General features: G+C 29.9%; 5 protein-coding genes across 9 annotated transcripts; 3 read left to right on the forward strand and 2 right to left on the reverse strand.

Moving 5' to 3' along the window:
* Positions 1-2,074: 2,074 nt before the first annotated feature.
* On the reverse strand, positions 2,075-9,691 carry LOC108329484 (anaphase-promoting complex subunit 2). Of its 2 annotated transcripts, XM_017563703.2 has the most exons (17): positions 9,383-9,691; positions 9,222-9,314; positions 8,895-9,126; positions 8,027-8,319; positions 7,802-7,873; positions 6,826-7,070; positions 5,994-6,410; positions 5,694-5,895; positions 5,443-5,557; positions 5,248-5,333; positions 4,279-4,398; positions 4,068-4,156; positions 3,913-3,994; positions 3,411-3,599; positions 2,909-2,977; positions 2,632-2,801; positions 2,075-2,557 (listed from the first exon to the last, which is right to left on the reverse strand). In XM_017563703.2, exons 1-16 carry the CDS (start codon positions 9,611-9,613, stop codon positions 2,679-2,681), a joined length of 2,658 nt encoding a protein of 885 aa, XP_017419192.1. In that variant the 5' UTR covers positions 9,614-9,691; the 3' UTR covers positions 2,075-2,557; positions 2,632-2,678. The 2 variants fall into 2 exon arrangements, with proteins under 2 accessions (XP_017419192.1, XP_017419191.1); XM_017563702.2 differs by having other exon boundaries at positions 2,075-2,801.
* A 7,540-nt stretch (positions 9,692-17,231) lies between these two features.
* Positions 17,232-19,129, forward strand: LOC108326815 (probable E3 ubiquitin-protein ligase RHC2A). Its single transcript, XM_017560388.2, has one exon. The coding sequence runs from the start codon at positions 17,568-17,570 to the stop codon at positions 18,726-18,728; it is 1,161 nt and encodes a 386-aa protein (XP_017415877.1). The 5' UTR covers positions 17,232-17,567; the 3' UTR covers positions 18,729-19,129.
* Positions 19,130-28,520: 9,391 nt separating this feature from the next.
* LOC108327935 (aspartic proteinase PCS1) lies at positions 28,521-30,711 on the forward strand. Its single transcript, XM_017561673.2, has one exon. The coding sequence runs from the start codon at positions 29,256-29,258 to the stop codon at positions 30,570-30,572; it is 1,317 nt and encodes a 438-aa protein (XP_017417162.1). The 5' UTR covers positions 28,521-29,255; the 3' UTR covers positions 30,573-30,711.
* Positions 30,712-39,098: 8,387 nt separating this feature from the next.
* On the forward strand, positions 39,099-43,043 carry LOC108326832 (E3 ubiquitin-protein ligase SDIR1). Of its 3 annotated transcripts, none has more exons than XM_052873643.1 (8): positions 39,099-39,347; positions 40,405-40,459; positions 40,566-40,618; positions 40,722-40,950; positions 41,117-41,231; positions 41,775-41,820; positions 42,333-42,455; positions 42,714-43,043. In XM_052873643.1, the coding sequence occupies exons 3-8, from the start codon at positions 40,580-40,582 to the stop codon at positions 42,831-42,833; spliced, it is 672 nt and encodes a 223-aa protein (XP_052729603.1). In that variant the 5' UTR covers positions 39,099-39,347; positions 40,405-40,459; positions 40,566-40,579; the 3' UTR covers positions 42,834-43,043. The 3 variants fall into 3 exon arrangements, with proteins under 3 accessions (XP_052729603.1, XP_017415896.1, XP_052729602.1); XM_017560407.2 differs by lacking the exon at positions 39,099-39,347 and adding an exon at positions 40,091-40,254 and having other exon boundaries at positions 42,330-42,455; XM_052873642.1 differs by lacking the exon at positions 39,099-39,347 and adding an exon at positions 40,091-40,254.
* Positions 43,044-45,695: 2,652 nt separating this feature from the next.
* On the reverse strand, positions 45,696-52,318 carry LOC108327044 (peptidyl-prolyl cis-trans isomerase FKBP20-1). 2 transcript variants are annotated; one of them, XM_052873644.1, is made up of 6 exons: positions 52,148-52,318; positions 51,012-51,129; positions 47,073-47,194; positions 46,914-46,993; positions 46,136-46,228; positions 45,696-46,024 (listed from the first exon to the last, which is right to left on the reverse strand). In XM_052873644.1, exons 2-6 carry the CDS (start codon positions 51,118-51,120, stop codon positions 45,874-45,876), a joined length of 555 nt encoding a protein of 184 aa, XP_052729604.1. In that variant the 5' UTR covers positions 51,121-51,129; positions 52,148-52,318; the 3' UTR covers positions 45,696-45,873. The 2 variants fall into 2 exon arrangements, with proteins under 2 accessions (XP_052729604.1, XP_017416210.1); XM_017560721.2 differs by having other exon boundaries at positions 47,073-47,206; positions 52,148-52,305.
* Between the last annotated feature and the right edge of the window lie 19,771 nt (positions 52,319-72,089).

Below are 72,089 nucleotides of genomic sequence, written 5' to 3' on the forward strand. Positions count from 1 at the left end.
AACAATCGTAGCAAACATATACATCAATATTTCTCTTATTGTGTACTTTCAAATGGAATGAAAGCACACGTTGAAGCTCTCTAATTAATGGCTGCAAATTCCTTGACATGAACAACAAAGAACAACGTCATTCCTCTTGGACAAGACTGCAGAACAAACAATTTGAGAAGGCATTGGTCTTGTATGGTGAAGACACACCAGATCGGTGGCATAATATAGCGAAAGAAGTTGGTGATAAATCAGTGGAGGAAGTGAAGAGACACTACGCAATTCTTTTAGAAGATGTAAGTAGAATAGAGTCGGGACATGTTCCAATTCCAGAATACTAGTTCTCTGAAAACATGCATGGATGATAGATGCAGAGAGGTATGCTTAATTAAGATATATATTTTATTGTTATGATTCCAGACTTTTCTTTTGCCTTTTGCATTCATTACTTTTACGCATATTAATATGGGTGGAAAAGAGATTTCATTCTTCATCTCAGAATGTCAAGTTTAACAACATGAAATGAAATGTAAGTTTATTTTAGTCATACTATATAATACATGTTAACTTTTACGAGATTTTTCTTTTTCTTTTTACTTATGGAAATGTTTTTCTAATCACCTAATGAAAACAAGTGCATCATGTCTATTTACCTTTTTTCATTCTGGCAAAAACTTGTTAAATCTTAAAAATAAATAATTTGCATGATTTGTTATTATTAAATAGTTTTTTATTGTAAATACTTTTTTAAATTTAAGAAAGTAATTATCAAAAGAATAAAATAATAATTTTAATTTATAATATAATTAAATTTAGATTAATATATATATATAATTATTTTAGTTTAAAATAATGGTTATTTTAAAGATAAAAAAATTGAGAAAAAAAAAACGAATCCTCTTATATGTAATACAAATAATGTGTACACAAAAAAATAAATTCTTTATATGTAGATATAAATTATTTTTTAAAGAAATTAAAATGATACACAGTCTCTACTTTTTCGATTAAACATCAATAGTATTATTTCTCTTCTATCTTGTAATTTATCGAAATTAATCATAATGCAGTTCACCATGTAATAATTTTTTTCCTTTTAAGTATGCAGGCATCCATCCCAAGTATCGTATTTTCTGTGAGTTCCGCTGCAATAAAACCAGCTTGGAACCTTGGTAAAAAAACATTTCAAGAAATAAGAATGTTTTATTCGTTGTTTAAATATAGCAGACTGAAACTATTTACCCCTTGTAATCGACATCAATATTCAATAAATATGTTACTAATGCTATCATTGTAAAGTTTCTGTATAGTGTAAGGGTCACAAATTTGAACTTCAACAAAAATACTTCAATATGTTACTTATAATAATTTTTTATTTCAATGACTAAAATTTATTTCATCTATAATTATATTTATAACTACGTACACATTTTGTTTTTTCAATTTTACTCTTTTAATTACTATTTTTAAAATTTAAATAATGTATAGATATTTAAAAAATGCATCTAGTATTTGCATAATTTGTTTTCAAAGTCCATTTGCTACAAACGTTTTGGAATAAAATTTCAGAAGTCTACTTTCGTAGTTCCGAAAACATAATTCTAGCAATCATTCATAATTGCGTGTTGATATTATGTAATAAACAGACTTCTGGAATTATAAATCTGAAAATAAACAAAATAGAATGAGCATTGATTAGGATACATTTTGTAATAAATATAAACCAGACACAGAAGTTTCTGAGACATGAGAGTCGAACTGAATTGTTCCCTAAAATCGTAAGATACTTTATCATCTAAGCTCAAGATTGAGCATGTTTGTGTCAAGGAAATGTGACACTGATGTCTCTTGGGTGAGTTAATAGAATGACAACAATTAAAATAAGATACGAGGTTTAAAGGTATAATATATCCTATACAATATATAAATATTCGTCAAAAAAAAACCCTAACAGATAACTTTGATCTCAACTACATTTTTTCTATTAAAAAGATTTTAATTAATAATTTGGGGTAGCAGACATACACTTACTCAGCTAGGTGGTTATGGTAATGATCTACTTGATTTAATGTGATTTTTCGTTAAGTATCTTACAATTTTGTTCAGGTTTACTCTATTATATAATGAGTTATGAAAAAAGTACCAAACAAATTAACTTACATTTGATGTAAACACTATAAAATATTGTTTCCTATTCGATTCATAATATCATCTAAACTTAAATTAGCACTAAATACTACAAATTTACATACCGGAAGGTGACTCGTTCAGAATAGATGATAATCGCAAAGGTGGAAGCTTTTGGAAAAGGTTCGCAAACCAAGGAGTAGCATATGTTGAAAGCTAATAACGTCTTCAAATCCACATCTCCTGGGGCAAAGATGATATTGATGTACTTGAATTTGCATTATCTAGCATATCTTGGATAGTGTTATCCCAACAACTTGATGAATGCTTCAGATTGGTACTACCATTGCATAACCAAAATAAAACTGACACAAATGACTAGCCAAAAGGATGCAGTTTCCTCAGGACAAACACAAAGATGCCACCAAGAATGGAGCTGAAGCTGTCGGTTCAGTAAATTCCAAATATAAAGTTATTCATGAACATTATGTATGGAAACACATGCAGAGATTTTACCCTTTTGCTCGTGACCAAAGGCATTTCATTTAAACTCTTTAATCAAACTACTTCTTTAGAAAGTACATTCCATCCCGAAGTTCTAACTTCTCCTCAGAAACCAGACCAGATAAAAAGCTTTGTAGTTGCTGGAGTGATTTGTCATATGGGGGATCAGCAATGCAAAACATCTGCAATACAATCATGTAATTAAATCTATCTGATCACAGATGCAAATACTTATATAGGCGTAAAACTGTTCTTTTTATCAGGAGTTATAAGTTAAAACCATTATTACCTTGAGAGTATTGTGAATTCGATCTAATGCCATGCTACCAAAGTTTGTGAGCATCCCCATGATAAATTTCTGCAAAGAAGCTTCATCAGTTAGATATCTTTTAATCTATGCATTGCACATCCTTTGTGTTTAAATGTCTCGAGATGAATAAATGAAAAGACATGTGCACCCCAGAAGCCGTCTTTGGCCAAAAAGTATTTTTTCATATTGGCAAAACTAGGAATAACAAGCTGATGATGAAGAAGAACTGTATTTATTTATTCAAGGAAAATCCATTCTCTAGAGTGTTTCTTCATTAAATATTTTCCCTGCCCTCATATTGATGAAGGCCTATTTGTTGTAAAAGATCGGTTTAAACATATATTAACCATCTAAGATTAAAATTTAAACAGCATACATTGCAAAGATTCTCAAGTCTAGGCAGTCAATTTTCTAAATATTGGATAGTTAAATTCAAGTGTAAGTCATAACTCTCAACTGACCATCACTTTATCCCACTTACCTCATATACAGTCATTTCCTTAAGAAGTTGATTTTCTACAGAAGCCACAGATCTGTCCTCCTCCTCGTCACCTCCTAGAAGATCTTGAGTACCAGCACTGGCTCCATTCTTACTTGTCTCAGCCATGTTTTCCACAATGTTGTATACATGGTCAGAGGAATCTTCCCCTTGCGACTCTGTAATGATCCCCTGGGTACAAAAAAGAAGCAAGAGTATTTAGTTTCAACTTCACTACTAAACTTCAGACTTCATGGTTTTAAAAGAGAAAATTCACAGCCATTAAATTGTTCACATTTGACCAGCAAGTCATGTCATCGGAAAACTATAATTATCATATGTAAATGAACTTCAGTGTTAAAGTAAAAAGTGTGATACCAAAAAGAAGTTAGTTAACTCAAAAGAGATAATATTCGTCCGCACAAAATAAATATAATCAGGCTGCAAAGTAGTGATACCAAAAAGAAGAACAAGAAAATTTGCAGAAGTGGTCCACCAGACCCACCTTGCTTATCCAGAAATTTATTCTCCGATTTAAAGCATCTGCGGGTATCCCAATAGCAGCTGCAAGGTTTTTAGCCGTCCAACTGAAAAAAGAAATACAATATAATATTACTACTACACAACAGACTAAAGGTATGCAAAGATTGCTAAGGATACCTTGGTTGATCTTGAAATTTCATAATGATAGATGCGTGAACAGGGGCTACTGTGAACTGCATCTCCCTATCTTGAAACTGCAACTCCAGCTGAACCATAGAAAATGGTAATATTTGGAGCAAATAGTAAAAGGTGAGAAAGGGGCATCATTATTCATCAAGTTCAAAAACTGTACCAAATATCCACAGACAGTAAATATAGAGCAACTAACCTTGATGGTTCCAAGACTTTTTTTCCACTGAAGCTTACGAGGAGTTTTGATTTCACTAAATCTCTTTGCATAATCAGATAGGAGACGGTCAACAGGTTCAGGCAGGTTAAGTGGCTCATCCTGTAAATCTCCTCAAAGTTAAAATAGTACAGACGCAGTTTTGCAGTATAGCAATGAAATCATTAAAAAAATCTAGATTGTCTTTTCTTTTTATGTTGAGAAAGGCTAGATTATGTTTCATTTATCAGCAGGTAACGTTTCAAGCTTAACACAACTCAATAAAACAAAAAATCATAGGCAAAGTTACCTGAACTTTCTAGACGAGAGAACTGAAACGTTATATCACAAATTTGAAATTGTTAACTGCTTGAAAATCAACACTAAAAAACTTGATTTTATTTATGTGCCTTTATTTTCTGATTTACCTTTTTAGAGAAAAAGTCATATATTTGCTTCAAAAAATTGTTACATAAGTGAGTAGTACATTTTCGTTTGGAGAATATAAATTTGCCTCAGCATAATGATGACAACAATGAAAAACAGTGACAATAGCAGGAAAGGTGGGATCGGAAAAAGGAATGTTTGATCATTTTTTATTTGCTTAAGATAAGATGAGGATAAACTATGTAAAAAACTGATTTGATTTACAAGTTAAGGCATTATGGAACAAAGGGACCAACATAATTCCTGCATCTCAAGCAGAAGTGATCCTTAAAATGAAATTAATTGAAAGAAATAATGAATGTACCCGTAGAAAGTGAAGAGTACATATATAGTAAAAAAATAATAATAATTGTATTGAACAATAAGTTTTGGCACTTTCTTCAGAGAAAAAAGCCTTATTGCTGAGCCTAAATATAATACACAATCTTATTGAGGAATAGATGTCGTGTGATGACATACATAAATCATTTATCTGCTCATTAACTAAAATTCAAAAGAATCAATAAAATAATTGTGAACACAAACCTGTATTGGAGGCCAGAAATTAGAAGATATGATAGTGGCAGAAATTACATCCATGGATATTATTGCACTGTCTCCCACTTCAACACCTGAGGGAGCATCGCCAATTCATTTGTGAAACAGAATTAAAGATAAATAATAGTTAAAATTGTTGCTGGCAATAATCACAAACATGGGAAATATGAACTTGGAAATTACTTGTCTGAGGTAGCTGACTTATGGTAGCTTTAATGTTACTGTTGGTTCGTTTTGAGCCAATTAGGTCATTGAGCATAATCTCACATTTCTGTAGGCTGCTCTCTCCAAAGTGTATCTGCAAAAACAAAAGGCATTAATAAATATCTAGATAGCAATACAAAACATGAATGAATACACACAAAATAATATATAATATTAACTCCACACCTACCAAACACCCAGGTTTCATGAGTTTTTATTTGAATAAATACCTTCAGGAGTTCTAGAGTACGTATCTCTGAATCAATATCATAATCTGACTTATTTAGAAGTTTTTCAGCAAGCATAGTTCGATATTCATGAACTAATTGATCTTTTGAACCAATTATGCCAACAATCATCCCAAGTATATCAACCTTCCTTTGGTTTCTGCTTCCCTTTAATGGATCTGCTTCCACAGGGTCAGGTTGCCATCTGCTTGGAAAAGGCAATTAAAAGAAAGGTCATTTTATAATATGGCAGGCATAAAAATAATTAAATACAACTGATCATCATCCAGAACACAGATATACCGCATGGCATTGATCCATGCTTGCCTATCATCACTGTTGAAATCATCATCAACACCAGCATTCTCTTGAATTTCTTCATCTCTGTTCAACTCTTCAAGAAGGCTATCTCCAGGATTCGCAGAGGAACTTGAATTTCCACCAGTTCCATCTGTCAGCATTGTTACTATGCACTTTATGGTATCCCTCCTTCCTCTTAAATAATCCCTTATGGGTTCACCAACTGCCTCAAGGAAAACACCTGCAGGATCTATTGTCCTAAGTGCTTTAATTGTTGAAACATATTGGTGTAATATATCATTGGTTGATGCACCTGCAGTAAGCAAGCGATATCGCAGTGCTGAAATAAATGATTCCACCAGCTTTGAATGTTGTCCAGTGTATTCAAGACACAATTTTAAGTCTTCAATTGCAGAAGAGCTTCAAAAATTAGTAGAGAGAAAGAAAATAAATTATCAGAAGACATGAACAAACAAGCCACAATCCAGCAAAGAATGAATTAGTTAAGACAAGCCAAATGGCACAAGTGCGAAATGTTGGAGCTTGAAAGTTATTCAAAACCAAGGCAAGCATGGAACTGCAAGAAGAAAGAGTTGATAATCTAAATTCTAGATTCATTGTTGTGACAAACAGAAACAACTTCATTTCTGAAAGAAAATGTTAAATCCTAGAACAATTGTCAATCTCTCTGCTATGACTCGAAGCTATAACCACAAATATATTTTAGGCAACTGTGTGATCTAGCCATTCAATTTGTTAAAAAAAAAAAGAAATAGGACAATTAATTTTCTAATAGATATCCCAGAAGAAATAAAGAGAACTATAAATAAGGTACCTCTCAGGATAATCAACAATTATCTCAAATAATTTAGCTATTCTTAAATCTTGCAGTGTTTCATATGCAAAATATTCCAGCCGCAACTTCCATCTCACTAGCCCTTCAGAGGGAGTATTAATTCCAGGACAGCATGAAGATGGTTGTGGTGCCAAAGGTGATTTCAAACCTGATGAAGTACTCTCATAACTAACTACATCACCAAGATAGACAAGAAGTGCGTGCAGAAATTGGAGAGGAACAGCCTGAATGAGACCAATTATCAGCATACCGTGTTAGAATTGAGGGTACATTTTTCCTAAATTGGCTACTATGGGTAGAAAGTATATTTTATATAAAGTACAGTGACAGTCAAACTTTCAGAAATATATAAATAGGGTCTCAAAATAAGTTATTCCATTAATGAGTTTGGAACTCGTATGCACTATGCAGATACTTTTTATCTACTAGACTTAAATGCATATGAACATTGATATTTTAGTAAAGCGGGTAAATTAGGTTGTTGTGAAAACTAATGATTGGCCAAAGCAAAGCATCATAATAAAATCTTATTTAATTGAATGTATAGATATGGTATATGTAATGAATTTAGTATATATCATGTATGGTATATATGTAAAGAATTTAGTATATATCATGAGGAAAGAAATCATGGTTATGTAAGAATTGAGATGCAACACGACTAATAAAGAAAAAAATGCTATCAAGAAAATAAGTGGAGTGAAACTTGTATGTGGCATAAAATTTTGACAAGACTGGATATAGGAAATGTTTTTTGCTGGTTGGGCATCCTTTGACCAGTCTCTTTTATCAATTCCCAACATCTAAAATGTACAACAACATTAATTATTACTATCTGATGCAAAAATTCACATTTATAATGTAATTAGAGTCAAAATTATGTGTCAATATAATTATAAAATAACAATTCAAAATTATAGCATAATTAGGATGGAATTCTATATGCACAACAAACCTGTATCCAGCTTTTAATAGATTGTAAAACAGAACTCCGATAATCATCACCAGCTACATCATTTACTTTTGCCTGCCATTCAGACAGGAGAAAGCCAAATGCCATCCAAAGATTAGGTTTACAAAGGGATATATAAGTGAAACAAAATGGTGAGAGCCAAATTGGTAAAATGAGATTCAGGAAAGCTGGAAAAGCCAGGACTTTGAATTTCAGAAACATCCTCACCTTCAGTAGTAAAAACATAGCAGAAGCATAAGCATCCTCCGCCATGGAAGTAAATCCAAGATTTCTAAGATCAAGAACAACCTTTCCAATGTTCTTCACCAGTCTACTGTTTTCCGAGAACCTATGGTCGTTATAGCACTCATCAACATCCATTTCACCAACCTTGTTGCATACTTTTCCTTTTTCATCTAAATCCATGCCATCCTTATTTTGAGATGCATCATCACAAAACTCTTCATCCATGATCGTACTTAACTCCTCCAGTTTTCTTTTAAAATACCAATGCAGTATAACTAAAAGTTGCAAACAGGAAAAAAACATACAAGGCAAAAAGGAAAGAAAGCAGTAAGCTCCTTAAAAAATATCAAATAGGAGAAAATGATACGAAGAGGAAACACAGTAACTGTATTTTTAATAAGCAGAGCTTTCAAGCAACTTAAATGTTCTCACAAACGTCAAAAAAAGGACGTGGCTTCTCTAAAGTGAGTAACTCGCTCACTTTTACAAGGTAAAGTAACAAATTTCAATCGTTGGTGGGTAAATATTACATGAAGAAATTTAACAAATCATGGATGTATTTGGAACATCGGCCATTATTTTTTTTTATCAATGACAGAGATTACTTATTTAATCATACTCAGTTACTTTAAAAGATCCAAATCACATAGATCAAGAGCTATAAAATATTGCATTAGGAACTAACCTATGTAAACCAGTATATTAGTGCTAACCATATCAAACTTTGATGTAAAAGAATACATATGGCGAAAACCACGAGATTAGTAAAAAAGCATTCATAATCAAAGCAATCAGTTTACTTAAACAAACCCTCGTTAACCTATTAAAAAGTAACAAACTGCAAACAAACCAGGGAAATGCCGAGGAAGTGTGGCCATAAGAACAGAAGAGACAATCCATTGATACTTAGAAGTAAGGTAACTTCTTTCTCCTTCAAAATCATGTTTATCCTCTAACATCTGGTCCTGGTAAGATTGCAAACCATGCACCAACATCAAAAGACACTTCTCCTGATACTGTTTCTCCAAAGTAACCTCTTCCAAAGCATTATACAACACACTCTGAATTTCATCCTCGTCAATCTGTTTCAACAATTCATAAAGCAGAAGTAAACACCAACCACAACGAAAAAAGAAAAAGAAAGAAAGAAGTGAAGTAAGGATAAAAACACACTAACATCAAGATCGTCATTCTTGTTCAAACCCGCAACATGAGAGTAGGGATCAAAATGGCGCCAAAATCTTGATGCCCCATTTCGTTCAAAAGTCTCCTGCAACCAAAATAGTCGATAAATTTTCAAACTTTGGACCACTGTCGGTGAAATAAATTGTTGGGTACCTCGAGGACTCGAAGAAAGTGGTCTTGAACGAGGGAATGGAGACGGTGTTTGCAGAGGGCGTGAACGTGAGAAACGAAGTCGGGAGCGACGGAGAGATCGCCGTTCCCGGTGAGAAGGGATTGCGTCGCGTCGCAGAAGCCATTGTAGCTGCCGATGATTTCGTGAAGAGAATCCTCAGATAGGGAATCCAAAATTGAAGGGTTGAAGAAACAAGAATTTAGTTCCTCCATAGACTGGACAATTATGAGTCAGTGAACTAAACTAAAAAATGCTCACTGACGCAAATTTTTTAAATTGAGACCACATAGAAGCAAAATTGAAGATGTTTTATACCATGTTTCGCTCTTTAAGTGGAATTATAATAAAAATGTAGTTGTTTTAACACAGTTTACATATTCTAAATTTTTCGTCCTAATTCTTCTTATTCGAAAATCTGATGAATTTTTTTTTAAATGTAGTCATCCTTCTCGTAAGTGTTGCTATGGGAAGATTAGTAACCAATAAATTTTACGTTCTAGGAAATTTAAATCTTAAAAATTGTGAATCTTAAAAATGAATAAGTTATAAAGTAAATAAAATATCCCCAAAAATGTTTATATAGTTTTTAAAATATGTATTACATTTATTAATAATACTTAGTTTATTGTCATTCTAAATGTTTTAATAAGTAAAATATCATGTTACTAAAGATTAAAAGTTATTAAGGGATTTTTAATTCTTTTAATAATAATAACCCGTTTGTGATATTGAAAAATCTAAAGAATTGTTAAAAAAAATTAGAAATAAAAACGAAAATCTATAATTTTATAAAAAATTTGTGTGTGTGTATATATATATATATATATATATAATTCTAAAATTCATAAATAATATTAGCTCAGTCGTTATAAGATTGAGAAATGAAGATTCTTAATCCATACTTATACATGAATGGAGGAGATTTATCTTTGATATCCACGATTATTTTTAATTTTATTCTTTAAAAAAAATTAAAATAATTACTCTACGCATTATTATGTTTAAATGACTGTGTATTTAAATTTTAATTATTTTTTATTTAACCTTTTTAAAAAACTTAACTATTTTTTAATTAAAAAATTCCTATAAAACATAAAAATATTAACACTAAAATTATAAAAATTATTTATATTTAATTTTATAATTATAATAATAACAATGAAAATAATGTTATTATGTGATGTATTTTCACTGGTTTTTCAATAATAAAAACCCAGTGCTACCCTTGAATTATTTTTAAAATTAAAACTGCTCATTATTATGTGGAAAAGCTTGTTCCAAAAATAAATAAATAGGTTAAGCATTGTTACATAATTGCATGAGGTAAAGAATCATGTAAAAATTAGGAAATTTTGAGATTGTTTCAGCAATTTTTTAACTTTTATAATGGAGAGGTGACGATGAAGAATTTATTGGATACTGGGATTTTACTCCCTGGTCTTTTCAATTTATCTTAAATTATATCAAATAAAAATCAAATATAGTCTGAAATAAAACAAAATTCATTTGTTTTTTTTAAATGAATATAAAAGCATGATAATAGATTTTCTTTTCCATATTATTTTCTACAAAAGCCTTGAGAAGTACGAAATGACGGTAAAGCCCAACAAGCAAGGTTATTGAGATTTGTATGCTATTTTTCAATGCTATAACAAAAAGTATAATAATAAAATAAAAGTGATACATCAAACTTTATTATTTTAACTATAGTATTAATATATAGTAAGTTCCCATTTGATTTGTAAAATAACATGATATAATACCCAAAGAATAAAATAAAAATGCGGTGTCCATTGTAACGATAATCAAGAGCCATGAATTAAACAAGCAAAATAGCAACACCTCAAACAAACATTAAATTTGGTAATTATAATTTTATCAGTAAAAAATTGAGTTAGCAAACAAACTCAAATCAATGAGTTAAATCAGACCTTATTTCTATTTAATGAGTGTAAATTTTTTGTTTCGTCCCATTTTTATTAAAAACATATATACTCCTCCTTATTTATCTATTTATTATCCAAAATATTAATTAAATATTTTTTATCAAAAAATAAAAGTTACAATACAAAAATATAATAAAATCAAATATTCAATGTCAAAATAATACGAATTTTTAATATTAAATACTAATACAAAAATTATAATTAAATAAATATAAATTAAAAATATTAAATGATAATTAAATAAGTGTTAAATAAAAATAATCAAACACGTATTCTAAGTACATTAAAAAGTTAAAAATCGAATAAAGTATATAAATTTTTGAAATTAAGTAAGAAATTAAAAATATTTTTAAAAAAATAGTACTCATGTTTATATCTATATTTAATCAATATGAAAATTTACTGTGAAAATTTACTGTGAAAATTTAAATGGTTTCATTTGTGATGGTTATCAGATATGTGTTCCAGCAAATACAAATTTGGCTGGCTTCCTTTCTTGTCGGAGTTGTACATGGTAATTGCCCACTTAGTATTCGAATTATTTCCAACTTGAAAACACCAACCAAATTCTCCCTTGTGAAGTAAACAAACTGTGGGTCACAAAACATGTAGTGGTCAAGTCTACATGCATTTATTAACCCAGTTGAAAATTATAAAACAATGAAGTTAGCTTCAATTATTATATCCTGAGAGGTTTTTCAATTTTGTTACTGTAAAAATTAGATTTTAAACCAAATTTAAGCTTTGTAATACGCTATTTCATATGAGATTTTTAATAAGTTTTTATCATGTCGAGTTAATATGTTATTAGATATTAATGAATAATGTGATAGTAAACATGGCGAGTTATATATATAATTATTGAATGTGATTAGATATTAATTAGATTTAATGAGTAATATGATAGTAAACAAACTTTGCTCAGATAAATTTGAATTTATACTTTTGATATCATATTATGAAAGTTTAACTCAATCTTATTTTACAAAATTAATGTGTAAAACAAGGTTTGCATATACTTATGTATTATAAATTCTTCTTATCACTAGTTAATGTAACTAATTTGAACTATATTATATTATATTGAAAAAAAAACTAATCTATTTTTACCAAAACTTAAATAAACTATTTTCTAGTTCAGTTTTGAAAAACTGAACTTATCTCATTTTCAATACAGTTAATTGTCTCATAACTGTGGTTTTTCCATTTCTTCCTCATTTCCAATTATTCCTAAAATGTTGCCCTAGCTGTCCTAGCTCAATGCAACGTTGCATACTATGACCCTAGTTTTGTTCTGTATGTGTCATTAATTGGGTTTTGGTGGAAAAGGTGTTTGGTTGATGAGTTTGCCTAAAGCAGAGAATTCTAAGTTCGTGTAGATGAGATGATATTTGTGTGGATGAATTATTTTATTATTCTTTGTTTCTACCAAATTAATATTATTGTGGCGTATATTAATTAATTCTGGGAATTTTACTTTATCATGCTTTATTTTCTTCTGCAGTTTTTTGGTTTTATGTCTTTCAGAAGAGTTTAGTGTTGATGTGTTGTCATGGGCTAATTGAACCTGGACTGTAGTTAATTGAACTGCATTATAGTAAACTAAAAACTAGTTAACTGAACTGTACTGCAGTATAATTGAACTAGAAAATAGTTCAGTTCAGCTACTCTGACTATTTTTTTTAGTTCAGTGCAGTTTTTCTGAACGGTTTATAGTTAACTATAATTTTTTATAATACAGTGCAGTATAGTGTACTTTGCCCATCCCTACTTCTAACACATATTTCTCACGCCAGGGTATATACATATCAAATGTAGTACATAGCATTAATGAGTGATTTGATAGCGGACTGAAAAATAGACTCATCGAACAATAAACTTCGTTAAGATAGACTCTAACCCATAACTCTTATACTATGTTAAGAAATCAACTTTAAGCTTAATTAAACCTTGTAAAATTGACTTATAAAGAAAGTTTACCTACTTTTATATATATATATATATATATATATATATATATATATATATATATATATATATATATATATATATATATATATATATATATATATATATATATATATATATATATATTAATTTTGTTTCATTTTTAGTCAATATAAAATATAAAAATTATCCAAACCCCAAATTATGGTCATCATTTTGCAAAACAAATAAAATAGTTTATGTGAAGTGAAACTTTATGCAAAGATGAATTATCAATGTTTTGTATTCCAATTTTTTTATCCAATTGTAAAATATAACTACTCTTAAATCACATAAAAATGTGTTATATATAGGTTTTGCAATTGAATGAATATGAAGATAATGTTGTAATTGTGTTATTAAAATAAATAGAAAGATTTAGATGTTCATGGTTGACAAAAGAAAAGGAGTAGTTAAGTTAATTCAAAGAAAGTATATAATATACCAAAATGTAGCATCCTAATTTTCATAGTATTTCATTATCATAGGATTCATCACATCTTCAATAATACAAATAGTTAACTTAAAGAAAGTATATAAAATGTTATTACAGATATCCAAATATAATTTATAATAGTAAAATATACACAATATATTGGCTACTAAGAAATATTACATTGAACCAAAAGTGTAATAAGATCTTTCAAAAACAAATGAAATTGAAACCAAACGTCTTATTTTACACCTCATTCCATCTCCTTCTAGCATCAGCTCACCATAAACATCCTTCTTTGCTCCTACCATTAAGGTGACCATAAATAAAAAGAAACAAAACAAACAAACACATAGAATAAAGGGTAAGTTAACATACAAAAAGATTCTTCATACAATAAAATACAAAAGTTAACATATGTACAAGTTATATAAATCGATCATAAGGCATACAACCATGTATTTTAGTTACGTCATCAATTTAACCGAAAATATACACATATTCATAACACTTAGACTTGACCATCTAGTGATGTCAAACTATGATAAGTTTTTGCACTTGTAGTGGTGGAACAGTTGGCCCACCCAAACTACCACACAAGGCTAGTTTGTCTACCACCTATAGCTAAAGAATTAAACTATAGACTAGGATCTCCTGCTGCTTCTCAACACACAATCATCATTATGTACTTGAGATTGAATGATTATTGAGGCGTTAGGATAACTTTCAATACTAAGTCTTTGCATCAATACATCACATTAATGAACGTCACCATATAATTTAATGAGTTCCATAGAATTATGCCAAAATTAATATTATACCAACAACCATAATTCATTATCACCTTCATATCATAATTAAAGTAACATCATACAATCCCATATTCATCCATCATCAACATATATAATATTCACCCTCATTTGATTAATACGTGTAAAACAATCTAAATAAAAACAACTTTTTAAAGTATAAAAAGCTTAAAAGAAAACACAAAGTAGATATCTCATACTAGACTGTCGTTTAGCGAGTAAGTCACTCGCCTAGCAAATTAAGAAAACTAAAAGCTCAGATATGTAGTAGAGAAGTAACGCTTAACACACTAGTTCACTGCTTAATGCCAAAAAGTAAGAGAGATCCCTAACTTTGTGGCGCTCAATACCCAATGTGGCGCTCAACATTCTAAAGCCCAGTGGCTCCTGGGTTTTGCTATGTTTAGCACCACACAGGGTTGTTCAACACTATACCAAATGAAAACAACTTCTAAACTTGATCTAAATGCATTCAAAACCTACCTAAATGATCAAAATGGTATTTTTGACACTATAAATGATTCAAAACATGTTTATAACTCACATTGAATGCGAATTTGTTTATTTGGTCAAGAATAAGGTTTATCATATCAAACCTACAACCCAAAAACTTATACCTTATATTTCATTAAAAAAACCAGATTTTATTAAACTAAAAGCTAAACAAGTCTTAATTGACACAAAACAGACTCCTACGAACCACAAAAATATGAACATGGTACACCATTAGGACCATTGATAAACAAAGAGTCTTATAGAAGACTTAAACTTCACATGCAAAACAAAGAAAGTTAGCATGTAAGAAAAACAAAATTGACCAAAAAAAAGTATAAAATCAATTTACTCTATCCAAAAAACTGATAAGTTAAACTTGAAGATCTTGCAGTGAGGATCATTTAGGCAATATTTGATCTTTAAACAAACGAACAGAGAACAAAAACCCCAAAAAAAATTAAAAAACTCAAGTAATTTTTAAAAAAATAATATATTTTAAAATATAACTATTCATAACAAAATTATTTATATTAAAAATATTTAATATTAAAACAATTTATTCTCATTATTTTTAAATTACTACTATTTTTTATGATTTTAAGTTAAGAATTATTATTAGGAAATAAAGATATTCTATTATTTAATAGTATTCATATGAAAGATTTTTATATACACCATTATATAACAAGACTGCCTATTAGTGAATATATTAAATATCTTAATGTTTTTTGTCTGTATTTATTTATTTTGAACTTTTAAAGTAAAATTAATTGTTTAGCTGTTCATTTGGCAGTATATAATATACAGTCCAATATTAATTTATGGGATTTTGAATATGTACGAGCAACATTCATTACCAAAACCTGTATTAAAAGATTCTCTGAGCGTTTATTAAGGCCAGCGTGTGGCACTACAATCCATTCTTCATTTATTTATTAATGTGGTCATTTAAGACTACCAATTCAAACTCAATTATTATCACTTATTTTCTTTTTACGGATTTTCAATTATTATTACTTATCACAATAGAACCTACACCTTTATTTCAATCTTCTTTTCATGTTTATATATTTTTGTTTTAAAATCTGAACAGAAACAATCAACCAACCAAACACGGCGTTAAAAGATGGAAAGGAGAAAATGCACGCCATAACGCTCCTTTGAAAAACAATGCCCCTACCCCACCACATTTGAAAATGACATAATATTTTTCCTATTTGTAGACAAAAAAACAAAACAAAAAAAATATCCCAACAATCAAAGAGGGGAAAGGAAAATTTTAAGGGAATGTTAACAATGCGATGAAATATTTCTTTTAGAAAGAGAATATATTTAAAAACTATTAAATTATTTTGGCTTAATTGACTTTTACTCATAAATTGTTGAGTTCTTTTAATGTATGCTATATTTTTTACATAATTTAACGAATTAATTTAATAATAAAATAAGAGAAATAACATCTGTTTATCCTCTCGAAGCTATAAATTATATTGATGTTTTCTTATACCCTTTTGATATAAAAATATATCTGTCTCAAGTTATTTATAAAGAATATTTAAAATATATAACACAAAATAATATATAATTTATGTTCGAAGAAATATTTTATGTATATAAGATATCGCGTCGCTGTTTTCTAGATGTAATATTTTAACATCTAATTGATTATTCAAGTGATGATTTATGTTTACTTGCAATAACATAACATTAAGTTTAATAAGTGACTTAAGCAATAAGATTAGCCCATCAAATTAATTTAAAAATATTTAGTAATAATGTCATAGATTGATATTTAAGTAAGATATTTTTTGTCCTTTGTAACTATCATCCATTACACAGCCACAAACAAAAGATTTGTATTTGACTTTCCTAAAAATAACTAAGTATTTACTTCTTATCTAAAATGTAAAAGATAAGCATGTATTGAACGAGTAATCAATTAATTAAATTAAAGTAAAACATAATAACAAAATCTGTATATTATATAAATATAGAAGAAAGGAAGAAAATCTAGAAATGTTAAGTTTGATTTGAACAAAAAAGTGTGTAGTATTTTTTTAAGGATGGAAAGGAATGATTAGAATGTGTCCACGTTAAGACAGAGAAAGAAAGAGTAAAGTTGAAAACAAAGTCCCAAAACGGCTCATTCAGCTTATTAACAAGGTTTCATCATCAAGACGGTGCCGTTTGGGTTGCATCCAACCACAATCGGCCACGTGGTTGGTGACACGCTAAGACATGACTACGCGGTTTCGCTGTTATCTTTGTTCCACGCGACACATGACCTTGCCGTCGCTCCCTGCCTCCCTCTCTCTCTTCCATGGAAACTCCCACATAGACACATGAACCATCCCTCACAGTCTTTAACTCCTTTCATCTTATCTTTGTTTTGCCCTCCTTTTCTTCCTTTTCTTATAGGTGTTTTTCCACGAGAATCTGGTCAAAAAATTTGAATCCTGTTTGCGGATCCGTCGGTTCCTTCGAGATCTACTTCACGATGATGTCTTCTGGGACATCCTCGTACTGGTGCTACCGGTGCAGCCGATTCGTCCGCGTTTTTCGCCAGGATGCCGTGGTCTGTCCCGACTGCGACGGCGGATTCATCGAAGAAATCGAACACCCGCCGCGCTCAGTCCTCCTCGACCCTCGCCGTCGTCGCTTCCCTGCTGCCGCCATGTACATGATCGGCCAGCGCCCTGCCTCCGACAACGCTGCCCGTCCCTTCCTGCGCCGCACCCGCCGCAACGGTGGTGACCGCTCCCCCTTCAACCCCGTTATCGTCCTCCGCGGCAGCGCAGCTGCCACCTCCGCTACCAGCGAGGAGGAAAGTCGAGGCTTTGAGCTCTTCTACGACGATGGTGCCGGTTCTGGCCTGAGTCCCTTGCCTCCGAGCATGTCAGAGTTTCTACTCGGATCTGGATTCGATAGGCTTCTGGAGCAACTGTCTCAGATTGAGATCAACGGTATTGGAAGGTATGAGCACCCTCCTGCGTCAAAAGCAGCCATAGATTCCTTACCAACCATCGAAATTGATAACACTCACTTAACCATGGAATCACACTGTGCGGTGTGCAAAGAAGCTTTTGAATTAGGTACCGCGGTGAGGGAAATGCCGTGTAAGCATATATATCACCCTGAATGCATCTTACCATGGCTCGCTCTCCACAATTCTTGTCCTGTTTGTCGCCACGAGTTACCTGCGGATTCCTCAAACGCAAATTCAAATGCAAATTCAAATCCACCACAAAATGTTGGCTTGAACGAGGAAGAGAATGTGGGGTTGACGATTTGGAGGTTGCCCGGTGGAGGGTTTGCTGTTGGGAGATTTTCCGGTGGGAGAAGAGGTGCTGAGAGGGAGCTTCCTGTGGTTTATACTGAAATGGATGGAGGGTTTAACAATGGAGGTGAGCCTAGGAGGATTTCATGGTCTTCTAGAGGGAACAGAGGGAGAGAGAGTGGGGGATTGAACAGGTTTTTCCGCAATTTGTTTGGTTGCTTCAGAGGTGGGGTTGGAAGTAGTGGTTCTAGTACTACACAGCGTTCTGCTTCTAGTAGAGAGTCTATGAGAGCGAGTTCATCTCGTTCTAGTATGGATCCTTCTCCGCGATCGCGTAGGACTTGGTCTATGGATGTAAACAGTGGGATGAGAGCATGGTAGTAGTAAAGGAGGAGAAGAAGGTAAGTTAGAGTATATAAAAGCTCTCAACTTTTTTTCTCTGGAATCCCCTTTATCATTGTCAAAGTGTACATAATGATATTGGTTGAGAGTCCTCAAGGATTCAATGCAATCATGGAGTCTAGTGATTGATTCTCACATTTTCTTTGATGGGGAACTGTTATGTTAACAATAGGGCATAGGGACAGGGAGTCACAGCAATTGTTGAAAGTTAAACCCATGAAGGAACGAGACTGAAGTAGGGGCTATGTGGCTGTCAAGTGTTTGTGTATCTTTGGAATTTTTGGGGTGAGGGGAAATGATATCATGATGATGATGCATGATCTTGAACTTCGTTTTACTTTGATAATGAATTGAAGCACCTTCTAATGTTTTTTTTTTCATGCTTTTATCTTTCTTTCTCGTCTATGGTCCTTCAAATTCCTTGTTCATTGTGTCCCTAATTGTCATTGGCTTTTAATCTTCAGCATACTCCTGTCTTGAATTGATGATAACTTGCTTAGATTAATGGTCAGCTACATCACTTTTTCTCTTCTACAAAACATAAAAGAATCGTTTGTGTGGAATTGATTGTTTTTGTCTCTTCTGCTTTACTTCTGTTTTAATGATCAGCTAGCAGTTTTTTCAAATTTTTTATGTTCTAAAATTCTAGCTCCACACTGCAATTGTGGTTCAGTTAAAGTAGCAAGACATATTCTTGAATTCTTTTCATGACAATTCTGGGTGAAACTAACTCGTGATTGGGGAGTAAAAAGGACAAGGCAGTTCTAACTCAGATGGGGAAACTTTGAATGTGATTCATGGCAATTTTGTATCATGCACAACTTGCTACCATTAAAGTTAACAATGCTCATGAATCTATTAGGCTATTTGGTACAAATTTTAAGGTCATATTAATATTCTGCTTTTCTATCTAATATCTGAATTCTTACTGTTTTGGATCATCGAGGAGTTGGCTCTGGCTCTGTATTTTGAGCATGGACATCTACCAATTATCATGAAAGTAGCATTGCCAACTCACAGAAAGCTATTTACCTTCTTACTTTTTTAATAACAAAAAATCTAAAGTTTCCCAGTCGCACATTCCTCTTATTATTTATCTAAACAATTCAAACCGTTATTTAAGTTGAGAGATCGGTTATACAATCTCCTAATTTTTAAATGATGGTTGTAAATAAAAAATAAAAATTGAAAGATGAAAAATAAAACAGGAAATATCTATTTCAAAATTATTGTGTTGAAGAACTGCTTGTATTTTTTCTATGGCTGCAAGTTGATATAGTGAGAACTTGTGAAATTTTTTTATAATTTAGGTATCTTCGGGCACAACCCTTAACAAAAATATATAATAATAATATATACCTACATATATAAATAATACGATATCTCCTTTTGTATATACAATTTTTATTTCTACTATATTCTTTATAGTATAATCATTAACTTTAAGCTGGTTTTAAAAAAAAATATAATTGTTAACTGATTTTTTATAATCAATTACTATTTTAAAATATTTTGTATAAAATAGTTGTTTTATTCTCTCTTGTTTCTTTGTTATATTTGTATTTATTATATTTATAGTCTCTATCATTAATATTTAATTATTTTTTATCATTTTCATGGTTTCTTATATATTAACTTAATCAATTTATATATATTATTGACTTATAATATAATATAAATATTAAAAAAATGGAAGATATTGACATGAAAATGTGTTTACGCTAATAATAATAACAATAAAAAAGTGTTTACGTTAATAACAATAACAATAATAATGTTGTCAACATTAAATAATATATCTTAAAAATTATTAAGAAAGAATATAAATATTAAAATTGATAAAATAATTGTGTTTTTCTCCTGTTAGGTTTGTAAAGTCTTTTTCTTTTCAATCACGTCATTATTATTTTATTTTATACACTTCTTCTTGATTTTGACGAATTTGATATGTTTTTGGAATCTAAAATCGAAGACGTGGATGAAAATTTGAAAACAAATATCGATAATTATTGACAATGTTTTGAAAATGTTTTTTTAGATATTAGATTAGATTAGTGGTTCTAGAAAAATGGATCTAATATGTGTTTCAATATTTTGTACCAACACATTATTGATAGAGAAATTTTCTAAGCATTACAAAGTGATACTAAAGTACTAAACATGGTCATTCTAAACATACAAAGAAAGTTCAACTATCACCCTATCCTTAAATTTGATTTATGCTATACACAAATTATAATAGATTATGTAAAGAAAATACTAATTTGATAATGATAGTGATAAATTTAAAAATTTACATGTCATACTGACCTAATTGTAAGTAAGGAAAATAATTGCACGTGCAGTGCTGGATGGATAGTGGATACTTATTTTTTTGTGCACGCCATTCAAGTGCCAATAATTTCTACACATGTCTTTTACCTGTATTCAAGAAAATTTGAAAATTGGAAAGGGATCTTATGCATGCCACCAAGGTGATTTTGATGCTTTAAGCAAGGAAGACCTTATTCCTATTGGTTATATAGATCATTTATATCATATTATTATACTATTTATTTCTATAGAATCCTCATTTTCCGAATTATAAACATCAAAATCATACAACATTCACCAATTATGAGTTGTATGTGAGCTGTTACATAATACTAAAATATTTTTGTGCTTAAAGCAATCAGCCATGTTTCATTAGAAGGAAAAACAAAAGAAAAAGAAACCAAAGATTAAAAACTATTCATTGGAGTTGCTTTGCTCGTTTCAAATTAGTTCGAAAGTATAAGATTGATATAATGATAAAAATTAAAATAAAAAATTAAAAAAATGTTAATTTAACTTCCATTATTAACATTTGAGAAATATAGTTAATTTAAAAAAACTTGAAAAAAATGTGAAAAAATTTATAAATTTAATTCCTTTATTAATAGAAACTAACAATTAATTGAAAAAAACAAATGACACCAACCAAGACTCACAGGTTTATGTTCTCTACTTATAAAAAAGGTATATGCTGTGTCTCTTTCTTACGTTTGTTAGTTATTATGATGCTAAATTCATAACAACTTTTGCAAGTTTATGGTATAAAGGACAAAAGACAGGGGATAAAGTGTTATCTTTTCCATGTTTGCTTCCCATTGTGAACAAGACTTAAGGGATGGGTGAATTCCCTCGTCATATATACATATACTCTTTTATATGAAAATATTTAAAACATAATTAAAAGTACACATATATGTATTATGATTTGTTCATTTTTTTTTTCCTTTATTTGTTTTATTGACTGGACTTCTTGTCAATCTTGTATTTACAATTTATAGAATGATATTAAAGTATGAACTATGAAATAAACCCGTAATATTATCAAAAGAATAGGAGATTTAATTTATTTTTCTTTTACACCTCTTATTTTTAAATTTTATTTAAAGTTAAGCAAACCATCATTTTTATTTCATCTTTAATTATTTTACTTTGTCAAGATTCATAATAAAAATTAGTTTCGTTTATGTTTTATATATAATGAAAACATATCCAATAGCCCAATAAAAAAAATGTTTCTCTTGAGCATGTAACTAGTCAATCCAACAAAAATATATTTATTTTATGTATTTATACAGAACCTATAAATTTAAGTATTAGAATTAATAGATGTTTTAAAATAATAAAATCAAGTATTTTAATTTTAAAATAATTTAATAATATAAATAAAAAAATTTTAACTCGTTTCATTATTTAAAATACAAATCTCTACAACTTTTTTTTCAGATTCTCTTCCCCTTCTTTCTAAAACAATCTAATTCATTGATCATCTATTTGATGATCAGGAAATGCTTAGTTGAGATCATGCACAGGAATTATCTTATCGCATGTGTTATCTACTTATTTTTCTTAGTTCTTTCTTAATTAGAGGTTTTAATGACTCTTTTTGATCATTTTTTTTTGTGTTCTATAGGTGTTTATATGATTCCTCGAGCTCTAAGCAAAGGTTTTGACGTTTAGAGAGTTCAATAACTTCAGTGTAAGGTAAAGAAAATTAATTATTTATATAAAGTCATGTTCATCTCTTGTTTTTATTCGATATGAGACTTTTTGTCTATATTCTAACAAACTCGACTCCACCTTCGGCCTTGATCGACTCAGCACTACCTTTGGCCTTGGCTAGCTCGGCTTGACTTTGCCTGGACAGACTCGGCTCGACTTTCGATTTATGTTAAATCAGATTGCCCTTCAATTTATGCATAATTGACTAGACTTTCAACTTATGTCAAATCGACGACAGATCAATATGACTCAACCTTCAACCTAGATGACTCGAGTAACTTTCGCCTCGAATCTATTTTACTTGACCATTGGTTAATGCCTAATCAACTTTGACTTTTGGATTTGACCGATGGTCAATTCAAGCTAGTTTGGACTCATAATCAAGCCGATTCGGCTTGGACTAAATGTTAAGATAATAATGCCCGAGTTGAATGTCGATATAAGTTGACTTTTTAAACTTGTATAGTTTTCTCATCTTGACCAATGTTTGAAATTTCACAACTTGTGAAATTTCAGTGTCCTTTTTTAAGTGAATTTTCCTATAAGCTCATTTTATACCTCATTGATATAACATCAAGATTTTATAAAGAAAACAAATAGAAAAACATAGTGAAAATCACACCAAAGTCACGATAAAAATACATCACATATATAGACAAAAATACCTATGATGAAAAATTAAGAAATACAGATAGATGAAAATTAAAGCTCAACAATCAAATTCTTCACCATATTAAACATCCCACAATCCATAAAAAGACCTTTAAAACTTATTATAGTTTTTAAGAATTTAATAACAGTCGACGAATTTAAGATCGGAATATTGACATCCATCGAAGGACAAAAAGATGAGGTTCTAAAGACGAACCATTAATTTCCTAAAGCTCTCTATTAAAATTGAATTATTATTTCTCAAAGACCTCGAGTAAGAAATTTATGCTCTAATATATCCAATAGTCTCACATCATTTAAAAGTTGAACTAATTATAAATTAGATATTTCTTCTTGTTACATCTTCTTATACTTTTTCTAAAAACAAAACTATCTCAAAGTTATGTCTTTTTCATTGAATTATTTTAAATATTTTTTTTACCAAATAACAAATAATATATCGTTTACGAAAAAATAAGTTCTCAACAGTCACATTTATAGTTTTAATAATACAGTGATTTTTTTTATTCATCTCTCACACAGAAACCAAAATGTCTTAGTGATAATCATGATTAAAACCATGTTTACCTTTTTTTAGCATTTTTGTTTTGTATAAAAAAAATTGTTGTTCACAAATGTACACGTGCATCACTATCTCTCTTTTTTTTTCTTTTATTAAATTTCTTCATTGTTATTCCTTTGTTTTGTTTTTTCATCTAAGATTCACGTGTTTGCATTCCAATTAAGAACCCCCATTGCATAATAATTTTCTTGTGTTCTCTACTCTCGAGTGCCATATTTTTCAGATTTAATTTTTACAGAAAAAATATAAGGTTCAAAATATAAAGTTACACAGAGTATTTTATATATTAAAAATTAATAAATTAAATGATTGTAATATATAAAAATTATGAAAAATAAAATTTATATTAAGTTTTCAAATATCAACATAATAACTTTCTATTCATAGTATAAATATTTGTATTTCTCCGCCGAAGTGACAAGAAAACTAGGCATGATGATAACCTATTCTTTTCAACCTTTTATCCATTTAGTATTGAATTCCAACTTAAAATTCTATGGTAGGGTTTGTTGATAATAATCTTTCTAAGCAGTTCTTGTTGAAGATATAGTTCACAAATTACACTTTTAATTAGGTTTTCTGTCGTGGGGTTTCAATCTGGATCTGCCCCCAGAGACCTTTACCCTAAAATATACAGAGAATATAAATCTATTACAACACATAATAAGTTTCTAAAAAGATCTAATTATTTGATTATCACAAAACCACATTTTTACAATGAGATGAAAACCTAAAACTATAACCAATATCTAAATTTATAATTAATAATATCGTGACTATCATAAAAACAACACCTAAGAGAATAATTTATAATTGCTCCAAAACATTAAAATATCCTAATTACATTATTAAATAAGTGTTATGTAACACGTCTTGCCCGTTCTTCTCTATGAAGACAAAACCACGTATGAAAACAGACAAGATGTTAACATATTAATTTGACCAATAACTAAAACTGAGGTCAATTTTTCCTATAGTTTTAATTAATTGAATGACATAAAGCGAGTGGTATTGGAATATAAATACCAAATCCTTGGGCCAGGGTTACTAGAAAAAACAAATTAGTTAGCACTCAAATTCGTCGAGTTTGATTGGTTTGTGACACTATTATGTGCAAATTTCAAATGAAATTATTGCTCTAATTGAAATTTTATTGTTTGAATGGTCCCTAATATTAGTCTTATAGTGTAGGGTGTGTTTGAAAATTGTGGTAGATGAATCTTTATGGAATAACTTTTAGAACTAATATAAAAATTTAACTTCATTCCCTATATTTAAATCATAAAATACAATGAGTTTTTTATGGCCATAATTTTAATTGAAAAGATGATCATTAATGCCTATAATTTGTATTGATTATACTATGATCATATTTGCAATTCCTGTAACCAATTGGCATCTTAGATTTTTTGTTTTAACTCATTTTAATATAAACGTAATATATGTTTTTTTATATAAATATATATTATTTATGATTGGATATTCATTATGATGATAGAAGTAACTATAATTTACTTTTTAACAACAATTATGATTGGTTAATTTTTTTAGTTTATTCTATAATTATATAAAGTTAATAAATATTTGATAATCTGATAGTAATTATTAACATCATAAAAAAATTATTTTAAACTTTAGTAAGGATGAGTTGAAAACGAGATGTGTTAATTAATGTTGAAAATTTTTAGTTAAAAGACGGTATGATATTAGCACTCCAATAGAAATATTAAAATATTGTATTCTTTTCTTTTTAAAATATTATCATTGACCATATTCACTAGTGAAATGAATAAGTTTTTTTTTTCTATTAATGATAAAATATTATAACTATATGGTTAAAAAAATTTGATAAGTGATTCGGCAGCTCGAAAGTTAGAAGATTAACACAAAGATAAATAATTTTATCATTTTAAATTTATATAAAAAAATTAACTGGAAATCTTTCAATTTTAAGAAATTTTAATACATACAAATTCAAAATATTATATTTTTTTAGAATTTTATTTGGATAAAATAATTTAATTCTTTATTAAATTTCAAATTTGTATTAACAATCTTAACCATGAAAAATAATCCAACAATATCAATAAATAAGAAGACGAGCTCACTCATTTAGACCAACACACATGTTATACAAACCTTGCTACCCATACCTACAAATATTTGCACATGCATAAAATTATTTAAAATGATTAATTATATAGTTCATAATAGTTTCAATGTCCTATAAATAAAAGGTCTAAATGTAACCAAATCCAAATAATTTGTTTATACCTAACTACAAATTACAAAAAGATCAAATTACATAACAAAATATTAAATGGTTAATATAAAATACCATTCAAATTCTCTATCTTATGTGTTTGATCCAATTATTTTTAGACTATTGTTTTGTGAAACTATGAATGGTGCATAAATCTATCAGTTAAACATGTTTAGTTTAAGTATCTCACCCAAAATCAAGTAAATGATAACTTGAGTATGGTTGAATCAGCCATGCTTGGACTAAAAACAGAAAAATAATAAATAAATATAAAACAATATGAAATTATTTAAAATTCTCACATTTTAAATAAAATTTAAGATTTTTATATGTAAGTAACATTTTATAAAATTTTAAAATTTCTTATTCAAATAATTTAGTAAAAAAACATTTTCAGTTCTCCGTAAAAATAAATTATTATATAAGCAAGTTTTTTTTATAAATATCCAATTCTCATTCGGATAATAATTTTATTTATAATTGGCATAAATCTTAATATCAATTGCCCCTGCAACACAATTTTAATTTAATTATTACATTACAAGAGTAGGAGTGCCAACCAAATTGCATGATTTTGGGAAATAAAAAGTATTTTTTTATAGTGATGTTTTGAGTTCAACAACTCACATCAAAGGTTACTTTAATCTCTGATTGAAATTAGAAACTATTCTGACTCTTGTGTGTAGAAAATAGAAAGACAATAATGATTAAAGTGAATGAAAAAAGAGAGGGGTAAATGTAGTGTGAAGTGGATAAAATAAGGATCACATCTCACGCAATTAAACTCTTCTTGCAAAAAAAATACAATACTGAAGTCATTATTTTGATCATACCATATTCAACTCATACACTTAAGTATCAATCTTTTCATGGCCATAATTTAGATTAAAAAAAATATAACTAAGGCCTTTAACTCACAAACTTAAATGCTTTAAAGTAAAAAATATTGATATGTTTCTTTAAAAAAAGTTAAAAATTTTCTATTTAAATCTCTTATTCATTGAAGAAAATTACAATTTCAGTTTTTGCCTCGATATTTTTGTGTTAGCTTAATTAAATTTTTCCTTTACTCTTATATTCAATTTTGTCTGACAACTAATAAATGATTGAATTGGATTCCATAGCTTAAAAAGGAAATATAGGGTATATTTAAAAATAAATAACCAAATTAAGTTATTTATTAATAGTTGGATGAAGTTAAATTAAATAAGTAACAAATAGAAAACAATTAAGTTTTGATGTTATTTGATCATATTTATAGTTAAAATTTAAAACATTAGTCTGGTAAGAAATTTCATTTTAACATCTTGTACATAAGATAATTTCAAATGTGTCCCAAAAGTTATAAAAGAATTGTGAAAAGTTATATTTACATTAAAACGTAAGTAAGTTTGATTATAATGTAAATTTTATAAATTTTTAAAACTAATATGTATATTTATTTAAGGGTTAAATATAATTTTAGTTTTTAAATTTATATGAAATATTGAAAATCATTCTTTTATAAAATTTTGACACTTAGATTTTTAAATTTTAAAAGTAAATAAATATTATTCTTTTAACTTAATAATATTAACGTTTTTTATTAATATTTAAATTAGAATATATCAAAATTACATAAATAATTCAAATATAATTTAAAATACTTTTATTATGTAAAAAAAAATAAAAAAAATTACATTCACTTATTTTTAAAGTTTGACAAACAACATATATCGACATTGAAACATTGAAGACAAACAAAATCAAAAATCTAATTTTATATATAAGGTGAAGACTGAAATCATACTTCAACTTATTTTAATCTTAAGTTTGATGTAGCAGTTGAATACAAAATACAATAATATCCTCTAATAACTCTTGAAGATAAGTTTTATAAGATCTATAACATAACTTCTGGAGTTGTAGTTATTGAAATAGAAACACACATCTAGATTTAAGTTCAGAAATTTTAACGAGGTGATGTCTGGAAAATATGAAACGTTCATAGTCCCAATAAAAGGGAAAAGTCGGTGTGGTCATTAAAATTATAACTAATGATATCTGTTTAGTCAAATATTAAAGTTTCGCCTTCTCAACCTCACATCAAAACACTAGTAAACCAAAATTCAACTTAGCCTTTTCTCGAAGAAATCAATTCAATGGTTCATTACTGGAGACAACTGTGTAACCAAATCTTACTGAACACATAAAAAATTGCTAATATCAGTAAATTATCACCAACTCTACTCCTACAAGTAAGACCCTATTTCTCAACCAATCAAAGGAAAGTCCAAATCAAGTTGGACAACATATTGTTCTGAAATGACAAAAACCAGTAAATTATAGAACATGTAGTCCACCTAACTGCATCACCCTCACAAATCAACACGCCTTAGTCTAATAGGTGTCTCAATCTACATGCAAATACACATTAAGTTTTCAGAGAGGCAAGAGACAACAAATACCCCACTTCATTATCTCAAAGCTCAACCTTTTCTCTTCCTGGTTTTCTTAAAACTCTGCGCTTTATGTCTGATTATACCTTCTAAAGTGAAACCTTTTTCCTGAAAAAACCTTCCTAGCATCTAACTTTTTCCTTATTTTTCTCTGCCCCACCTTTCAAATTAATCATGTCAAAAAGAGAAATAATCAACCAGCTTCGGTGCTTACAAGAGCTGAATATTATGACCAAAAGATATGCTTTACTCTAAAGCATGGCAATAGAATGTAGACAACACGTGTTGAAGACGGCCAAAGTGAGAGTTGTACACATTCAGCTGCATGTCATGACATGACAGAGTTCAAAGTTGAATCCAACTACATAGGACAATTTCAAGAGTAGAGATATCATGTGTCTATAACACTTTCCCACCACACAACATAGTGACTGTCTCAAAGGACACACACCCTTAACCTTTCTCTCTCTCCCCAATATTTCCATTAAAGTTTGAGGCCTCCAATTTAAGGTAAAGCAAATCAATACACACAACACAACATGGCCTCCAAAATCATCCTCCTCCGTCTTCCTCCTCTTATAATTACCATTTATACTGTTTTTCTCAAAATCCAAACAACCACTTCTTCACCCCAACCCCCTCTCATATTGCCTCTAATATCCCAGACACTCCCACATGGCTTTGTTTCTGTCCCAACTCCTTCTTCACGTAAGCTATCTTTCCACCACAACGTCACCTTAACCGTTTCACTCACCGTAGGCACGCCCCCACAGACCGTTACCATGGTCCTCGACACAGGCAGCGAACTCTCCTGGCTCCACTGCAAGAAAAACCAAAACATTGACTCTATCTTCAACCCACAACTCTCTTCCTCCTACACCCCTACACCCTGCACCTCAAACGTTTGCACCACCCGGACCCGAGATTTCCCCATACCCGTTTCCTGCGACCCGAGAAAGCTCTGCCACGCCACCGTCTCCTACGCTGACGCCACCTCCATAGAGGGGAACCTCGCCACCGACACGTTCTTCTTCTCTGGTTCGGGTCAACCGGGTATTATTTTCGGGTGCATGGACTCCGGGTTCAGCTCCAACACCAAGGAAGACTCCAAGACAACCGGGTTGATGGGTATGAACCGCGGGTCGCTCTCGTTTGTGACGCAAATGGGGTTTCCGAAATTCTCGTACTGCATCTCCGGCCATGATTCCTCCGGCGTTTTACTCTTCGGCGATGCGAAACTCACGTGGTTGGGTCCTTTGAAGTACACGCCACTGGTGAAGATGAATACCCCATTACCCTACTTCGACCGGGTCGCGTACACGGTTCGTTTGATGGGTATTCGGGTCGGTTCAAAACCATTGCAGGTGCCCAAGTCAATTTTCGCGCCGGACCACACCGGGGCAGGACAGACAATGGTGGATTCGGGTACCCAGTTCACTTTCCTTCTCGGGTCGGTTTACACTGCTCTAAAGAACGAGTTTTTGGAACAGACGAAAGGGGTGCTGACCCTTTTGGAGGATCCAAATTTTGTGTTTGAAGGGGCGATGGATTTGTGTTTTCGGGTTAGAGGGGGTGTTGTGCCGACGGTGCCCGCCGTGACAATGGTGTTCGAGGGGGCGGAGATGGGTGTGTCCGGGGAGAGGCTATTGTATCGAGTGGGTGATGACGTGGGAAAGGGAAAAGATGTGTATTGTTTCACGTTTGGGAATTCAGATTTGTTGGGAATTGAGGCTTATGTGATTGGGCACCATCATCAGCAGAACGTGTGGATGGAGTTTGACTTGGTCAACTCAAGAGTTGGATTTGCTGACACAAGGTGTGAACTTGCGAGTCGAAGACTTGGCATGGGTCCTTAGTTTGATTAGATTTGGGTCTGCTGTGCCCTACCATTGCCAGATTAGTCTTTTGGATTTGGTGGACAACCACCTTATTTTTTTATACACAACTGCTGTATCTTTTTCACAATACATAATTCTATTACAACTGTTTATGATTAATGTAGTTATTTTTTCAATGTTTAACGCAACAAATCTGTCTTAAGACATCAAATAAATCTGTTACACTAATTGATTTACTCGTTTGGTGATATCAGTCTAGAGGTCTAGCCAACAGTAGTTGTACTGTTTCTTAGATCCTACCATTTGTTAATGGCAGTGAGAGTTTTGGTGATCTGTCATGTGATGAGGTTTTGTTGAGAGGCTTTTTGATGTTGAACGTTCTGTGGACAGTAACATAGAGTACAATGGTGTAACTTAACGTCACAGTTACAACCAAGTGAATCGTGCTTGCAAAATTGAAATAATAGTGCAATTTTCAGATTTGTGTTAGTGTTTCTTTTGCAGAAAGCTTTATCGTAATGTTTGTTTCGTGTTCGTTGCGTCTGCACTAATCCATTGTTCTATTTTGTTAAGAATATGTTTGCGGGCTTTGTAATGGAATCGTTTTGGCTTGTTGAGTGATTTTAAAGTAATATACTTAGACGGTTCAACATGCTTTATAATAGTCATAAGAAGGAACAAAATGATTTGTATTTGATGAGGTATTTGGAAGAATGGATTTGAAAGGAAAATGTGATATAATTGAAGTTGTTTAAATTGAGAGAAAAGTGATTAGAAATGAAAGAAAATTTATAAAAATTACTTTATCTTTGGTTATAAAAATAATTTAAAATAAAATGTAATTATAATTAATATTATTATTGAAAATTGAATTGGATTGGGAAAGAGAGAGAAAGGATAGATTCGAAAATTGGGAAATGAATTGGTTTGAGATGTATTCTTTTTATAATATAGCTTAAATGCTTGTTTCGTCCTCATGTTAAGAGGTGAATTTCTGTTTAGGGTTTTAAAAATAAAGATATTGGGTCCCTGTGTTATGAAAAATGTATGAATAAGGTCATGTTTGTTAAGTTGACGTTGAAAGTAACGGCGTTAAGTCCATGGTGATGTGACCGTACTTTTTCTCTTCTCTCTTCTGCTGTCCAACTTTTTTTTTTCTCTTGTTCAACTTTTTCTTTAATGATCTGTTAAACTTGTTCTTTCTTTGTGAACCTTATTCATATATTTTTCATAATATAGGGATCCAATGTCTTCATTTTTAAAACAGCATATTAAACAGATCATCTCTTAACATAGAGACGAATAAGTATTTAAGCCTATAATATATTACCTACATAAATTCATAAAAGAAACCTATATTTGTAAATGTAGTTTGAACCGGTGGCCTTAAGAGTCTTTCCATTCTTCCCATCATGTGAAGGGATACGAAAAGTATAAATCATCTTATTTTCCCCGTCAGAAAAGAAGAAGTGTAGCTCCCCTAGATCTACGCCCCTAAACACTAGAGGAGTGGAAACAAACATACACTAAATATTGAAGATAGAATGAAATATAATCAATTAGAAAGTGACAATAATTTTAATAGCATAACTTTCAAAACGTATAAATACTAATTTATTTTTTAATTCAAATTTAATATAGTTTTAATTTTTTTAATGAAATTTCAATTTTCATTAATTTAATTTTTTTAATAAACAATTAACCGGGAACATGATATGTCACCTTTCAATTTATTATTTCTTTTGTTATTTTCTATTTATTTATTTTTTATTTTTATATATTTTTATCTTTTTAATTTTAAAAAAGTTATTTAGATGTCAAGCCAATATTATATCTGTAACATCCCAAAATACAATGTAAAACCATATAAAAGAAAATCACATATTAATAATATTACAGCTCAGTTTTACAAAGAAAAGAAAGTATGAGTATGGTCGAACGGCCTTGCAAAAAAATAACTTCAGAATTTAATCTATTACAATATACAGCCTAGACCGAACGGTTTCCAAAATCATCTATACCGAATGGTTCTACAAAATAGAAGCAGAGATAATAACCGAGCGGTCCTAAGGTTCGGCCTTCACTTCCACTTCTTCCAGAGCTTCTTCCAGCATCTCTTCCTCTTCTGCTCACATCCATAGGATGATCATTGCAACAGGACAAATCCAACTGAACGAACAATACATACAAGACAAAAAATAGGGTAAGTTTATGTAATTTAATTAATTAATAAAACATATATTTCACATAAATTTGATGTACATCAATGAGGCAATCATACAACCATTCAATCATACATTTTCATCCGAAATTTCAAGTCAAAACATACAATGACCGATCACTTGACTCTGACTGTCTGGACTGTATGAATTCTGTATAGCTACGACGTTTTTGCACTCGGGTGATGTAATAGCTGGGATGCCCTCAACAGCTGTCACCCGAGGTTAGTCTGTTCCGTCCAAGTTCACCTTATGAACTAGGACCTCCTGTCATTTTGACACATGACTTACTCTTCTCTTCTCTACTTGAGAATGAGAAATCACAGAATATCAGGATAAACGCCAACTAAGCTTTATCCACATTCATACTCTACCATTCAATAACAAATCATGTTAAGACGTTAGATGTGACCAAAAAATGAAGAAGATGAGATCATTTCACACTATTTAGCAATATTCAGCTTTTTTTATTGTATAAATATATATATATATATTTTACTTTTAATATCATGTGAATAATATCATTCTTTTTTCTTGTATAAATATAATGTTTCTTTTTCTTCTTGTATAAATATATATATTTTACTTTTAGTATCATGTGAATAATATCATTCTTTTTCTTACATAAATATAATGATTTTTTCTAATCTGATTTTTACATTATTTACTACTTTGTGTAAATTGGGAAGACAGCTTAAGTATAAAAAAAAAAGTAAATGCATGTTACAAGGTGTGACACAATCCATGTTATCAAACCTATGTAATAAAAAAACATAAATATAACAACATAAATTTAAGAATTAATTCTGTTTTTTTACTTTAAACTATTATGTGATTTTTATTTTAGTTCGCTTAGTTTACTACTCTCTTTCCTTGCGTGAGGGTTCTCTTTCTCTGTGCAGGATCAAGTGCAGCTACGCCTTCACCTCCGCCGTCATGGTCTTCTTCGTTGTTGAATATTCCGACTGGTGTGGTGGTCGGATTTACCATGGGGCTACCACGGTTCTGTTGCGTTAAGCATTCTCTGCATATGTTGTCGGAGAAAGAAGAGAAGACACAAGGAGGAGTACTATGATCCGCCGTAACAGCAACCTCCCAAAGTGAACTTTTTGTTTTCTTATATTTGATCTAATAATTTTATTGAAAAAGCATTTCACCTTTTTGCTAATTTTTTTATTGATTTTTAAGTTTTGCGAAAATTGTGTTTGCTTTTCTTGGAAAAATGAATGGCCGCAAGGAGATGGCAGTGAAATAATTGAAAGCAGAAAATAGAAGTTGGATTGGACTTTAATGGTACTGATTTTGTGCTCTTCCTTCTGCCAACAAAAAAGATATTTGAATTTATGCCCTTCCTTGTAAAAATACAAATTTAAATGGCAACATGGAACATAAATGATATAAAAGGTTGTTTTTTTTTTCTCTTTCATATAAGGCAGAGAAGAAAATATTCAAGTTTCCATTCTTACTATATTCCAAGCATGTGTAACATCCTAAAATATAATGGTAAACTATATTTAAGAGTACTTACATTTACAATAAGATATAACACTTACAGGAAATAAAGCTAACTTCTAATTATCCTAAAATAACTATAAATTTACAAACTTTACAGAAACTTATACTGAAACAAATCAGAAGAACCAACCGAACGGTCATACAAGCAATGTATCACACCGAACGACACTACATTAATACAAAAATAAGCACAATATCGAACGATCTTACTCTAACGGAAATCATCCTCTCGTGTCAGCGCCTGCTCCAAAGAACTCTCATCACCTTCTGCTCACACCCACAGGGTGATCATTGCAATGACAAAAACGACCGAACGGACAACATGACAAGACAGAAAATAAGGGTAAGCTAGTGTAATTTAATTAACTATGATAACATATAATTCAAACAAACATATAATACAATCATACATATACATAAATCATACAAGCATGTTATAACCGACCACTTTTACTCTAACTGTCCGAACGGTATGAATTGTGCAGTTACGACGTTTTTGCACCCGGATGGTGTAGTAACTGGGATGCCCTCAACAGCTGCCACCGGGGTTAGTCCATTATACCTCGCCCAAGTTACACTTATAGACTAGGACCTCCTGCCATTCTTACACATGAGTTACTCCTCTCTACGTGAGAATGAGTAATCACAGAAATATCAGGATAAACGTCAGCTTAGCAATAACCACATTCATACTTTACAATTCCATAACCATCCATGAGATATTCCTCATTGAAATTCTCTTCCATATTACTTTAAACATCATCATCATTATATAACATATAATTTCATTCAACAATCATATCTTTACTCATAAGACTAGGAACCCTATGAACGTTGAAGACCAAACGAAAAGATCAACATAACCTATGAACAATGACCGAACGGGAGAAACTCTCCCTACATACGAACATGACCGAACGGTCATTTAAGAGTAAGACTTAAGCATGAGCCGAACACGGTTTTAGGGCTGAACACTATAACAACCGAATACTAGAGCTAAACCGAACGCTTATATCTTAGGCCGAACACTATCGACTTAGACCGAACACTTAGGTCTTAGGCCGAACACTATTGGCTTAGGCCGAACACTAACACTTGCATAACTGCTAGTACCAGACCGAGCGCTACCAAGAACGAGCGCTAGCATGAGACCGAGCACTACCACAACAATACATGACCGAGCGATCATTAATAGTTAAAGCCTACAACAGACCGAACGCAGTTAAAATCAAAAGTCATGACTCAACCAAATGCTATGTTCAATTGAATATTAACACAAGACCGATCGGTCATTAACTGAGAATCCACAATAGCAGAACTCAGTTAAGACCGAGCACCAGACAAAGTCGAACGGTCAATTAAAGACCCTCAGCGAACTACATAATTATGCAGAATAACTGCAGAATTATGATCAACACCAATCCTTACCAATTTCACTACAATCTCCCAACTTCTAATCCTCCAAACGTATATCATATACATCCTTACACATTAATTAAGAATATCTAAGTCTTTCTAACATCATTAAGAGAGTTTCATCCCATATTTGAGAGTCAATTCTGCAGAATCATGAACTCAATGACCAAGAATCAGATTTCATAGTTTTTGATACGATTCTGAGTGTCTTAAGGATTTTAACAAGTCTTCAGATAACTAACCCAGGTTTCCCATATAGATCAAACTTGGACCGAACACAAATTCCTCTATTTTTACTATCACACTTCCTTCCAATTTCACTCGGTCACTAAATTAGAATCAAACAGAAACACAATCATCATAAACGCATCATCAATATTTCATACCAAGAGCACCATATACTCAAATCATTCAATTTCATACACATGCATAATCATCAAACCAAGTAATTAAATTAGCTAGCTTCCCTTACCTTAAAGCAACTTGACAACTTTAACTTCTCCACAGTTTGCTAAACCGCAAGTGATACTAAGGCAATCTACAGACTTTGGATCGGTGAAAGGAAACCAACCACCGAACCAGAAACAGAATCAGAATGAAAGGCTGATGAACACATGCAAGACCGCACAATGCTTGCATGTGATAGGAAATGCAGACTTTTTCAAAAAGACAAAGGAATTGAACTTACCAGTTCAAAACAACAACTCGATCGGTTCAAAGGAAAACTCTTGACACTAGGAAGGTTCAGCCACGACCTGATTGATGATTAGATGAAGAAGAAGTGAGAATTTCTAGAGAGAAGAGAGAGGAAAAGTAGAAGATTCTGTTTTAAAGAGATACAGAGTCTGAAAATAATGAGACCATCTTTGTTTAAATTTTCTATTTATATGCTCATGCAACACTTGGTCTATTTATATACCACTATTGTTAAATTGACCAATAACGTTAAACAAATGTTGATGTGACATGCTAATATTAGTCTTTTAAATGACGTGACAAATTATTAGATACTTATATCATACATTAATCTTTGTTATTTTAAAATTAAATAAATTAAAAAAAGTCTAACAACTTGTCATGTCATTTAAAACACTACCATCAACATATTAGATCAACTTCTATTTAATGTCGTTGACCCAATTTAATGGTAGGATTTATTTGGAGTAATTTTACAAAAATAAAGACCCAACTGAGATAAAAAAAACTAAGAGACCTATTTAAAATTTTCAAGAAAAAAAGAACCTAATGAATTATTAAACCTATTATAAACGTACTTGTAGAAGATTTTGTTTATAAGAAAATAAAACTAATACATAATTGTGTCAATTATATACAAATATTTATGATTAAAATTAAAGTGTTTTTTTCCTACATTTCTATCCTTTGTTTTTATAATTTAAAAGAAAAAATTTGATTACACTGGTGAGTTACATTGAATATGCATCACATTTCATAAATTGCACTGAAATTATATACAAAATATTTATAATTAAAATTAGAGTGTTTTTCCATTCACCTCCATCATTTCTTTCTACACATCTAAAAGGACTAATATACCCTTATAATTTAAAAGTAAAAAAAAGATGGCTCCGATGAGTTGCATTGAATGTGCACAAGATTTCATAAATTGCACAAACCTGAAATAAAATGCACCAACATGATTTCATATATTGCCCCTCGCTCACTCTCGTTCACTTTCGTCACTCTCATTCATTCTCTTTGCATTTTTGTGGTCTTGGGTGTGCGTTCGTGGTTGTCCCTGGTTGTGTTTCGTGACGGTGGTTCCTGTCGTTGTTCATGTTTGTGGTAGTGGTACTTCATAAAGTTCTCATTATAAGTAAGTGGAAACTAAAACTCTCGAAAAGTTGAGAACTCTTAATCGGCTTTTGAAAGCCATTTGAGAGCTCACCAACTTTCTAAAGCTGATTAAGGAAGTAACATATTTCAAAATAGGTTTTTTTCTTAATCAGTTTCAAAAGTTAGTGAACTCTTAACTGACTTGCGAAAGTCGGTTAAGGAAGAAACAATTTCAAAATATGTATTCCTTAATTGCTTTTAAAACCAATTAAGAGCTCACTGACTTTCGAAAGTCAGTTATGACTTCAATAACTTTCGAATACCGGTTAACGTTTTACCAATATTTGAAATACGTTTCCACAATTTCAATGCAATTCATCATCCCTCTCCTCTCTCAATCTCTGTATGCATCACTCCAAACCACCAATTCAATCCATTACACATTTCAATTAACACATTGCAATCAAAAAAAGGAAGGAAGAAAAAAGGGTTACTTTTGTTAGGATAAGGAATGTATTTATTGCACGAGACGAGATGAGATGATGCACCACCAACAAGACGTCACAAACAACGATAACCCCTCACGATATGTCAGCGATGTTCCAAGCCATATATAAACAACAACTAATGGTGAGGAAGACAAACGAAAACGAAAACGAAAGAAGAGGAAAATGTCGATAACTCTCGCAAAGGAAAAAGATTAAGACATAAAAGTGAAGATGCTTTTAAGATTTTTTAACAAGGAAATGAGAGAAAAGAATCTGAAAAGTGGTCAAAAATTCTTGACATATAAATAGAGATAAATATGATATTATTTGAAAAATTAGAGATACATTAAGAGAATGGTGAGATGAAGGAGAAACACTCTTAAAATTAAAATATAATAATAAAAACACATGTGCATGTGTTTTTATATTTTTTATAATAATAAAATTATTATTATTATTACTGTAATCATATTTTTTTTAATTTTATATAAATATCTTTTATGTATTTTGTAATAAAATGGTTAAGTTAAAAATAATGTTGAAAAAACAAAAACAATTAAATTTAAAGAAAATAAAATCAATAAAATAATTATTTAATTTAAAAAAAATATTTATTTAAATAATAAAGTTAGAAAATAAATGTAAATATAGAAATCTCCTTTATATATAAATATAATTATAGATAATTAAACATTAATTTTTTTATGTATTTTGTAATCATCTAAGGAAATAATTTTTTCTTTATCAGTATTCATTATATTTTTTAATTCTTTTAATCAATTTTATCTTATATATATATATATATATATATATATATATATATATATATATATATATATATATATATATATGATTTCCTTATCTGTAAATTAATATTTTCAATAACAATCGAAATTATAATGAAGATATTATTTAAGTTTTTATTACTAAATTGCCGGAAAATATTTTAAATAAATAAAAATATCTTTAAAATATATATAAATTTAGTAGAATATTACTACAACACTATTTTTAAAAATGTTAATTTATTATATTATTATTTATTATAATTTTTTTCTTCAGTTTTTATGGCTCTTAGTTCTAAAATGTTGAGAATGAAGGCACGTATGTGAGGATTACTACACACCACAAACATATCATACAACAGACTTTACCATTGTTCAGCCAAAATTAAAAGAAAACCAAAAAGAAAACGAGAAAACTACATCACCGTTTCTCTTGATCTTCGTTTCGAATCAAATCGAATCGGAGGTGAAAGATCCAATTCCGACTCTGTGTCTTGTGATCGAAAGCGGATTATAGCTGTTTCCGATCACAACCCAATTACATTCATCAGCTTTCGTTCCTCGCCAAGTTTGGTAACCCTCCTTCATTGTCCACGCGATTCCATTTTCAGAATTCCATCATCTGAAGTTTTTCTTTTTTTAATTTGTTTGTTTGTTATTGATATTACTATGATTGAGGTTTCTATTCAATTGAATGTTATCTTAAAATTCAGTTAGGTTTTTGTTTGACCGTATTAGAGGATTTGCTGTTGGTTTGATTGATGCCGTTAAATGACAATAGGGTAGATTGCTGTGGATTCTTGATTGACGTTATTTTCTTTCCATTGGATTGAATCTTCAAAATTGTGGAATTGTAAGCAATGCTTGGAAGTGATTTGGCTCCGCTGTTCTGGTGTTTTGTGTGTTTTTGTGGAAAATGGATTTCGATTTTGTAGTGGAAGCCTAATGACTTATTCGGTCAATTTATGTTATCTTTGGTATGCTTAAATTTCCATAAATGCTCGATACACTAAATAAACTGAATAACGAAAGCATATTTTAGGATCATTAAGGGTGAAATATTGTAAAATGTTCACGGATTGCTTTGAGAATTGAAGTATATGAGTTATTGTGCTTTAGCGATTTATTTATTGCTAAGCAAGATCCCAAACTTGATCCTTTATTATTCCTGTTATGATGGATAAGTGATAATGTTTTGTAGCATTGGCCAATTTTAGGGATGATCCTGGTTTCTGTTCGTATTGAACTTTATACTCTAGCATTTATATGTTGTTGATTTCCTGTCTACTGACCATAGTTTTATTTGATATTTCAGAATATTCAAAGGTTTTATTTGCTGGTTTTTTTCAACTCTCTAGTGAACCTTTGAAGTTTTAAGCCAAGTTTTCAAATATACATAGACATGAGTTTTGTTTTTCGAGGAACAAGAGCAGATATTGAAAATGGGTTTCCAGGATTTATACCAGAGAGGCGAGCATTGGTTTGTATTCCTTGTACTCATGGTCTGCACCTGTATAAATGTGTTGGTGGAGCTGACACATGCTATGCTTTATTGTTTGTCTTTTTGTTCTATGAATTAAACATCAACTGAAAGTCTAAAACTTCATACTGATTCCAATATTTGATCCAGCGTGTTCATGCAGCTCGTCCTAGTAATTCTAATTCACTCACTTTTCTCGTGACAGGTATTCATGTTATGTTTTCGTTATCACTTTCTTCTTTAATATTTTGTTTCTCCCAATATATTTTCTTTCAATGTCCCATTTATGTCTTATTGTTTATATGTTTCAGTCCTTCTGTTATTCATGATACTGAACTCTCACCAGATGTCCCCAAATTTTCTGGTAAGGTCCTGTAGTATGTAAAGTAGGAGGAATGCAAGTTTTTCAATGAAGAAATGGCATTAATTTATTAATGTGGTTTATAAGGTCTTATTTCTATTTGTAGCTATGGCTGGTGCTCGGTGTTTTCTTGATGGCAACAATGTTGAGGATGTATGCAACATGTCAACAGCTTCAAGCACAGGCCCAAGCTCATGCAGCAGCAGCCAGTGGCATTCTTGGCCACACGGAACTGAGGTTGCATATGCCACCATCGATAGCACTTGCAAGTCGAGGGCGTCTGCAGGGTCTCAGACTTCAGCTTGCTCTTCTTGACCGGGAGTTTGATGATCTTGGTTTGTAGTTATTTTCAGTCTTTTGTGATGTAAATTGCTACTTTGTTTCTCATAATTTTTTTAGAATTTTCTGAAAATGATTTCTACTATATATAATTTTTGTTTTCTAATCTCTTCGCATGTTTCATATAGTATATTGATTACATATTTTTCTTTCCAATGTCAGATTATGAAACTTTAAGAGCTTTAGATTCAGATAATGTTTCTACGGCAGCTTCCATGACCGAGGAAGAGATAAATGCTCTTCCGGTCCACAAATATAAGGTTGCTGGTCCCCAGAGGTAATTAATCAATCAGATCTGTTGTATGTTCTCCTTTTAAATGGATATTAATATTTTATACCAGCAGCTCATGTCTGGGTGATGCGGCAAAAAAATACTGCTCATCATTTTCATATTATTAATTAAATATCAAATATCAAATATTAGTACAAATATTTGGATACATTTGAGGGTAAGAGTGTATTGATAATATAAAAAAATGCCATGTTGAAATTATGATAGTTTTGGTGTGAATTTTATATTCTGAATGATGACATGGAAGCACTGGTTTTCTTACTGCCATGCTATTTGGCGTGCTTATGATTACTGTGTATTACCATATTTTATATGATTTACGAAGGCAACCTTTAACTATACTTTCTTTATTAATTGTTGACATGTGAAAACGTCCTGTCCTGTAAAATTTTGTCTGCCAGTTATTGGTATTAACTTGAAATTCTAATTGAAATGGGAATTTACACCTTCATTTAGAAATAGCGTATATGTGCAAAGTAAATTAATTTAGTATTTGATCATTTGACAAGAAGCTGCTTTTGCTTACAGTGGTGGTTCATCAATGCAACAAGCATCATCATCCACTTCTGCTGAGGTATTGTCTACATTATGGCCTTATTTTTTCCTCAATCTATGTGGTCTAAACAAGTGATTACAAAGTTTCTCATGATAACTTCATTGATTCCTTGCATGCATTTTTCTTCATGTTTTTCTTGTAATATTCCTATGCTATTCTTGAGAGTATGGGAAAGTGCTGTGTCCCTCATGCTAATGTATTATTCTGTGTATACTGTTGTATCACTTTACATAATTTTTATTTGTCTATTCATTGCAATTCTTTTGGGTGATTTAAATGACTAAATGATCGTATGAATATGCAACGTCTACATTGTAAGTCCGTGGTTTGTCTAAGAGTACATACACGATTCACTATAAAACATTATGGCATTTTTGGTGGATGTAGCCAATCTCACTCAAGGGCAAAGACATGGTTATTATTGTTCTTCTATATTGCTATCTTTTCCTCTCACTCAAATTGTAGAATTTTTGTTTTCTGAGCTGCTACGTTGATCTGCATGTTTCATTCCTTTTCATTTGTGGCAGAAGAAGCAAGATAATTCAGGGGCTGTTGGGAGCATGAAAGCCTCTGACGATGAACTCACTTGCAGTGTATGCTTGGAGCAAGTTAATGTTGGTGAAGTACTGCGTAGCTTACCTTGCTTGCATCAGGTTTGTTTCATAGCTTGCTAATCTGTGACCTTTGGTCTACAAGCTTTTCATGTTGCTTGATGATTCATTGTGTCACTTCATATCTGCTGTTGTCATCTGATTGTCTGATATTTAGAAGTAAAAAAGGATAGTTTCACTTTGAAATTATGAGAAGGAAAATCTAAACTACCAGCACTCTCTATGTAAAAATGTGGTTGAAATCTATTAATCTCGATTAAATGATTGATTCTGAGACCTTATGTTTTTACTTTTTTGAAGTTTCACGCTAGTTGCATCGATCCTTGGCTGCGTCAACAAGGGACATGCCCTGTATGTAAATTTCGAGCTGGATCTGGGTGGAGTGACAATGGACATAATGATATCGCGGACATGGTTTGAATATATCGTCTAATTTTTATTTATGGACGTGTGATTAAAATCTGCAACTATAACTTAGTGTGATGATGTATCAAAATTAGTAGGTCTTGACCAGTATTGGTGTAATTACCCTGACGTGTAGGGATGAGAAGATCGGCAGAATACCGTGTAACAACTATTCAGTTTATATTTCTTCGGCTGCTGTGCTTAACCCAGCGCCATCTGCACAAATTTTTCTTCACTGCTACCATTTCCCTTCCCTTTTTTTGTGGCAGTGCTTATTTATCAATTCAACCGCGTTTAATGGATCATTTGTTCAACTGGTGAGTTTCAAGAATGAAGAAACAAGATAGAATTTTTTTAATTTTAAAAGTGACGATCTTTAACTTCTATTTGTTTGTATTCATGCTTTTTTAGTTTTATTCATCCTATTTCTCTAATCTATGCACAACAGAAAATATAATATTTTTTTTTTATTTCTAATAGAATAGTTATTAGATTTTTCTTCTTCTTTCTGTATCGCAATAAATTATGTATATAAACTAATGAAATATAAAGTGATACTGGGGGTATAATTGATAAATAATAATAATATTATTTAGGATTAATCATAAATGTAAATAACAAACATCTTCCAAAAATTAGCCAATTGAGAACTCAGACTAAGTCATCTGTTCAGCCAGCCATGCTTAGTTCGAGGTAATTTCTTCCTTCCTACACAAGGAACCTCTGCATGGACCCTTCAAAAGAAAATGGCTTTTTTTTTTCTCCAGATAACTTTTAGAGGAGATTAGTTTTATAGAGTTTTTAAAATTCTTCAAGAAAAATATAAAATTAATGAATTTTAGAATTGTGAGAATAATTTAATTATTTAAAATAACCTCTAAAATTTACATTTAAAATTTTTCTTTCTTTATTCTCTTGGTATTTTGTTGGCTTTATTGGGGTGTCGACTACTGTCTTTTGATTCAGAAATTACTTGCTTCATCGGCTCAATCACTTTTTTTTACTAATGTTGGTCAAGTTTTCTTTTAAATTAAAATTTGGTTGTGATTATTTATTTTATTAAAGTTGGTAAAATTTTCTTTTAAATTAAAATTTATTGTGATTATTTTTTAGCTAATGTTAGAAATAATTTTTTCATTTGGACTTGTTCAACGTTATTAATAAACATTAATAGATTATTTTTTATTTTCTTTGTTGGGAGTTTTATTGAATACTATCTAGAGTTGTTTTGTTCTTAACGATGATAAGATAAACAAATGTAAGTCATTATATTTCAATTGAAGTTGATAAAAATTATATTTTGAGTTGATTTTGTTGAGATTATTTTTCATTTATGCATGCTAACGTTTTTCTATGTCAACTTTAACTAGATCTTTCTAGGTTAATGTTGATAAAATTATTGTCCGATAAATGCTAATTTTTTTGTTGTTATTTTTTGTTTGATGTTTGTGGAAATTGTCTTTTATTAATATTCTCAATGAATTTTTTTTCCAATGTTAGTTGAGTTTATTTTTATATTGTTTGATGGAAAAAGTTTCCACAAACTTTAACAAGAGATTTTTGGTCAATGTTAGTAAAAAATCTGTTAAGGTGGCATTTGTCAAAAGGTAAGTTCACATTTGCCTTTCTCTTCATCATCTATCATAATCACTGGACTGTTTCACCATTGACAAAACCATCATCGTTACCTAACAAACATTCAATTAAAACCTTTTTTCATTTTACACTAATCACAATATAATTCTCTATTAACATAACTCCGCATTTTTTAACATGGAAACAAGGAAAATGATGAGACAATAATTTAACAAAAACATTAAACCATAAAGACTCAATTAAAAAATGTAATTTGTTTTATTAATTAATGGACAAAAAAAGTAATATGCATTCAAATAAAAATATATAAATTTATGAAAAACTTGAAATTTAATTAAGTCTAATTGAAATAATTGAAAAATAAATAAAAAATTTGAATTATTTTATCTCAATGAAACATTTTATAAAATGAATTAATTTAAAATAAAAATAAATTGAAATTTAGTACATTTAATTCTAAGAAAGTTATATATATATTCCTATCCAAACACATTAAAAATGAACTTTAAATTTTGTTGCATAAATTTTACCCATTAAAAAAAATACCATTTGAAAATGAATTTAGCACTCTCTTTCTACAAAAAAAAAAAAAAAAGGATAACACTTCTCGAAAGACCATTTAGAATGAGATTTATAGTTATGAAATGTGTTTCTGGAAATCGTTTAGAATTCATTTTTAAATACATTTTTCTATAAAAAATTCCTTTAGAATGGTCCTTGCATGTCGCCCATGCCCAAAACAGTTCGAAAGAACATTGAGAAAAGCGTCCCAGAAACATCCTTCTGGTAGTACTTATATTTTTTCTGGAAAACTAATTTTAGAATAATATTTTGAAAAGGATGATAAACTATTTCCAAAATAACCTTTCGGAAAAAGATAACATGGCATTTATCATTACGGGATAAGAATTCAAGGATAGAGTAAAATTGATTCTGAATTTATCTTTTTGGAAGTGTTAAATTTGTTATAGAAAGATATTTAGAAAATAAAATGCTAAGAATGCATTAATCTTATGAACACACTTCTTTTTATTGGTTAACATTACTTAAAATCACAAAAAAAAAAGGTAGGTTTCATATTTTGTTTAATGATTTTATATTTTTGAATCATTTTTAACTCACTAACACTTCTTAATATCTACACATGTTAAGTTCACCTCACTGAATAACTTAGCTACGTCTCTACCTTCAATGTGGCTGTAGCCTGCATTCAGAAGGAATGAAAGAGGGTGTCTATATAATTAGACAAATACCCGGGAAAATGTTGTTGCTAGCTGCTGATTATGTAGTATCTTACCAAACATCATATTTATGTTATCTGGATGGACAAAGCCAATTATTTTGTACATCGTTTGGGATGAGCCAAAGGGGAAGTGAGATGCTGAATAGTAGATAATACATAACTATTTGATTTGATTGTCATCAAAATATATCAAGTTGTGTAGATGTTTAAGGGACCCTACTTTGCTTTACCTTTACCCTTTCCTTGACCTTTTTTGGCTTCTAACTTTGCTTGCAGACGTGCAGCAGCAGCTGCTTTTGCTTCTTCTCTCTTCTTCTTCTCTTCTTCTTTGACAGCAGCAGCTAGCTCTCTCTGCTTCTTCAGTTCTCTGTTTTTTCCATCACAAGATATCATATTGTTATTATTTTGTAGTGAAACGAGACAAAAAAAACAAAAAGAAGCACATGTATTTGGTAAAATGTTAAAAAAAGTTGCTTACTCAAGCCTTGCCCTCTCCTCTGAAACACTTCCCAAACTGGAACCCTTCCTTGGCCGACAGGCAACTAACTCAACTTCAAAAACAAGTGTTGCTCTGCAAGGAAATTGAAAAATTATAAATTTCAAGTCACCGGTAGATGCAAGTTCTTGTGACTAAAGTGAAAGTGTATTAGTAGAATGGGGAACAAAGCAAGCTTCAAGGGAATACATCATGATTTCATCAATTAATTATTTAAAGGTTTGGTGCTTCAAAACTCTCTGCACATGGGACTAGGTAACCGTTGGACCCACCATCCAAGAGAAGGAAGCCTTGCGAGGAGAGAAATAGAGTGGATAGAAAAAAAAAGACTACAAATAAGTTAGATATAAAATAAAAAATAAAAATATGTTTAGTTGAAGAGATATAGAGAATAGATGATAAGAGAAATAGAAACATGAGTAGAAATAAGTGAAAAATAGTTCGGTAGATCTCAACATTTTAAAATTATTTCCATCTTATTTCTCTTCTTTTAAACACTACAACTTATTCCTCACCTACCAAATATACCACAAAGGCTGATTTCATGACATGATAATTGAGCAATTGAAAACAATTGGAACACTAGTAGATTTGTATCCCAGATTGTTTTTTCGTTCATACCTTTTAAAGGGTAAAAATGTATTGACAAATGGCCTCTTCTCAGCTTTCTCATATTTCTAAGGTACATCTTTCATTCTTAAACTTTTTTGTTTAACAATTATTATGTTTACTAACAATAACTTTGGCATGAGAATAGTACTCTGGAGGAATATCTGGAGGAGATCCCGCACTGCCATATGCATATTCTGGCTTGCAAGTTATTTTTGCAACTTCTCCGACCTAGCAAGATTAGCAGATAAATATCAGGATCAAAACCATTATCTAAATACAGTTTCATCAAAAGTATGCTTTCTTAGACCTTCATGGTTTTGACTGCAATCTCCCAAGCCTTGATAACACTGCCCTTCCCAAGCTCAAAAGAGAAGATAGTGTTATCTTCGTGTGTTGTGTCAAAAACTTCACCGGTATCAGCAAGTGTGCCTTCATAGTGAACTGATTAGCACAAACAACTTTTGGATGAGAATCAGTAAAATCAAGCATTTCATGCAAACACACTTCAAACACATCCAATTTAGAGAATTAAAACTTATGGTCAGATTAGATAAACTTCATAGGCCAAAAGAATTAAAATCAAACAAGGTGAAAAATGAATCAAGCTGCTTGCACAAGTTCAAATTAACTTGCACACTTAAGCCTTACTAAAAAAACACACTCCTTTATATTCCCCAATATCCATAAGTACATATCAATTTGTAAGTTGCTTTGTACCTTAGAAATCGAACACGTGGAACTGAAAATTAGGAATATTCTTCTTTAGGTTTTCCCATATTATACTTTGAATGATTATAAATAAAGGATTTACTCAATAAAGAATTTACATACACACAATTCATAACAGAGAAACTTTTTATTGTTCCCTATCGTAATCAAATTCTCTTGAGCTCAAATGTTCCCAAAACAATCTGATTCAGAAGCAGTTGTTGCTGTCTCCTCGCCTTATAACTTTTGAAAGAACCTCAACATCTAACATGTATTCCTAAGCTCTAGTCTCTCACTCCTCTCATCATGGTGGTTGCAGTGGACATGGTGGCGGTCATGACCATCCCTGTTGCAACTACTGCAATTGTTGGGGTCATGTTGAAGAAGAATGTCACGCCATAACTCTCCAACAGTCTCAGCTGGCTAATGTAGCTCAAACCATCACTCCTGCTTTAGATATCACACTTTCTGCCATTGGGTATCATGAACTTCTCAATCTCCACCAAGCATACCACCAACCTGCATCACTTGTGGTTCAATCTAGTACTCCTATAGCTTTTGTTTCTCAACTTATTTTCTTGGACCTTAGATACTTGATTCCCATGCCTTAGATGATATGACTAGTAACCAATCTCTTTTTTTCATCCTTGACCTTTTTGGTCTCCTTGCCTTCTGTTACTATTGTAGACTGAGTCTCAAATTAAAGTTCGAGGCATCGGATGAACCCACCCTCTTCCTCAACATTCTCTAAACTTTTTCTTACTAATACCAAGATGTCCATTTAACCTAATCTCTATCAGTAAACTTACTCGCACTCTTGATAATTCTGTCCTGTTTGTTAATGTTTTGTTCTTTTATAAGATTGACACATTGAGTATGAAGAATTATATCATCTTTAGCCCTTTGGTGGTCTATGTCTCTTCTACCAGTTCAACTCTTGCACATCAACCACCTTGGACACCTGAGTTTGGAAAAATTGGGTTTACTTGTTCTTAGTTTTTCAACCGTTAAGTCTTTTCAGTGTGAGTAGCGTCAACTAGATAAAACATACCCATACTAGTCATGGTCCTTGTGCCAATAAGCATGTTATGTCACCATTTGCTTTACTTTCACTCTGATATTTGGGGTTTAGTCGCATCTGATCCACATTAAGATATTTTATTCTGTAACTTGTATATAAGATTTCTTTTGTTGTGCTTAAGTTTTTCAAATGAAGAATCACTTTGATTTTTCCTCTATTTTTCAAAGGTTTTATGATAAAATTGAAACTCAGTTTGATTGCAAAATTAAAATTTTACAAATTGATAATGCAAGAGAATATTTATCTTCCTAATCTCAGTCTTTTCTAAACTCAGGGGATTCTTAATCAAACATCATTTGCCCTCACACCGCAGTGGTGTTGCAGAGCACAAAAACCAGTACTTGATGGAAACAACTTACACTTTTCTTCTTCACTTTAGCATTCCTTTATGCTCCGTAATTTCTTGTCAAGATTATGGTGACACTTTTTCTCCTGTGAACAAAATGACCTTTGTCCAACTTTTCCTTGTCATGGCCTTGATCCACCATTGATCTCTTCACCATATGGACATAAAAAATGTCTATTTCCATGGTGAGTTGTAAGAATAAGTGTATATGGATCATATCCACCCAATTTTAGAGTCTCTAGTGATTCATGTATCGCCTCTTTCTCGAGGAAAGATGATCGAAAAATTCCCAATCATGGTCCTTGCAGACGGATCATCCATATAATATACAAAAAGGAACTCCAAATATTTGATATCTTTCTCTTTGAATGAGATGTCAATTCCAGCGATGTTTCAACTCACTTTTGCTTGAGTTTTGTAGGACTACGACTTGTTGAGTACAGATCACTCGGCTTTTTCACTTTATTCTCTATCTGTCATGTTCAACTATCTTGTTGTATATGTTGATGACATTGTCATCACTAGCAATGAATCCTGTGACATTCTTCAACTCAAAATCTCACCTTCACAGTTAGTTTTACATCAAGCACTTGGGTCCACTTGTGTACTTTCTTGGCATCAAAGTTGCACAGTCCTCGCATGATATTGTCATTTCCTAGCAAAAGTATGCTTTAGACATTTTGACTGAGCGTGGTATGATTGATTGTCACCTTAGTGATAGTCCTATGATTCTGAATTTGAACCTTCTTCCGAGTCAAGAGGCCATTGAAAGACCCTAGAAGATATTGTCTAGTAGGCAAACTTAATTACCTCATTGTCACTGATAGGTAACAACAAAGAAAATGGATGGAATGGAAAAAAAGTTACTGATAGCATTCCTGAGTCCCAAAACAAGAGGGTAATGACAATCCTCTTCCCAATTCCCAGCTCAGCCACAATCTTTCCCTCCTCCGGCAAACGAAAACCAAAAATCTATATCCTCTCTTCTCTCCCCCAAAGTGAAAGATCCCTACATTCCTTCTAGAAGCCACGTAGGCAATTTTGTTAGCAACAAAATCAATGTGTGTGCTTAAAGACCCATTTGATAGTCATTGAAAGTTGTGATACACATTCTTCGTTCATCAAGAATGCACCAGGTTGTGATTTAAAATATGCAATTAAAGGAAATTCCAAAATTCTTTGTAGTTATGATGCTGATTGGACAAGTTTGCCGACATATAAAAGGCCCACTTATGAATATTGTCATCAGATACTCAACTAATGTGACAATGATGTTGCCATTCACATTCCATGAGCGGACTAAACACAATGACCAACTTGCATACATGCTCACTAAATCCCTGAAGCGTTCTCGTATTGACCACATTTGTGACAACTTAGACTCATATGACATGTATTCTCCAGCTTGAGGAGGAACACAAAAGATGTGATTTGATCTAGTAATTAGGGAATTATGTACCGTTGATAATAAATAAAGGGTTTACAAGTGTGATTATACACTCAATTCACAATAACAGAGAATCTCCTTATATCTGAATGGAAAACTCACCCTAAGCTAAAGACTAATCCAAATTAGGCCTTAATATCTAAACTTTTCCTTAAAAAGTGTCCTAATATCTTGCAATTCCAACCCATTGTATAATAGTACAACATGATATTTCTATAACACTCTCAAATAGATGGACCTTGACACAGAGATACTCGTGAAGATAATTACATTTTCACATATAAGGGGAAATTTTAACATGCAAGTAAGTTATAGCAAGTGTCATGTATGTGTTCCCATGTATTTTAGAATTGAAATCATGCGTGAAGACAATATGATAAGCTTTCAAAAATAGTATTATAAGACTGGTTAATGCATAAGATACTAGAGATGCTCATTTTTATTCTAATAAGAAGATTTATAGACAACTAATAGATGGAATGACTTCTACAGCACCTTAAAAGCCAAGAGTCAATTTCCAAGATAAAAATCACAAAAATATGACGGCTGTGCAGCCAAAATCTAAAGGTGTTGAGTATAATTGCATCTTGCTTTGAGACTGGCATGTACTATAGTCCATTACTAGACAAGTTACAAAATATTCACCGTGCTAGTAAAAACATACCATCAACAAGAGGAAAATTTTCTGTAGGACCAACAGCATCGGTTTTGCTTTTTCTCAAAATGGTCTTAATGACTCCTCCATCCCCGGTCAAATCAATTGCATCAGCCATTGTTTCACTCTGTTAATAAGACAGAAAAGCTAAGAACATAAACAAGGATAAGTGGAGCAATGTCATGCACCTCACAAGGTTGAATTAAATCAAGTCAACAAACTTCCCGTAATAAATAGAATTAAATCCAAACAACCTGATCAGAAGACACAAGTACCAAAAAGATTAAAATTTAATGACCATAAACACTAAGTTTTCAATCAGTACCATTCTTATATCTTACGAAGAACTAAAGTAGTTGTGGTCCCTCAAATTTTGAAAATGTAACAGACATTACAATACAACACTTTCTGTATGTACAAATGTTCTTGGAAGGAAATCAATCAATTTCATAACTATGCAAATGAAAATGCATTAAAAAATTTATCATGGAATATCTTGGCCGCGTCGTGAAGTTGGTGAAGTTCGCATGAACCGTTGTAGATTTAAAGTTCAAGGACAGTATTCAATTATTATCTCCAGTTGTCTGAATGTCATTGCAGTATAAGTTAAATTACCAAGTTTATAACGAACTGCGGTAACTATTTTTCTGTGTGGGGATTAGGGAATTTGGGGGCAAATGTTGGAAAAGGGTCCAAAATTTCCTTTTACCCCGGTAAGATAAACAGTCCAAAAGGGCTCAACACATTCTCAGTAAAGAAGTACATGCAAAATAATAATAATAATATGAAACTAAAATTGACTTCATAGAACACAGAAATCACTAAACATCAGCCACAAATAAAATACAATCCACAACATTTACCATGATAAATTAAATGAAATCATGAAATTCAGATTCTATCTCATCTCTCAGTAATATATTCCCATCACAATAGCATTAAAAAAAACAACAGTCCAATCATCGATAAAACAACACAGATAACAGAAGTTCAAGTTCTCAATTTTAAGAACCCTCAAATCTGTAAATTTTGCTTAGTTTTCACAAGAGCCATTATTTATAAAGATTTAATTTTTCCAAAAATCCTCACAAAATAATTCGGAAGCAACTAAAGAATGGAACAAAATGAATCGAAAGGAAACTCACCCTTGATTTTTAGGCGAAGGGAAGAACGAAGCTAGTGAACGGTGTAATTGATGAAAGCGCCGAATTTGGAGTGGCCATGCGTTAGAAGAAACTCGTCTCCTTCAGAGGTTTTAAGAATAAATGCACAGCACAATCATGCCCACGCGCAGTAAACAGGGCGTGGTTTACATTGCATGTCAAATTGCTTACGCGTGTTCTACACTGTCGCAAGGAGGGGAATAGGGAGTTAAATATTAAATACAGTTGTTTTAGTAAATGAGCATATTTTCATCATCAGATAAGCGCGAATATGCCCAACACTCTTCTTTCTTCCAAAATTAAGTTACATTTTGTTGTTTTTTCTAAAATTAATGGAATATTATTTTTAAAATATAAAATGGTTGTTTTATAATATTAAACAATTGTAAGGATTCAAAAGAGAGTGAGTACAAGTTCAAATTACATAAAAAGAAGAAAAAAAAAAATCAAAAGCTCACACACCGGTTCTTGATTTATGGAGATTTTTGGGTCAATTATTTTTTGGGATTTGCGAGCTCAAAAATTGTACTCCTTTAGTTTGCTAAGTGGATGGGGAATGGAAAAAACTCAAAAAATTCATGCTACTTCTTTTATCTTTTCCTTTTATACGTTTTACTATTTTACTATTTTACTATTTTATACAAGAGTAAATTGTTTAACTTTTTTTTGTGTTTTATCGAATATTTGGCATGTATAATAAAATAGACCTAATAGATATGTACTAGTTAAATTTTACTATTTTACTCTTGTTATATTCAATAATCTTATTTTTTAATTTTATACTAAAATCAATTATAAAACTTACTTAAATCTTAATTTTTAGCAACTTGAATTTACAATTCACAAAATGGTTCAACCTGACTCATTTTTATTTGTTATGTTATTGGTTCATCAAATTTGGACTAAACCGAACTAATCGAACTTCTCAAACGAGTCAAAAAGTTGAACTCGTCCTATCATTAGACAAGTTGGTGAATTGGCTTGTCAATTCCCTTTGCAATTGTCTTTTATATGATAGTTCCATCTCTAAAACTCCACAATAACAACATTTTTGAAAAAAAAAACAACACAAAAAACGTAGCTTGTTTAAATTGAAATGAAATTTGAAACTCAAAATCATTTACCTAAGCTACAACTCAATCAAGACTTATTGAAATAAAATGAGATTGTTCAATAATTCCTAAACTCCCTAATTTTCAATCCTAATTTTAAATTACAACCATAGGAATGATTAATTAACAAACTCTGTTGACAACGAAGATGAAGACATCGAAAAGAATTGTGGAAGAGACTGATACATGGCAAAATTGAACAAGGTTGGTGATGACATCAAGGACTCGTTGTGGTGGGAAGCATTTTGGGCTTTAGGATTGTGAGTGAATGTTTTTTTGTCTTTGAAAGTGAGATTAGAGCATTAGCAATACAACTAAAGATGAAGTACAACAAAAAAACACAACAACAATGCACAATATAACGTTCTTTACTTAAAACATGGGTTGTGGGTTAGTTCAGATTGACCTGCTGGCTGACTTGACAAGGTGATGGGTTTGGTAGACTAGGCTGATATAAGTTGAAATCTCTGTCCTAACTTGTTTTTTTTAATGGGTCGTCAGGTCTGTCTTATTTATCATCCTTACTTAAACCAGTATTTTTTATTAAGTTTCAATCTCTTAAGTCCTTAATAAAAAATAACTACACTTCGTCCCTAGATATAAGCTACATTAGGATTTATAGCTATGTGTAATCAAGTCCAACAAGTATTTAAGCAAAGAAAAAAATGGAAAACATATATATTAACAATACAAATTCCTGATGAAAGTTTAGTTAATTAGGTTTAACCCCCAACAAATAGGTTTAACTTTCCATTAAGAATAACATACAAAATGAAAGAAGAACAAGGGAAAAAAATTGGAGTCGAATGGAGATGAACTCTCTTTCAAGGTGCCCAAACAACTACTTTAAGCTTCAAAATTGTGCTTCCCTTTGCAATATCCTTTGGAGAGTGATGCTCCCTCCATCACCCCATCTTCTTCCTACATCTCCCTAATTTTTTTAAATTTCAAATTTACCCCTTTTACTTTTTATTTTTACCAATTTTACTTTTTATTTTTTAAAACCCTACTCTCAATTTCCTCTCACTTTCACTTTTCCTTTCACTCTCAGCAACAAGTCTCCACCCCCCACTGTCACTTTCTCTCTTTCTCTTAATTTTCACTTCCGTTAACACAAAATTTGACAGAAAAAAACAAATTCCCATGGTATAAATTTAAAACATTTATAAATTCTGATGAGTTTTGAAGTATCATGATTCCATAATATAATCTGCTAAAAATTTCTTCCCCACTTCCTTATCTTCAAATAACCAAACTTGAAAATTTATGCTTAAACTTGAAACTCTGAACCACCAGGAGATAATAACCCTTGTCGTTGTAAATCAAACCATTTAGACCGCAGGAGCTGAATTTTTCTTCGATGATCACTAGGTGTTTGATGAATCTCGTGAAATTTGAAAAGAAATAAAAAATGTTGTGTTAACGGAAGTGAAAATTAAGAAAAAAAAAGAAAGTGACAGTGGGGGCTTGCTGTTGAAAGTGAAAGTAAAAGTGAAAGTGAGAGGAAATTAAAAGTAGGTTTTAAAAACTAAAAGGTAAAATTGGTAAAAATAAAAAAGATAAATTTGGAATTTAAAAAAAATTGGAAAGATATAAGGAGAAGATGAGGTGGTAGAAGGAGCATCACTCTCCTTTGGAATGACTCATTTTGCAATCAAGCCACCCAAAGTTGGAAAATACCTTAAACCCTAAAAAAAACATGAATAACTACCATAATTTTAACTTTTTAGCAATGATATCACCCAACATCATCTACTCACCTATTGTATTGCCTAACGTTCTTTGTTTAACAAATGTGACACTTGTCCATATTAATTTCTCAACTTTCTAGTTTAATCCATTTTTGTGCTTGTTTAGATTCAAGTTGTCTTGCTCAACTAAACTGCTTTAAATTCCCTCATTAAACACATATAAACATATAAATGAGTTAAAATTATAATTATCTTGAAATCATTAACACATGATGAATTGTAAAAGTAAAATAAAGTTAAGATTAAACAAACTAAAAACTAAAAAATATTTTATTTTATTAATGACTAACACTAAATTAAAATTAACATATTAAAAAAAAATCCAATATTCAAAGGTTGACTACAATAATTAATCTTTATTTCGATAATACCATGAAAATCAAACATTTAATAAAAGTAAAAGAAATACAAAATTAAATAAAAATAAAAGTAAATATAATTAAAAAATAAAGAAAAATATTTTTATTATATTATAATTATTGTTATTATTATTATTATTATTATTATTATTATATATACAAAATAATAATGAAGTATGTCACCATCCTAATCAATTGTAGGAGTTTTTCAAGTGATATATATATATATATATATTATGTTGTATTATTTTAATTTTCCACTTATTTTGTTTTATATTTATTTAAAGGATGACTTGCACACAAATTTTTGGTCTTGATTTTCCAACTTTTTATTTCCTTATATAGGAAACCGATAACATCCCTTTCTTTCTTTTCCTTTCCCTTTTTACACCTCCACTTTGGTGCAATGCAAACCACAGAACTAAATGTTGTTTGTTTTGACTAGTTATAATTAGAAAGAAAAGTGTGAATGAAGATAAAGATACTATTTTTTTTTTCATAATAATAATAATTAATGTTTCACTTCTTAAAATATTTTTAGCTTTCAGTAAATATGTTATTATTTTTAGTTATTAATATATCTTATCCTATTTAGGAACAGTTAACACTAAAATTATTCCGATTAATGCAAAACTAAAAGTATTAATCAATTTATACAGTAAAACAAATTGCTAGATTAGACGGACAACGTGGAAGGAAAATTTTCATTCCAGTGTTTTATATTTTTAGGCTAATTGCTCATGAACAATAATGCCAAATATCTTACAATAAATTGTTATTTTATTATATTAACAGTACAGAATATGTGACTTTGTTGGTGATGAATCAGATATATTTACCTAATTTTTATTTAATTTATTTTCATGCATTTAAGGGAAAGTTAATTAGAATTATTTTCATTGATTACATATCAGTGTTAAACAACATATTAGTGTTAAATACAATTAAAATTAATTAGCATATTAGGAGTGATATTATGATTGCACTAAGAAAGGTGAAAGAAGAAAAGGACAGAGACTTGGTGAGAACAGGAAGCAGTTGATGTGTCAGTGTGCGTGCGCGGTGTCTGAGTGTCTCTGCTTCGCACTCACATCATACTCTTTTTTTTTTCTTCCTCTTTCTCCAACGCTCCAATCCCAAAGCAACACGTGCCAATCCTTTTGGTGATGTGACCGTTGACCATGTCTTGGGCCCGGCCCACCCACTAATTAGTCCTTTCCTTTGCCCACGGGTTTTTCTTGCCTCAATTTCACAAACATCCTTTCTACACATGCTTCGCTTTTTGGTCCCACCTTTTCTTGGATTTTACCCATCAGAGCCCACCACCCACCCACCAGGGCCACTCCCCCTTTCCTTTGGGCTTTTTTACTTCGCTTGCAAACGCATTACTTTTCTTATTCAATCATTTCTTTTGTCTCTGTATTCTAATTTTACTTCACGGGATACATTTTTACTTTAATTAAGTAGAATTATCACCAACCATGAAAATTCTTTTTCAAATATATCACCTCACTCGCCCACTTAACACTAAAGAAAAATATTGAATGCAATTAAATGTATTTAAGGTTCTAAGAGTTAAAAACATCTGGAACCAAAAAATTAATTCAAAGATGTTTCATGAGGATTTACGTTGATGTAACAATTGCAAAATAATGACAAGAGTTTTTTTTTTTGTTGGCAAATAACTGGCATGATGTTATATATTGTGTTTAGCCTATTCAACTTACATCAATAAATTAAGGCATTTACACCGATATTGAAGGTTACTATAATAAAATTATATACACTTTTCACGATATTAATTGATCACGTTTACCACATCACACTAATAAGAAAAAATGTAGTGGAAAAATTGTAATTTTTTAATAATAGTTGTTTAAATAATTGTCGTTAAAAGTAAAAATAACGACAATTATATATGGAATCATCATTAAAACTTTCAAAAACGATGACAGTTATACAAAGGCCTATTGTTAAATGTATAATACTTTTATAATAAAAAACGTGTTTTTTTTTCTGTGATTTTCATTGTAGTGTTTTCTTTTTTCCCTTCTTTATGCACTTTCATTTTTTTCTCATGCCATTCCATTTTCTCTTCTCCTGCCTTTTCATTTTCTCTTTCTTTGCATCTCATAGCAGTTTCACAATCGTCGTTACCGCTAGTGTTGAACCTGCCTTCGCAAGTAGTGAATTGATCCGATGCAAACCTCCTCCAATTGTGAAGTTTTAATAATCTCATTGCACACACCTTGTTGTAAAATCCGCGTCTTGAGACTCTTTCGCGAAGCTCTCCACACTGCATTGCGAGGCTTCTCTGCGAAGTTCTTTGCACTGAGTTGCAAAACCCTCATCGTGAATCTCTTCCTCACTTATGGTTGGTACTTTAAATATCTCTATGGCTTCACAAGCATGTAAATGGTTAACTCATGGAAAACTTATGTGTCTTTTAACACTCAAATGAAAATGTTTTTCTGTTATACATTGGTAGGAAAAAATCGTCATCATTTGAGAATTTTAACGATGGTTATTTTAATTGTAATAATTTTTATCAAAATTTTAATTATGTTAACATCTAAGACAGTTCAAAAATTGTCGTAGGAAAATTGTTTTAATCGTCATGAAAAACACATTATACATAGATACTTTTTTAATCAAAATTTCATCAATTCACTTGTAGCTATTGTCATTTTCAATCATACACAAAACTATTTTAATTCTTTATATTATTAAAAATGATTAATAATAATTTATTCATAAGTGATCATTAAAAAATCAATATAATTGTTTTGGAGTATAGGGTCTAGGTCAACGTTAAACGTTCAATGTCCAGAAAGTAGTTCAAGAGATCCCAAAGCTATCTTGTGCAATTCATCCAAGCCGTTCAAATGACACACACACACACACATAAGGTGCTCCGATGCCAAAAGTCAGTCAGTTTAACTTTGAGAGTTTAAATGTTAATGATGTAATAAATGCAATCACCTACTTCGTTACCTCAAACCTATATCTATAGATTTTGAAGTGAGCCTTTGATTAACAATAACTTAATTACGATCCAATTGGTAATAATCACATTTTACCTTAAGTTCTTCAACATTAAAGTTAATTGTCCTGACAATTGACCAATCAGTCAGATTTTGTGATCGTCCAATCTTGGTGGTAATTCGCTCATACATCTAGCTAATAATTGATCGTCTAATTTGTGACTAATCAGACTATCATACATTATAATAATAGTTAATAAGTTAAATTTCAGTTTTATCAATATGATTTATTGATTAATCTATTTTAAATCAAAATCAATGATCATTTTCTAATTAATTTTTAAAATATAAAATCAACATATCATAAAAAAATAACAAACATTCAAAGTATGAATGGATCAATAACATAAATTACCGAAAGTCAAACGCATGTATTTAAAAAAAATACTTAAAAAGTATAATTTAATTATATTTGACTCCAACTAACAATTTTTTTAAACTATTTATAGAAGTTAATTGATGAAAGTAAATAAGAAAAGATCTTTTATGGTTGTTCTACAACATATACAAAATTATCTTCTACTTCAGTTTTTTAATTTTTTTTATCTTTTACTTTTTTTTCTTCATAAATAGACAAATTTTCACAGAGAAAACATTTATAAGTTACAACAAGTTAAAGCATTATAAATTTTAATTAATGAATTGATATTCACTTAATAAATCTTTAAAAATAAAAAAATGTCTATATTCTACCTATGTAAGTTTTACTAAGCTAATCGACCTATGTAATTTTTACTAAGCTAATTGACCAATGTAATTTTACTAAGCTAATTGTGATTCTCTAAGCGCATCCCGCTCCAGAAAAAAACTCATTTTATTTTGAGGATGTTGTTTTTAATGAGAGAATATAAAATTGTTTAATAAAGTTTCTTTTATTTGTCCATGCATTTATTTTCTTTCACTACAAGAAAAAAAAGTATTACCAGTGACCAAAATTTGTTGAAAACGTTAAAAATTCGTTAGTAATGACTTTTCCTTGACAGGTTACTAACAAGCCTAAATTCGTCGATAATAATACAATTGATTATATTTACCGATGAAATCTTAAATTCATTAGTAATTATTGACAAAAAAATATTTTGATAAATACAGAAAATTATTGTTAGTAATTATGGACGATAAATATAGAAAAATCTATCGATAATTACTGACGAATTTTTCTATCGTGAGATCTGTTGGTAAATTTTGTAATCTGGTTCATCTTCTTCCTCCTCTCTCCTCCTTCTTTTTTCTTTTAAGGTTTTAATATTTTCTTTTTATTTTTGACAGTGAAGCACACCATAATAGCGCTAGCGAACCTGCAAAGAAAGAAGAAATCCAATCCTAAACACCAAACCCTATCTCGCGCTACTTTATTTAGCTCTACATGATTCGTTCCAGTAGATGTAAGAATCACTGCAGAAGTCGTACACCTCTAAACGACTTCAATGCATTATAATGAATTACTTTATGGTAAAGTTGTTGAGGTGCAAGACGACTTTATATTTCTCATGACTAAAATCGACTACATAATATTTGTAATTGATTATCAATTAATTTTATTCGTATTAATCCATTATAAATTTCCAGTAATTAATTACCAAGTAAATTTCTTTATAAAAGGCAAAAGTGTAAAAGGTAGAGTATTAATTCTCTTCCCATTTTCTCAGCTTATTAAATATACTGAATTGCACCAATTATAACTTCTTTGTACAATGCATAAGTGTAAAAAATAGACTTTTAGTTCTCTCTCCAGTATAAATTATATGTTACTTTCTATTATTCTCTCACCTTATTAAATGTATAGCATTCCACCAATTACAACTAATTATATGAAACCATTTCCCAACTATATATATTTTTTAAAAAGAAAATAAAACATAATTGATATAAAGAAAAATAATAATTTTAATGTTTGACGTATATACTTATTGTAGTCAAATTTATATTGAATGATAAAATATAACAAAATAATAATACAGTATAATATTATATATAATTTAATAGGTATTATAAGTATAACAACTTTATCCTATCTATTCTAAATAATATGTTGTTTTTTTATTACACAGGCTTTTATAACCAATTATTTATTTATCAAAACAATATAAAACACTAACAGTTTTTTATTTTAATAAGAATAAAAGTAAGAAAGTGGTAGAATTGATAAGTATTGTTAATTTATCTATTTATCTCTTTATATACATGGATTTACTAACGTTGGTATATTTTAGTAATGTGTACCGGATTTTAATAGACAAAAATACCCTTATATATCATGGATTCTAAGTTTTAAGGTTAAGGGTATTTTAATAATTTTCATTTTCAAAACTTTAAAAAAAAAAGAAACCCCCCAAACCATTACTCACCTCTCTCATTCCTCTCAATCTTTTCTCTTTTAAATTTGCCTTTGTAAAGAGTTGAGTCATTGACATATTCACCTTCAGGCAAAAGGTTCATTCAAGATCTCTTCAATTTCACCATCTTCACTAATCTCTCTAATTTCATCTGCATATGTTGAATCATCATTTCTAAAAAAACCCTTCAGGCCAATTACCAATTCTTTCGGATGTCATTATGCCTGTGAAAATTAGATAAAATTATATACGACAAAAATTATAAAATGAAAACTCATTATAAAGTCATTTTTTGTAAGAAATTGTTTAACAACGAGTGTTTCTGATTTTTTCCAAGCCAATTACCAATTCCTTTTGTAAGAAATTGTTTAACAACGAGTGTTTCTGATTTTTTCCAGGCCAATTATCAATTCCTTTGATGTCATTATGCTTGTGAAAATTAGATAAAATTATATCAGACAAAAATTATAAAATAAAAACTCATTATAAATTCATTTTTTGTAAGAAATTGTTTAATAACGAGTGTTTCTGATTTTTTCCAAGTCAATTACCAATTCCTTTATGCTTGTGAAAATTGGATAAAATTAGATAAAACAAAAATTATAAGATGAAAACTCATTATAAAATCTTTTTTTTGTAAGATTGTTTAATGTTAAGTGTTTCTGATTTTTTCAATTGGGGCTACAGTATGGATGACAGAGAAAAGATTGGAGTGAGAAAGAGAAAATAGAAAGGGTTGAGAGGAATGAGAGAGGTGAGTAATGGTTTGGGGTTTTTTTTTTTTTTTTTAGTTTTGAGAATGAAAATTATTAAAATACCCTTAACCTTAAAACTTAGAAGGGCGACATGCCTTACACATGCAAGTCGGACGGGAAGTGGTGTTTCGAGTGGCGGACGGGTAAGTAACGCGTAAGAACCTACCCTTGGGAGGCGAACAATAGCTGGAAACGACTGCTAATAACCCGCAGGTTGAGGAGCAAAAGGAGGAATCCGCCCGAGGAGGGACTCGTGTCTGATTAGCTAGTTGGTGAGACAATAACTTACCAAAGCGATGATCAGAAACAGGCGTACGTACGTTAGCAAACCCCATATATATATATATATATATATATATATATATATAGATATACATACATATATGTGTAGATATACATATTAGTTAACTAATGTTATTAATTATAAATATAATTATATATTTAAAATTAGGGATTTGACATAATATAGGATGATAACCATCATATCAATTATTAAACATTATCGGTTATTGAATCCTTTAAATTAAATAAAGTTTAATGATTTCATAATTATTTCTATACTTAAAAGCTATTAATTTATTTATGTAAAGTTTAACTTGACTTTTTCATGGATCATTTCAATCGAATGGTGGATAATTATTTTTGTTTTAAAATAAATTTTAATATATAAGTATGAATTGGAATATATCAAATACTTCTATATATTAATATATATTTTTTCCATAAAAGAGTCGTGTAGTGGATTGTGTTTAAATTTTTTTGAAAAGAATATATATACTTGGAAAATGATTTGATATGATTAGTTGTGATTGACATTAATGCAATATATTTAATAAGGTGAGAAGATGATAGAAAGTAGTATATAATTTATAGTGGCTGTCCTTTACAATTATGCTTTTTACAAAGATTTTATCTGATTACATTAGCAAGTAACATGAATAAAATCCCCGTAATTGATTATAATCATTAGAAATTGAAATTTATATTTGCATTCCAACGACTTCAATCGTAATCGGCGGTTATCATACATCATAATAGATTATAATGCGTTGCAGTCATCTAAAAAGTGTATGACTTCAACTTTTTAGATACAGTAGAGTTGAAGTTGTCTAGAGAGTATTCGACTTATTTATATGAAATTGTTAAGAGATACACAATTTATCTATTTTTTAAAATATATACATTCTCGTAATATATAAGACAAATTTACCTATTATTATAAAAATAAAAACCCACATTTATGATTTTTTTTTTGTGGTTAGTAGAGCTGTCAAATGAGCCCCTTTAATAAGATTTGGCCCTAACCCATGTGGGTTGGGGCCAAAAAAGCCCATAGGGCCAAAAAAACTCTTTATTAAAAAAGCCCACAGGGCTAAAAACCCCTAAATCCCTATAGGCTAGGGCCAGCCCATGGGCTTTCCTTTTTACAAATTTTAACGTCTAGAAACATAATATCATCATATTTTATTCAGCTGTCATTTTATTTTTGTTAGTAATAACTTATAACCATAATTGATTCATGTGTAATTATATTTTTTTACCTATAAAATTAATTTTCTACTTCATAACTGTTTCTATATTAATTAGTTTAACAATAATGCTTTTATACAATTATTCCTTAATTTCCAAATTTTGTTTTGATAATTTTTACATCTTAATTTTGGTTTCTTAATTTTGGTTTGTAAATTTGACAGTTTAGAGATATCCACATAAAATAGGTTTAAAAGTTAAAAAATTTAATTTAATTTGTAAAATTTTGATGGACTAACGAATTTATTTATAGATAGTAATCTATTTTGTCACTAGTTTAAATCAATATCATTCGATTAAGATTTGTGATCAAAATTACATTATTTTTAATTGGTGTGAACATGTTAAAATTTTGACTTAATAACTTTTTAACTTTATTAATTTTCCAAATTTAATAAAATTAATATTTATTATTTATAAAGTTATATAATTCTTTTAAAAAAAATTATGAAACGTATAATTTAGTCATTTACATCAATTTATATATTTTTATATCTTTTTCACATATTTTATATTATATTCATTTGTCTTTTTTATTAGTTTCTTATTAAGAGACATTGATGTAATTTATTTATTATTATAATTATTATATTTTTTATTTATTTTATATGTTAATAATTAAATACAATAATAATTTTAATTTTAGTATTATAAATTATAACATTATATTTATTTAAAAATATTGTATCTATTATTTAATTATTTTTTATTACAATCGGCTCAATTATGATAAATAATTCAATAAAATCGATCTTTGTTGGATAAAGATAAGTCTGATTTTAAAATGTTAATTTAATCTAAAAGGTTAGAAAAAAAATGTGATTTTATAACCACTAGGATTACATCTAGATGTTGTATACTAACATATATGATATTTATAACAATTTTGCCTAACAAGGATTTTCACTAAAAAGTTAGTTCTTTTATTACGTGAAATTAATTTTAAACTTTATAAAGTTTGTAGTTTAATTTTTTAATGTATATATATCTATACAAAACATTCAACAAAAGAATTTTATATGACAAATTATAAAAAATAAAAATTTTACACCGATATTAAAAATTCATCCAATCAGTATATTTGAATTTAAAATCTATCCATAATTAATATTTCAAATATTTATATAGATATCAGAATTTGATTATTGAAAGATGGAATTTTCAACTGTGTTACTTTTATAATTTCTTTTTTGAATTTTTTTTCATTTTCTTTTAAATAAAAATAATAATAAAAATTTTCTTTTTTAACTTTCCAAAATAATAAAATTATATATTTAAAATATACTTATAATTAAAAAATTATTTTAAATAATTTTTTATAAAATCAATATTAATACATTTATATTTAATTAAAAAGATATTAAATATCATGTAAATTTTGGAAATTATTGAACTTGTAAAGTAAATAAAAGAAATAACTAAAAAAATATTAAAAGTGAATTAATTTAGTTTGGGGCCTAGCCCCATCCTAACCCTACCCCAGCCCACTTTATGTGGAGCTTTATGGGTTGGGGCTTTTAAAAAGCCCCCTATTAAGTGGGATAGAAAATTAAGGTTTGATTTTAGAAGGAGTCAGGGTCAATCTATGGACCAGGGGTTCAAATGACACTTCTAGTGGTTAGTGGATTGTGGGTTAGTCATGCAAATAATCAGCGATAGCAAGGGAGAATTGTGCTCAGTAATGCCTTTCACCAACTTATTATGAGCTCATCTATGAAAGTGACTCAATGAAGCAATCTCTTTGTGTGATACCTTTTCAATAGAGTTCAGATCAGATACCTTTTTCAATTGAATTGAATTTTGCCTTGTAGCTTGAAGAGGGAGAAAAAGACTTGATTCGCAGTCAAGAGTACAAATACTGCATGCATATAGTTTCTACAACTCGATGCTTGGAATTTTTATGATATTGGAAGGGTTGAAGTTTTGCAGTGCATGGACTTTGATCTTACATTTAGTTGTGGTTCTTTCTCCATTACTGTAACAAATAATTGAATTCCTAAAACCGTAAATAGGATACATAATTTGCTTGTATGATTAAGCCAAGTAATCAACATAGAGGCTAGGGAAGTAAATAAGTTGGATCATTAATAAGTTTTGTTAGTTAATTAACTTCAGTTTTATTGTTTGGTTGGGATTCATGTGTTGATACATTGATTATTGAAAGTAGGGATAGTAAAAAATGGATCTCACAAGATCATTTTTTCTTAGGAATGTCTCATATTGTTACTTTGAAGTTTTATCTGATCTTAGAGGACTGTCCCAGTTTGGATAAAGTTTTCAAAAACACTTATAAGAGAAGAAAATAGGAGGTAATAAAATTAAAACTTTCCCCGCAAGTTAAAATCAAGTTATGCACTTCAACTTTTTGAGAAGATAAATACTGGAGCTTTCAAAAATATTATAGTGCATAAGTTTAATTCATTTTTCATTTTCTTTTCCTACTACCACTTGTTGAGAAATTTACCTTGGATTGATGTATTGCCAGTAATAGCAATATATGCCTGATGATTATTATAATAAAGATAACTTCAATTGTATAGTAAATTTTCAAAAATATTTTATCAATTTTATCCTTTTAATCAATTTAATTTTGTATATGTTAAGAAATTTTTATTATAATTGAACTTTGATATGTTGAGAGAGCTACATGGCTTAAGCCATAAGAGCAAACTCTCATGAGGAGGAACGTTAAACACCCACTTCTTGAAAGATCTGAAATGTAATTTTTATAACTTAAGTTCAAAATGAGTAGCTTAAGCCTTACGAAAGGAATTTTGAAAAGATCTAGAATAAAATCTCTACGGCTTAAGCGTCAAACTGGAGTTAAGCACCATCATGAACATTTTATAAATATAGACTTTATGTCCTTGTTTGAGTGAATGATCAAATATGTAGTAAAAAAGTAGGAATAGGCTTGTGAAGCTCGAGAGAGATGCTTTCATTGTAAATCTTATGTCTAAATGTTGTTAGAATTGTATTGCAGTATTCTATGAGTAGCTAAACTCTTTCGTGTCCAGGTTAAGTGTAATAAATTTTAATCTTCTATGCTTTTACTTCTTGAATATTTATCTATGCTTTCATTCAATTTGTTTGTGAATTAGTTTGCGCTTATTATTGGATGAACTGATTACTCATCTTATTTCATTGGCTTAGGATCGAGTGAGAACTAGTTTCAAATTATAGCCCAACTAATTTTCCTCCTACTTTTATACGCTAGAAATAAATCTAAAGCTCTAGTTGGTATAAAGCTTTGATCTTAATTCAAGTAATTCATTCAAGTAGTCACCAAGAAATCATACTGAAGTTTGATGATCTTAAAAGCTTAAGTGCTAGAAATAGACCTAGAGTAACATTTAAAAATCAGTCCTAGGATAATGAATGATTTACATAAATACATAGAAAACATCAACAAAGGTACAATAAGAGGATGAGATGAAATCTACTCATAGTTTTTACTTCACTCAATCTATATAATATATACTACTATCAATATTTTCTACATACAAAAATCTAAAAACAACTACTAATATGCTTGCTAAATCTCTATGAATATGATAATCGTAATTTGATTGTACTATAAATGATTTGGTATTCTTGCCAATAGATAATACAGTTGGATAAATCTTTTAAAATTTGATATTGTGTGATGTTGAGCATTTTGAGGCTAAAGTCTAATGAACATAAAAATCAGAACCCAAAGTTTAACCTCATCAAGTTGGTCTTTGGGAGAGAGTCTTGAGGGTGTAAATGGTTCCTTTAGTAATTAATCGTGAAAATTTCGAACTGAGGTTGAAGATTTTGCGAATTTATGTAATCCTTGCTAAATTTAAAATAGAGAAAATATCTAAAAGTGAGTGTCATAGTTTTTTACTCTTCAACACTGTTAAGGCTATATAGTTTATTAGTTTCTTTATCATGGATCTTCTCAGCTTTTAATTCACCAATGATCATTTTCAAGGGCACAATCTGGTTATCTTATTGAATTCTTAATGGCTTTTCTTGATATGTTTCTACTTTCTCTTATACTACAGTCCTTAATGCATTTTGAGCAATTATTCTAATGTTACCTTCTTTTTTTTAGATCTTTGAATATTTTGGTACTTTGATACTTTTGTGTATATTATGTTGACATGAATGAAACAATTTACTTTGTTAATTTCTTTTTTATAGTGTTATATTTTTTTTTATATATTTTACATTATCATCAAAAGTCAATTTTATTGGATTATGAAAGTATAAATACATGTGAAAACAAAATTAAATAATTAAATTACAACACCTGATAATGACGTAATTTATGAGAATTAATTATAATAGTGATACTTAAAAATGTCATAATTTAACAACAATAATATTAGTTCTAAGTGTCATTTTTTCATTGATTTTTTTTCCACTAAATATATTATGTTAGTTTTAATTGAATTTACCTCTTTACACTGCCACTTGATATAGTAATAATCAATGTTGCTTAAGCGAACCTTACACTTAAACCCACTTTTATATATATATATATATATATATATATATATATATATATATATATATATATATATATATATATATATATATATATATATATATATATATATATGGATCTTAAGTAAATATTTAGAACTGTAAAAAAGAATACAAAATATTTAGAGATATCACATACACAAAATATACTAAAATTAAAATAAATTATAATTTTTATATATTAATTTATTATACTGAAAAAAGTTGGGGCCAAAGTCCTCTGTAACATTGAAGCTTAAAAATAAATTTCTAGTTGAAAATATTCCAACAAGATCAAAAGACTCATCCATTGTCTTAAGACACTTGAACCTCCAAGCGTCTATGACATCTATTATAAACTACCATACATCAAGAAAACACATGCATATTTTCTTACACTACACTAATTATTCATAATCAACTGTGTTTGAGTCACAAACTATATCACTTGTGTTTTGTCCAACCTTTTAGTGATATACTTCTAAAAGAGAGAGAGAGAATCATTTCAATATCTCTCTTATTCGAGTCACCAATTGCATATATGTCTTGCTGCTTGAAGGACTTAAGCTCATCAGTAAAATTATGTATATTGTCTAGGTCTTGTCTAAATAACAACATGTCACTTAAATAATGTCAATCCTAAAGAACCATGATATTTTAATAATTTTTTTAACAATTTTTTGACAATAGACTACGTGTCACTATTTTATTGGTTCGTATATTTAAAACGGACCAATCACAAGCTATCACATATGTTGTTATTGTAAAAAAGTTTTTTAAAAAAAAATTGTTAGAGATATTTTCCAATCCTAAAATACCTAAAACAACAAGAACACATAAATTTTCGTAGATTTCGTTTATCCACAACAATCCTGCTTGTGCTCATAAATAATATAAAATAGCAATACAAAACTTATTCTTACAATAACAATTATATCAATACTAATTCATATTCTTTTCAATCTTTCACTTGCATGCATCATATACATGGATCGAAAAGTTTTTTTTTATCCAATAATCATCTTAAAGTCCTTTTTAGGTTTCCCAGTTTGGATAAATCATATACCAGTAACATCTCTTTTTAATCATACATTTAAGAAAAACAAAAGAAAAGAAATTTAAAACACCATAGGGATAAAAAACAAGTTCCCCCTTTAACTCATTCCACTATTAATCTACTTAAGAAAAAATCTCAATCTAGCAAAAATTTTACTGGTTACATACTCGTTTAGAGTTAGAGAACATGTAAGTGGAGAAAAGTTTTTAAAACTATAATTATAGAATAAATTTATAAATATAAATAAACATCTAACTTCTATTCAGAGACTTAATTTTCTATTAGACTTTAAAATGAATCATTAAAATATATTGAATGTTACAAAAACTTAACCTAGGTTTAATAAAGAAAAATATATTTAAGAAAATTTATTTGTATAATTTTATTACTTGTATATGTTTTTGGAAGAAAATAAAATATAAAAATGTTTTAAAAGAAAGATATAATTTAAATATACAACTTTAAAAATAATTAATTTCCCTTTAAGAGAAAACAAGAGAAAATTTGGATGTTTGTAGAAAGTAAAATATATTCCATATGAGAAACAAAAATCCTTGTAAAGTGGATTCACAAACAAATAAGGAAAACAACAATTGATTGATAATTACAAGGTTTCCTATGTAAAAAAATGGGGAGAGAGGACCGTTCAACAATTATGTAGATGGGTACATGTTGGATATATAAAAACAAACTAGACAAAGATGGTTCAAACAGGGGACAAAAGATAATGATAGTTGATAGAGTTTGATTTTTTTCCTTCCTTAATATAGATTACAATCATATTATATATAAAAATAAAAATACCAAGATCACATTTCATGGATTCAAAATCTATGTTCTCTAGCAACTTGATCAAAAGGTCATAATTACATTAAAAAAACTGAAGAGAGATACAACAAGAAGGGAACAACAATACCATGTGTCCCAACTTTATGTTCTTATTCATTGAAAGCTCATATATCATGTCAAGGTTTTTCACCTACTTATAAAAAATAATTAAATTACAGGAGTAATTTATCATCACTTTGCAGAAGATGAAAATGATTCATTTGAAAATAACTAAATGATATACCCTTTACTTTCTTTATAAAGCTATGTTTTTCTTTCTGTAAGCTTTATAATAAATAACATTTTCCTGTCCTTTCTATAATATTTTCTTTGACTATTTTATATTATTTTACTTGTCTAAGATTAGTATAAGTCAACTATAAGTAGCGGTCCAAATCAAATTTAAGATTTTAGAAATAATCTATTTTCTAAGCTAATATATAGGAGTGGATTGAGATATCAGATGATTATGTTTTTACCTTTTCTTGATCATGTATTGGATTTCGGGCCCTTCCAGTATGAACCATTTTCCTTTTCTTCTTTTCCCACTTTCTTATATTGGTAACAGTCTTCCACGCCAAACCAAATCCCAATCATTAACATCCCAACTTAATTTAAGATTCTGAGAGTCATGTTTATGTGTCTGCACACAATTTTCATCAAAAGAGTGTTTTTGAGAAAAAGGTAAATCTTCCTTTTGACTACAAAACATGTAATCTTGACCATTTCTATGGACACAAATTGACCAAACCTAAAAAAATGAGAAGAAGGATAATGTAATTAGAGAAAATATTCAAAACATGCATAAAATTATCCAAATTGGTACAGTGCATGATGGCATATAAAACTAATACCACCTAAAAAAAACTATGACTCATTATATCAAACTAACACGAAAAGAAAGTATCATCAAATATAACATATTTTATATGTAAAGCAATCAGTATCACAATTCAATATTTCCCTCACATTTGAAATATTCAATCAGTATACACAGAGAAACATCAAACATCAAATTTTAAACTTTCATTTTTTTTTTCATTCACTTAAAGAACAAAGTTCATGGATAATTTAAATTTTTTCAATTTGAAATATAAAATTGAGTTAAAGTTTTGCCTTGACTTATTATTTTTGAAGAATTTTTTAGACTACCAATCTTTCAGAATTATTATAATCAAGTAAAATTCAATTTAACCCTTTTTTTTCACAAAAAAATCATTTATTAAGTTTTAAATGAAGTCAGTTCTTTCATTTTATACATAAATATATTTTGATCATGGAGATAATGAAGTTCATGTTTTAAATTTCATAAAAAGGAAATTGACATGCAGTGTTCAAGTTTGTACATTCTTCAAGCAATTATAAGTTAATGAATTTAAATACTATAACTTAAGTTTTCTAATAAATAGATAGTCCTATAATAAATAGATAGTCCTAGAGTATTCTAATAAATATACTATAATATATATATATATATATATATATATATATTATAATATCATGAATATTTATTTAACTAAATCAATTTATTATTGTAACAAGTAGAATCTATTTTAAAATTAATAGTCTTTTGTTTATTTCATAAAGCAACTAAAATTCTTTTATAATTAACCTAAAACTTAACCTTCTCAATAAAAAATGTTTCTAATTATTTTAAGATAACTTATTTCAGTAAATACGCTACTTTTTATTCCTACTTATACCTCTAGCAATAGTTCATGGCGATGTTAAGAAACAGACAATTTAAAATTTATTTATTTATAAAAAAACCTAAACAGTAACGATTTAGTTTTTATACATTTAAATAATTGAAGTTAACTTGTGTCTGAGTGACTAAAAGTCCATGTGTTGCTCTCTCGCCCTGCGATGCCATTGTCAGCGTCTGTGCCAGCCTGCCATTCCCAAAGTCATAAAATAATAATAATAATAATATTATTATTATTATAAATAAATATTTTTTATTTTATCTTTTAACCTTTTGTAGACATCTTTTTTACTATTAGTGGCCAAGTAAATGGTTATTTTTCTTCCAAAAAAAGTTTAGTTATCATTCCCAACGACAATATCATCCTCATAAGTTAAATAATCTTTACACGATCTTTGAAAATAAAAAAGTATATTATTTATTTAACATAATTTCTTTTGTTTTTTTCGCAGAGTCAGGTTCTGATCCGGTTCTGCAACTTCACTCCCACTGTGTAAACAACAGCAAACCCAGCTGTAAATAATTTCTTTCATGGACAATACTACCCTTCAATTGCATCCTAATTACTCTTCCAAAATTTCACTCATATCTTGATTAATTAATCAATCCTGTTGTATTTAACTATAGGAACATGCAGTGGACCATATTCCAGCAATGCCCCTTCACAAGTTTTTTTTTGTCCAAACTGCATCTGCTTGTTAAAAAGTTCAAAAGCATCTTTCTCACAGGACAATTTTGTCATTCTACCAAAAATTTAAAAAATTGCCTTGGGAGCTGGGAGTTTCTTCAAAATAATATATTGTGTCACCCACGGATAGTATTTTAAAAAATAAAGGTTGATAATTTCTATACCAAATATTACATAAAAATAAATACATTTATTTCTTTCTCGGTGAATAAACACTTATTTTTAAATAATATATATTACTTTTACATTTTTAATAAACAACATT

The sequence above is a fragment of the Vigna angularis genome, chromosome 2 (genome assembly GCF_016808095.1).
Source record: "Vigna angularis cultivar LongXiaoDou No.4 chromosome 2, ASM1680809v1, whole genome shotgun sequence".
In the NCBI taxonomy this organism is placed as follows: Eukaryota; Viridiplantae; Streptophyta; class Magnoliopsida; order Fabales; family Fabaceae; genus Vigna; species Vigna angularis.

Bases quoted from the DNA above. Each gene is read 5' to 3' on its own strand.
- LOC108329484 (XM_017563703.2), bottom strand. From the start codon at position 9,613: ATGGAGGAACTAAATTCTTGTTTCTTCAACCCTTCAATTTTGGATTCC. The intron at 8,320-8,894 runs GTTTGTTTGCAG...TGCAACTTTTAG, and splicing joins ACTTCCTCGGCATTTCCCTG to TTATACTGCATTGGTATTTT. The intron at 7,874-8,026 runs GTGAGGATGTTT...TCTGAATGGCAG, and splicing joins CTATGTTTTTACTACTGAAG to GCAAAAGTAAATGATGTAGC.
- LOC108326815 (XM_017560388.2), top strand. From the start codon at position 17,568: ATGATGTCTTCTGGGACATCCTCGTACTGGTGCTACCGGTGCAGCCGA.
- LOC108327935 (XM_017561673.2), top strand. From the start codon at position 29,256: ATGGCCTCCAAAATCATCCTCCTCCGTCTTCCTCCTCTTATAATTACC.
- LOC108326832 (XM_017560407.2), top strand. From the start codon at position 40,177: ATGAGTTTTGTTTTTCGAGGAACAAGAGCAGATATTGAAAATGGGTTT. The intron at 40,460-40,565 runs GTATTCATGTTA...TATATGTTTCAG, and splicing joins ACTCACTTTTCTCGTGACAG to TCCTTCTGTTATTCATGATA. The intron at 41,821-42,329 runs GTATTGTCTACA...CATTTGTGGCAG, and splicing joins CATCATCCACTTCTGCTGAG to AAGAAGCAAGATAATTCAGG.
- LOC108327044 (XM_017560721.2), bottom strand. From the start codon at position 51,120: ATGGCTGATGCAATTGATTTGACCGGGGATGGAGGAGTCATTAAGACC. The intron at 46,994-47,072 runs GTCTAAGAAAGC...TAATCTTGCTAG, and splicing joins TTGCAGTCAAAACCATGAAG to GTCGGAGAAGTTGCAAAAAT. The intron at 46,025-46,135 runs GTAAGCAACTTT...TGGAAAAAACAG, and splicing joins GAGGAGAGGGCAAGGCTTGA to AGAACTGAAGAAGCAGAGAG.